At 36.4% G+C, this 72,089-nt stretch overlaps 1 protein-coding gene, 1 non-coding gene and 1 pseudogene across 3 annotated transcripts; all 3 read left to right on the top strand.

The window, feature by feature from the left end:
* The first annotated feature begins 44,573 nt into the window (after nucleotides 1–44,573).
* Nucleotides 44,574–44,680, top strand: LOC148581244 (small nucleolar RNA R71). Its single transcript, XR_015895546.1, has one exon. It is a non-coding gene; the product is annotated as a small nucleolar RNA R71 (small nucleolar RNA).
* Nucleotides 44,681–48,872: 4,192 nt separating this feature from the next.
* On the top strand, nucleotides 48,873–49,574 carry LOC148581243 (uncharacterized; annotated as a pseudogene).
* A 465-nt stretch (nucleotides 49,575–50,039) lies between these two features.
* On the top strand, nucleotides 50,040–55,693 carry LOC107623689 (Nucleic acid-binding, OB-fold-like protein). Of its 2 annotated transcripts, none has more exons than XM_088509317.1 (12): nucleotides 50,040–50,344; nucleotides 50,528–50,623; nucleotides 50,744–50,914; nucleotides 51,162–51,227; nucleotides 51,970–52,041; nucleotides 52,871–52,987; nucleotides 53,515–53,708; nucleotides 53,860–53,950; nucleotides 54,054–54,122; nucleotides 54,752–54,843; nucleotides 55,202–55,265; nucleotides 55,374–55,693. In XM_088509317.1, the coding sequence occupies exons 1-12, from the start codon at nucleotides 50,276–50,278 to the stop codon at nucleotides 55,476–55,478; spliced, it is 1,206 nt and encodes a 401-aa protein (XP_088365443.1). In that variant the 5' UTR covers nucleotides 50,040–50,275; the 3' UTR covers nucleotides 55,479–55,693. The 2 variants fall into 2 exon arrangements, with proteins under 2 accessions (XP_088365443.1, XP_088365442.1); XM_088509316.1 differs by having other exon boundaries at nucleotides 52,871–53,005.
* The last annotated feature ends 16,396 nt before the right edge of the window (nucleotides 55,694–72,089 follow it).

Genomic DNA, 72,089 nt, shown 5'->3' with positions numbered 1-72,089 from the left:
ACATTAACTCAAAATTGGCTGACAAATACTGTCAATTCATAGTTCGATGCAACAGTTTTCGAAACGTCTAAAAGGACTATAAATATAGCATAAAAAAGTGACTTTACTCACTCCGTTTTGTATATTCACTAAAATTTAACAATTATTATGGAAGACCCAAAACCTTTGAAAAGTCTTATTATGATCAAGTCTCAATCCTATGGTTATTTATAGCCTTAATTTCAGAAACTGTATTATTAAAGATAATTAAGGCAAGTTTTGATTTATCGAATTTGAGACGAGTTATGATTATTATCCAATTTTATAATTATTGGATTATTTTCTATATTTGAATTATAAAGTTGATAGTTATAAAATAATAAGTATTTTATATGATTTGGTTTGGATAAGTAATATTTTAAATATTAATACTGTTATTTTGGAAAATGAAGAAATTAAGTATATTATTTCTAATTATTTGACTTGAGCATTTTATTGAAAATAATTTGTGAAATTGATGAGCAAATAGTATTTCCTATATATAATTAGTGTTGGACTAGAATTTGTTTCAATTACTATATTATCCCTATATTTATTTGAAATTACCTAAACTACCCCTAGCTTAACACAAACCCTAGTTTTCTAAATGATGAAACCCTGATTCCCAAGCCAAGCAGCCGCCACCCTTTCTTCCTCCCTTCAGCAGACCTGCAACACAACAACTTCAGAAGAGAAAGGCAACAGAAGCAGAAAACGGAGAGAAGGGAGAATGCGCCGGCCAGGGGCAGGGAGCTCACTGCTGTCGCGCTGTGTAGAGCCGCCGCCCATTCTGCCTTCCATCAAGCCGTCCCATCACTATCGCCGCCGAACAAAGGAGAGTAACCATCGCGAGGAGCCGCTGCCATCCTTGCTCGCTGTCTCCCTTGGAATCGCCGCCATCCAGGGCAAGCAGAGGGAGAGAGAACGAGTGCGAGTCAGCGCCACCACCGAGAAGAGGAACTCGTGTTGTTGCCATCAAAGACGTCGCCGGAGGAGAGCCCGGTACCGTCGCCGCCGCTACTCGTCGCGCAGTCACCTCTAGCCTGCGCCGTCGCCAGTAGCCCGAGAGAGAGAGACGTGCCATGAGGGTTTCTGATCCGCGCGGAGCTGCGCCGCCGTGCATCTCCGCTGCCGTCACTGACTGACTAGGCCACTTCGCCATGGTCACCGCCGTGGGTTTTGGTGCTGGTATCGCCGAACCAAGCAAAAGAAGAGGGAGGCCGCGCGTCCCGTTGTGCGCGTCACTACCTAGGGACCGCCGCTGATCCGAGTTGCGCGAAGCTAACACCGTCGTTCCTGCCGCCTACTTCCGCCTCTTCTGACCTGCTACTCCCCGGTGCTTGGCTGGTGCTTCTGATATTGTCGCCGGAGTTCTGAGGCCACCGGAACCACCGTGGGAGCCTCTGGCTACTTCTGCCGTCGCCGGAAAAATTGCCGGTAAGGGTTTTATTTGAGGTTTCTGTTCTTTTTGAATTCCGAGGTTACTATGGTCACTGCCTGTTGGTTTCAGTCATCGTGATTGGAATTTGTCGCCGTTGCCGCTTGAGGTGGCTGCCGGGCTGCCGCCGAGTCGGTTCGGAATCGCAGCTGCTTTGTGTTGTTATTCCGGTAAGAAATTATGTTTCGAGATGCCTCGCATTAGTTTTCGGTTGTGTTTGGTTAATATATGAGTTTTGATAACGTGGGGTCGAGTCCTGATTATTGTATGTTGCGATTAGTGTTGCTATGGTTATTGCGAACGTGACTGGGAGCTGAGGTTTTGGTTGCCGTCAGTCGAGTTGAGGCGGAAAGGACTATGAGAGACGTTTGGATTATAGAATTGCGTTTTGAGATAGGGGCGCTTTCCAAAAACTATATTTTGTGTATTGGAATTATTACATATGGATACTGGTGCGAGATATTGTGTATTTGGTGATTGTATCTGCCGTATGTATTATTTGATTGACTCGAATGACTATGGATGTTGGTTTGGTTGAATTATTGTGCGGCTTTGTGAAATGTAATGTCTGAAGTTGATTCTTTAAAGATTTGAGATATGAGTTTAATCCGTTGAGGATTGGTTTGAATTGATTCAATTATTTTGATGATGTGAAAGATAGAATACTCTTGAAATTCAGCCTGGGTTGCTTAAATTGATTTGGTTTTGATAAATGATTTAATGCTGAACCGATTCTTTAAAGCTTTGGAAAGGAGTTGATTTAGTTGATATTGGTGTGATTTTGAAACGGTTTTCTTGAGATATGCCAATGAGGCGACTGTTGGATTTAGCTTGATTTTGAATTGATTTTGGATTCTGGACTATTGAAAAGGATTGTGGAACGGTTTAGTGGGAATCCGAACCGGGTGGCAAAGTCCAAGTTTTAGGGGAGGTGCTGCCGAAATTTCTATAAAATCCGAGTCTTTATTGAATGTTGCCTGGAAAAATGATGAGTTAAAGACTTCTACTATTTTACTTGAATTATCAAGAAAAGAATGATTCATGCTTTTGAAATGAATTATTAAAGAGGAAATTGTGATTCAGTCTTGCTTCTTAAGAAAGGCATTGTATCTCTTTCAGAAGAAAGTTATTTAGATGAGACTTGTGTTTTAAAGCTGTTTGGATGTGAAAAGGGTTTATGCCTTTGAATTTGACTTGGGGGTTTTAATTAAAGAAGTTTCAATGACTTTGAAAGAACCTGAGTGTCTATTGACAAGTTTCATTTTGAAATGTTTTGAGAAAGGTTTTGAGTACTCTTTGAATTCTGAATTCTTGCAAGACTAAAACAATTTTTAACAGTTAAAACGTTTTAGAATTTGTCATGGGGGTTAAAGCTGGTTTTGCCTAAGTAAAGGAAACGGCTTTGAAGGAAGTAAATGATTACGTGACTCGGTTTGGCTTAGATCTTATTTTATTACTCAAATCGGAAAGCCAAGGTTTTAATGATTTTAAATGAATTTGGCGAAATGAGTTATGCTATTCTCCCCTAAGGACTTGGGACTCTGCCGAGGAACTTTTGTTACAAAAATCCCATTGTTGGATGGGTGATTTTGAATGATTCAAAAGGAATCTTAACTTTCCATGGTTTTGGAAGTTCTGGAAAGAGGAAGCCGAGAGTGGCTTATTTCAAAAAGGGAATTTTCCTTGAGTAAAATTGGCTTATGAGCCTGAGATAATTTGAGAAATGAGATCTTTAAAGCCAAGGCTGAAAAGAGTTGAAACTCGATTTCAAAGTGAAATGAATTGAGAAAATGATTTATGGCTTAAATGCCGATTTCATGAATTTGATGATTTTGAATGTGGAAGTGCTGTTTTATTATGAGCCGGAATGGCTATGTATGATTATGAATATCGACTGGTTCTGGATTGAACCGTGAGCCGGAATGGCTGTGTGTGATTATCAATATTGGCTGGTTCTGGACTGAACCGTAAGCCAGATGGCTGAGATGGATGTTGATCCATGGATGAGAATGAATGCATGTATATGCTGAATTATTGATAATTGTGATTTTTGCACTTCCACTATTGGAGATGAGGGTTTCCCTGGGTAGTAGCAATGGCTAGCCACCATGTGCTCCAGGTTGAGACTCGAAGCTCTGTTAACCCAATGTCGTAAGTGTGGCCGGGCACTGTGAAAGGCCCGGATGAGCTCGCCCCCATAAATATTCACCAGTGATGGTGATGGATAAATATTCACCAGTGAGGGTGATGGATATGGATCATGATTATGATCAAGTTTATGATGAGTATAACTCGAGTTGGGGATGCACGACAGAGGGACAGTCCAATGGTTAGCTACCAGGACTTGTCGGGTTGGCTCTATAACCGACAGATGATATCATCAGCCACTAGGGACAGGCATGCATCATATGCATTTGTGTGACATTGGTTGGGTGTGCATATTATACTTGGTTTGCCTATGTGATTAATTGCTAACTGTTCTACTTGTAATAACTGTTTGTCTGTGCTTGAACTTCCTATCTGTGTTTGCATCTGGGACTCTGTTGGATTGTGGTGATTGGTTGTTGGTTGGATTGTTTGGGCCTAGGGCTGTGGTTAGAAAGAGATGAACTGACGGTTGATTTCGGTTTTGTGTTTCTGGTTTGGAATAAAATTATGAAAGGCTATTTTGGTTCCGCATAGATAAACCGTTTTGAAAGGCTTTTGAGTTTTGAGAATTGAACGGTTCTTCTTTCCGAAAAGATTTCCGACTTTACTTTCATTGTAAACCGTTGTTTTTGAAAAGAGGCATGAGACGGTTATGAATCACTGGTGCGGTTATCTTCATGTATCCTATTACAGTAATTCCCAAAAACCCTCTACTGAGAACCCTTTCGAGGATGATGTTCTCACCCCCCTACATTTTTCCCCTTTCAGGATATGGGCGCAGAAGTTACGAAGAGCTTATTTAATTGTTGTTGTGATGCCCTGTATCGTTTTAGTTATGGTTTATTGTACCCTCGCCTTTATCTTGATATATTCTGTAAGAGGGATAGGAAATTGTATTGGATTATGCTTGTAATAATATTTATATATATATATATATATGTATATACATATGGATGTACTCTTTATGAGTTTTGTAAGTTGTATGGTATTTATGGATGTATGATATCAGATGAAAGTACTTTTGGATCGGTATTGCGGTTTAAAGTTTTTAAACAGGCTCATATTTTAGTATTAAATAGTATAAAAGTCGTCGTAATGTCCAAGCTATCAGAGTCGCGCAGCCGGAAGTGTGAACTTTGGTAGTTAGGGTGTTACATATTACCTAAAATTTAAAAAGGGTAAGAAAACCTCCATCTAAATAAAACTCCACTGATTATATACAATTTAAAATATACATTAACTTAAAACAGGTTGACAAATAGTATCAACTTATAGTTCGATGCAACAGTTTCCGAAACATCTCAATGGGCAATAAATATATCATAAAAAAATGACTCTACTCACGCCATTTTGTATATTCACTAAAAATTAACAATCATGACCTAAAATTTAAAAAGAATAAGAAAAATTCCATCTACATAAAACTCCTCTGATCATATAAAATTTAAAATATACATTAACTCAAAACATGTCGACAAATAGTATCTACTCAATCAGAGCAACAGTTGATACGGGCTACATTGCTAGAACCTCCATCACCATCATTGCAATGCCACCCTCTTTCATAGCGGTGATGGTTATAAAGATGACTCATGTGCCACAGGTTGGACAGGACGTAGAAACACATACTAAACACTCTACGTTTAGCACAGGCACGTTCGCATTAGATGGACACAAATAGCCGATAACATGAGAGAACTTCTCTTTGTAGATGGTTAGTAAACCAGACTCCTCAAGCGAAAAAAAACATTAGCATTCCATTGTTTTTTGACTCCTCGAACTCGTTGCGAAGCAGAAGCATCATTAGCCTTGGATTGCAGCAGTTCACAAACATTGCAACCAAAATCATCTAGTCGTCGAATAAAAAGGTGCCAAATTCCGTCCCGATAAAGAAGCTCCGGATGACCCCCCTACTCAGCATCAGTGAAAGAATCCCGTTGCGCCCGGGTCGAGATACCAATTCCACCCAAACTCATGTGGTTCTGGTATTGAAGCACAAGTGTGGATAATATCCTCATCTCCTACCTTGCACTAAGCCTTACATGTCATCTTGAGACTGCATAGGTCCCTAAGGTAGTTTGTCACGACTTTCATGCTAATGGCTACCCATATATCATGGAGAAAGTAGACAAGGTCTTTCATACGCTCCATTACCACTTTCAGGAAGAGGAATGCTAGAAAGGGGATGGGGTATACTTAGTTGAATATACAAAACGGAGTGAGTAGAGTCATTTTTTATGCTATATTTAAAAGCCCTTTGAGATGTTTCGGAAACTGTTGCATCAAGTCTGAAGCGTCAAATCGTTTCTCTCTCATATAGCTTCGTGAACACGCAAGGCGCAATGTATTCTGCAAACACAACTTTATTACTTTATTAATGTGGAGATGACTAATAATAAAATATTACAATTGTTTTAATTCCGTGTAATGGCCTTGCTATGATATCATCATATAAATGACTATTAGATTTATTAATTTTATATAAATGCATGTTTAACCGTAACGGTTATGATTAAAAAATATGATATTACCCTTAATATTATGATTATTTATATTTGTTAATATAACTATTTTTTTCCTGGTAAATTATAAAACGTATTAATATCGCTATTGTTATTAAAACTGTTGGTAATGTTGTTAATGGTTTGAATAAATTTTACATTAAGAAGACATGTTCATATTATACTTCCAAGAAAATTAGTACGAAAAACACAAAAAGATTAATGTTTTAATATATCTACTTTTTTATTTAGAATTTATCTATCTTATGACTTAAAGATACATGTCAACTTTACAAAGTAAGATAATTTTTATTGAAAATAAAAAAAATATAGTTTCTAATGCATTTGTTTCAAATTTAATAAACAAATAATTCGTAAAAACTGAAAAAATTATTACTATTAAATGACCTGAAAAACGATTAGAGATTTTGATTCCTCTTTTTATTCTTTGAGCTAAGCGAATTTTCTAATTTAATCATTTTTAATTTTTCTTATCTTCCTCGGCAGACCTTTTTTTTATAATATATAAAATTATCATTCAACGATTTCAATCTGTATTATTCTCGTTATGTATACTCTAAAAAAATATTTACCCGTACTTGAGAAGGTTATAAACAAATATTTGATTTTTAAAGTAAGACAGTGGATAATTATTAAATATTTAAAGTTATGCATAAATTAAATTACTAATACGAAATTCACGTCCCAGTAATTTAAACAAAAAGGTAATAATTAAAAAATATCATATTATTATTATTATTATTATTATTATTATTATTATTATTATAAGTAATCTGTCTGTTTGTTCTGTCCTAAATGATCAACGGTATTAACATTACTATTGTTATTAACAATGTTGGTAATGTTAGTAATCGTTTATCTAAGTTTTGTGTTAACAAAACATGTTCAGATTATAATAATAAGAATGTTATTTACTTGTACTTGAATGAAAATTGTACAAACAAAAGAAAAAATGTTATAAAGAAGAAGTGTAAATTTAAATTATTATTTCATTAAAAATATTTTTTTAACTGATAAATCCTTTGAAGTTATCAAAGACAACAACCAACAAATAAAAAAATATCGAGATCGAGTACAATGAGACAAGTATCTGAGCAAATTTGATACGTTGTTGGTGAAAAAAGTTACTCTCCCATTGTTTATAAATACGTTTCGCAAGAATCTCTTGATAACATTCTAATATATTCCTTTATAGATTAACACTACAATCAAAATAAGCCTGCGAGTAAGTTAAACACCGAGCTATTATGTTTTTACACCTACCAAATTACTCGGACCAGATGGAATAAATAAAACATCCAAGAAGCACATCGATCATACATAAGATAATTAGGGTAACGAAATAATTACCTTGATGATTTAGAAATAAGAGGATTTAGGGACACATTATCTATAAGAACATATCTAACCCATATGTCCCAATTAAACATTACAAGTAATTAAAAAACAATATAATGCTAAAAAAATAAATAAAAAATAAACAACCCACACCATTAAATATAATTAACAGTTAAGAAAGAAATTGGATTTTGTCTTCAAATTTACATGCGAGACAAAAAATTCTAACGATTCGATTATTACACAGGTGAAGTTGATAACAAACAAATCAACCAAAAAAATAAATTCCTTCAAAATTATCAAAGACCACAATCGACAGATTAAAATATAGTGATCGAGAATAACTACAGACAATACATTATCTATAAGAACATATCTAACCCACGTGTCCCAATTAAACTTTACAAGTAATTAAAAAAAAATCTAATGCTACAAAAAATATATTAATAAAGAATAAACAACCCACACCATTAAATATAATTAAGGTTAAGAAACAAATTGGATTTTATCTTCAAATGTACATGGGAGACAGAAAATTTGAACCATTCGATTATTACAGAGGTGAAGTCGATAACAAACAAATCGACCAAGAAAATGAATTCTTTTGAAATTATCGAAGACCACAATCGACAAATTAAAACATAGTGATCGAAAACAACTATAAACAAGGATCAAAGCAACTCTGGTATGCCCTCAGATCCAACCTCCATCATATAGGTTAAAACATCATCTAAATCGATGCAAAATAACACAAAACAAAGATAAAGCAACGAATGGATTATAATTAATCATAAAAACTAATACAGCAGAAAAATCAATGAATAAAATTAAGAAACAAAAACAATGAATGTAAAGAAAACATTATTATCAGGTATTTCAAAATCTTAAAGCATGAAGTAATAAATTAGATAGCACTAACAGTGACTGCTATAATGGCAACAACTAATCCTATTTTATTCACAATGTAACACCCTAACTACCAAAGTTCACACTTCCGGCTGCGCGACTCTGATAGCTCGGACATTACGACGACTTTTATACTATTTAATACTAAAATATGAGCCTGTTTAAAACTTTAAACCGCAATATCGCTCCCAAAAATACTTTCATCCGATAACATACATCCATAGATACCATACAACTTACAAAACTCATAAAGAGTACATCCATATATATACATACATATATATAAATAATATTACAACCCTAATCCAATACAATTCCTATCCCTCTTACAAATTATATCAAGATAAGGCGAGGGTACAATAAACCATAGTTAAAACAATACAGAGCATCACAACAACAATTAAATAAGCTCTTCATAACTTCTGCGCCCATATCCTGAAAGGGGAAAAATGTAGGGGGGTGAGAACATCATCCTCGAAAGGGTTCTCAGTAGAGGGTTTTTGGGAATTACTGTAATAGGATACATGAAGATAACCGCACCAGTGATTAATAACCATCTCATGCCTCTTTTCAAAAACAACGGTTTACAATGAAAGTAAAGTCGGAAATCTTTTCTGAAAGAGGAACCGTTCAATTCTCAAAAACTCAAAAGCCTTTCAAAATGGTTTATCTATGCGGAACCAAAATAGCCTTTCATAATTTTATTCCAAACCAGAAACACAAAAACCGAAATCAACCATCAGTTCATCTCTTTCCAACCACGGCCCTAGGCCCAAACAATCCAACCAACAACCAATCACCACAATCCAACAGAGTCCCAGATGCAAACACAAACAGGAAGTTCAAGCACAAACAAACAGTTATTACAAGTAGAACAGTTAGCAATTAATCACATAGGCAAACCAAGTATAATATGCACACCCAACCAATGTCATACAAATGCATATGATGCATGCCTGTCCCTAGTGGCTGATGATATCATCTGTCGGTTATAGAGCCAACCCGACAAGTCCTGGTAGCTAACCTTTGGACTGTCCCTCTATCGTGCATCCCCAACTCGAGTTATACTCATCATAAACTTGATCATAATCATGATCCATATCCATCACCCTCACTGGTGAATATTTATGGGGGCGAGCTCATCCGGGCCTTTCACAGTGCCCGGCCACACTTACGACATAGGGTCAACAGAGTATCAAGTCTCGACCTGGAGCACGTGGTGGCTAGCCACTGCTACTACCCAGGGAAACTCGTATCTCAGATAGTGGAAGTGCAACATTCACATTTATCAATGATTCAGCATAAACATGCATTCAATCTCATCCATGGATCAACATCCATCTCAGCCATCCGGCTCACGGTTCAGTCCAGAACCAGCCAATATTCATATCATACACAGCCATTCCGGCTCACGGTTCAATCCAAAACCAACCAATATGTATAATCATACACAGCCATTCCGGCTCACAACAAAACAGCACTTCCACCATTCAACATCATTAAATTCATAAGGTCGACATTTAAGCCATAAATCATTTTCTCAATTCATTTCACTTTGAAATCGAGTTTCAACTCTTTTCAGCCTTGGCTTTAAAGATCTCATTTCTCAAATCATCTCAGGCTCATAAGCCACTTTTACTCAAGGTAAATTCCCCTTTGAAAACAATGCCACTCTCGGCATCCTCTTTCCAAACTTCCATAACCATGGCAAGTTAAAGATTTATTTTGAAACATTCAAAATCATCCATTCAACAATGGGATTTTATAACAAAGTTTCTCGGCAGAGTCCCAAGTCTTTAGGGGAGAATAACATATCTCATTTCGCCAAATTCATTTAAAATCATTAAAACATTGGCTTTCTGATTTGAGTAAGAAAATAGGATCTAAGCCAAACCGAGTCACGTAATCTTTACTTCTTTCAAAACCATTTCCTTTACTTAAACAAAACCGGCTTCAATTCCATAATTAAATCTGAAGCGTTTCAAACTGATAAGAGAATCATTTTTGTTGTGTTAAACTAGAGTTCAAAAGATACTTTGAATCTTATTTAAAACGTCAAAATAATGAGGCTCATCAATCGAAATCCAATTCCTTTTAAAATCACGAAAACTCTCCCAAGGGACAATCTTTGTGTTTAATAGAGAAAAACATAAACCCGTTTTACCTTTTAAAACAGCCCCAAAGCAAAATTCTCTTTCGAATGACTTGTACCCAAAGACATACTGTTCTTCTTGGAAAATAAGGAGAAATCATGATTCTCTTTTCAATAATTCTTTCAAAGCATAACTTCATTGCTTTCTTAATTGTTCTAAGTAAAGGTAATAAAAGAAGCCATAATTTCACAATCCTCAAAATAGATAGGAAAGGCATTAAACTCAAAATTCCCCAATTAACATTTCAAATAAGGACTCGGATTCTATAGAAATTTCGGCAGCACCTCCCCTAAAACTTGGACTTTTGCCACCCGGTTCGGGTCCCAACTAAACCGTTTCTCATTCCTTTTCAACAGCTCAAAACCAGAAATCAATTCAAAAGCAAGCTAAATCCAACAGTCGCCTCAGTGGCATATCTCAAGGAAGCCATTTCAAAAATCAACTCAATATCAACCGATTTAACTCATTTCTAAAGCTTTAAAGAATCGGTTCAGCAATAAATCATTTATCAAAGCCAAATCAATTAAAGCAACCCAGGCCGAATTTCAAGAGTATTCTATCTTTCACATCATCAAAATAATTGACTCAATTCAAACAAATCCTCAACGGATTAAACTCATTTCAAATCTTTAAAGAATCAATTTCAAACATTACATTTCACAAGCCACACAACAATTCGGCCAAACCAACATCCATAGTCATTCGAGTCAATCAAATAATACATAAGGCAGATACAATCACCAAATACACAATATCTCACATCAGTACCCATATGTAATAATTCCAATAATAAACTATAGTTTTTGGAAAGCGCCCCTACCTCAAAACGCAAATTCCATAACTCAAACGCGTCACCAAGCCCTTTCCGCATCGACCCGAAATCAACAATCAAAATCCCGGCTACCAAAACCTCAGCTCCAAACCGTTTTCTCAGCAACCACAACGAATCTAATCACAATATATAATAACCGATATTAACTCTCATAACAACAAATGCTACAACTCCTCAACGCATAATAGAGCAGTAACTGGAGGCCTTTCAGATCGAAACGCTTACCGAACCGAAGGAACGGCTGAACCGAAACAACGGCGGTCTCCGAACCGGTTCGGCGGCAGCCCCAGGAGCCATCCTAGGCGGCAACGGTGATCAGACTCCGGCGACTGAAATCAATATACAGTGATTGTAACGTTTCCGGAAACTCAAGAGAAACGAAACCCAATACTTAAAATCTTACCGGCAGGATTCTCCGGTGACGGCAGAAACAGCCAGAGGCTTCGGCGGCGGTCCCAGAAGTCACGGAACCACTCCCGGCGGCCAGAGTCATAGAGATGCAGCTCCCTTCTCCGGCAGCGACACCTGCGGCGGCATGAATCCCTTTTTGACGGTGGCAGCTCTGGCGAAGGCAGCGCCGACGACACAAACGGCGGCTGGACGCGGTGGTTGGACTCCCAACCCAGCCTCAGATCTCTCTCGCCTGTTCTGCTCCCGAACTCTCTTCTTCTGGCTCTGCCATACATGACAGCGGCTGACCCTGTGGCGAGGACGACGGCGGCTTCCAGACACGGCGTCTTCTCCCCTCCGGCCATGGCTCGCATCTCCTCCCTCTCCAGATCGCGATTCGAACGGCGACGACAAGGAGGATTCGACGGCAAAAGGCTGGCGAAGTCGGCGGCGCTGTGTCTCCCCCTCACCCGCGAGCTCGACGTTGGCTCCAAGGTGGACTAGCGGCGGCACGGGCAACAGCGCGGCGTATAGGTGACAGCGACGCGGTGAGTTCCCCTTCTCCTCTCAGTGACACGGCGCGACCCATGGCTCCGTGGACGGGACGACCCTGGCGGCGCGGATCGGTAGCAGCGGCAGCAACGTGGCCTCCTTCCCCCTTTCTTTTCCGGTCTCCTCTACTCCCCCTCAGATCTCTATTTCTCTTTGTTTCTTTCTTTCTTGGAGAATAACGGAAACTGCCTGTGTTGTTGTTGTTGTTGCTGCGCAGCAAAGGTAGTGAGGAAAGGTGTTGGGCTGCGCAGCGTGGAGGAAGGATGGAAGGGAATGGGTTTAGCAAAATTAGGGTTAGGGGCATTATAGTAATTTCACTCAAAAATAGGGATAATATAGTAATTGAAACCCCAATTAAATCCAACACTAATTGTATATAAAAAAATACTATTTGCTCCTCATTTTTACAAATTATTTTCAATAAAATGTCCCAACCAAATAATTAGAAATAATATACTTAATTTCTTCATTTTCCAAAATAGCAGTAATAATATTTAAAGTATTATTTATCTAATCCAAATCATATAAAATCCTTATTATTTCATAACTATCAACCTTATACTTTAAATATAGAAAATAATCCAATAATTATGAAATTGGATAATAATCATAACTCGTCTCAAATTCGATAAATCAAAACTTGCCTTAATTATCTTTAATAAAACAGTTTCTGAAATTAAGGCTATAAATAACCATAGGATTGAGACTTGATCATAATAAGACTTTTCAAAGGTTTTGGATCTTACATCCTACCCACCTTATAAAAATTTTCGCCCTCGAAAATTGATACAAAATGAAAGAAATTCCATAACAGTTCACCCTTGAACACATTTAAGGAATAAGCAAAAATATCTCAAAATATAATCATATATACAATTTTCAAATACTTTGATTGTCATAAGCATAAGGAGGCAAAGGTAGGAGCATGGTCGCAAAGTAAACATTACCAGATAGGCTCAATGCAAAAGATAACATGGGTCAATCATGTGATAGTAGGGCAAGGCATCAAAGGCTATAAAACAGGATGGAGTTAAAACGATGTGCTCAATATCCGCACACTAATCTCATATCGACCTCAAGGTTTCAACTTTCCAACTCCATCAAGCACTTTACAATCCCATACTCGATCACAAGCCTTACAACCACAAACCCGTTCACAAGGAACAAAACGCTCACAACTCATAACGTTGCACACCTACCGCTTCAACTTTCGTATACACATCACGTCCTAAAGAACTAACGTATCGCGTTACTACGTCTACAAGTCGCACGTGATATCAAAACAATTCTCGAGTCTACTCTGAAGGATACAAGATTTAAAGAGGAGAGTCAAATGTCAAGGATAATACTCAAAGAGTTGAGAGAATGTATCCAGTTCCAGAATAACAAGGACACTCAAACAATGAAGTTTGCTAGACTCAATTCAAATAACAACTTCAAGGATAACCCTTAGATCAAAGAAGTTCAATAGGATCAATAAGAAGAGAACCAACGCTTCAGTTTGAAACAAACTCAAGCTGAGTCGAAGAAGTGTGAGGTTTACAGAAAAGAATATCTCAGACCCAAGACAAAGCTCACAGAACTCAAGAGCATAATTAAAATACTTCCGAATACATTATCCTTAAAAGAATCGAAAGCGTGTAAAAAATATCACTTCGTAGTCTGAAAGAGAAGTTAAACAACATTCTTCAAGAGAGTAACAAAAGCATAATCGTGACTTTGCTTTAATGCAAGTTCATGTTGAAGTAGATTTTTGTAGAGTTCTAAAAACAAGGTGCACACGGGTTTGGCTAAAGGCTAAAATATTTCTTCAAATATTTTAGAAAAATAATTAGATGCACAATTTAACCATAAGCAGTTTATAAAACTCGGGAGAGAAATCAAAGGCTTGTTCAAAAATTCTCAAGGTTCATATTCAAACAAGCGTGTATAATATTTGTAGCAAGGATGAAAGAGAAAATTAAACTCCTTTTAGAAAAGAAACTCCAAGGTAAAAATTTGCACACAATCTGGTAAGGAAGTAAGTGGTGTGTTACAAACAAACCGGTTTCCACTAAACAAGGAAGCTTTCCAAAACTTCATTTAAAAGGGCGCATGCCAACTTTAAATTAATTTCGTCAAAATTAGACAATGGTTTTAATCTCAATCAAACAACAGAAAATAAATTCCGTTTAATATTTCGTCAAGGAGAATTCGAAACTTCTTTAAAAGGTTCAAAACAAGACTCCAAAAGTGTTTCTTGAAATCACCATCTCAGAAGAACATTCAAGAAGTTTAAGATGTACTAAAAGGAGTCAAGCCTTGCAAGAAAGGATCTTAAATAGTTCAAACAAGATCCATTAGGCATGAAACATCAAACAAGTTTTAAATTGATCCAAAAGAATACAAAAGTCATAGAAAAAGACAACTCAATCATTTATAATTTCTCAATGATAAGTCTTTGACCAAAAACTCTTGTAGAGATAATGGGAGAATAAACAATGCACTAACTTGAAACGAATCAAACTGACTCATATACGAATGAGATTTCACAAAAAGGAAAAACCAAGATCAATGGCAATATTCACAAGATGTAAAAGATCAGTTAAAAAAACAAGGTCAAACATGACATTCATGGAGATGGAAGATTTAATAGGGAATTTAGTCCGTTCATAGGAAGGAAGCTATGAGTCCAACACTTTCAAAAGAACAACAATGGCATAAACCATGTAGTATGCTAAATCAAACTCCAATCAAAATGAGTTAAGTGAAGTTTACCAAACGAAACTCAACCTAAGTAAAAGCGAAAAATTCTTTCTTTCCGGGATCTTGAAGAATAACCAAATACATAATCAAATGAAGGTGTCCATTGGAACTATAGTAAAGTTACTAGAAAGTCAACTTGTATTTTAAGTAGGTGCAGTTCTATAAACCAGTAAAAGTACGGCGAGGTATTAAAAATAAATAGTTGTTAAACTGTATAAGAAATCTTCAAAGTTCATATATAGATAAGTATGTATCTAATCAACAGCAATTTTTATAAAATCTCAAAATTGGCTGTGATAACCGTTAAATAAGAGAAAAAACTGAATCAAAAATTCCTCTAAGAGTGGACTCGGAACTCAGAGTAAAATGTACAGTGCATTAGGACAAGTTCAAAGCCATATCAAAGGATACATTAATCAAGAGGAACTCAAACAGAGAAAGATAGATGCAACAAGAATTTCAAACAAGCATATGCACTTAAGATCAAACAAGAATACCTATGAATAGAGGAATAGAGTGGAACATCAAACTACTTTTCAAGGGGATTAGCAAACAAGAACTCCAAGTTAGGATATGAAAGAACAAGTCGACTCGAACAGAATTCAAGACTCACAACTGAATAGCCTCGAGAAATAGTTTCTAACGTTCCTCGTAATTCGCTTTACTCAAAACTCGTATATCATCTATGATAACCCATCAGTGCTTTCATATACATATTTCACTAGTATTAAGCCGGCCAAACTTAATATCAGGAATTATGCAACGCAAGACTAACAGCGTTAATCAATAGATCGTCATGTGCATAAAGCTCTAATTCTCGTCTTTCGACAAGACCTATTACATGACACACTCAGAGTATGCAATTGAAGCATAGTCAGTCCATTCCTCAGGCTCTACAGGAAGAACTGCTCTGATACCATAATGTAACACCCTAACTACCAAAGTTCACACTTCCGGCTGCGCGACTCTGATAGCTCGGACATTACGACGACTTTTATACTATTTAATACTAAAATATGAGCCTGTTTAAAACTTTAAACCGCAATATCGCTCCCAAAAATACTTTCATCCGATAACATACATCCATAGATACCATACAACTTACAAAACTCATAAAGAGTACATCCATATATATACATACATATATATAAATAATATTACAACCCTAATCCAATACAATTCCTATCCCTCTTACAGATTATATCAAGATAAGGCGAGGGTACAATAAACCATAGTTAAAACAATACAGAGCATCACAACAACAATTAAATAAGCTCTTCATAACTTCTGCGCCCATATCCTGAAAGGGGAAAAATGTAGGGGGGTGAGAACATCATCCTCGAAAGGGTTCTCAGTAGAGGGTTTTTGGGAATTACTGTAATAGGATACATGAAGATAACCGCACCAGTGATTAATAACCATCTCATGCCTCTTTTCAAAAACAACGATTTACAATGAAAGTAAAGTCGGAAATCTTTTCTGAAAGAGGAACCGTTCAATTCTCAAAAACTCAAAAGCCTTTCAAAACGGTTTATCTATGCGGAACCAAAATAGCCTTTCATAATTTTATTCCAAACCAGAAACACAAAAACCGAAATCAACCATCAGTTCATCTCTTTCCAACCACGGCCCTAGGCCCAAACAATCCAACCAACAACCAATCACCACAATCCAACAGAGTCCCAGATGCAAACACAAACAGGAAGTTCAAGCACAAACAAACAGTTATTACAAGTAGAACAGTTAGCAATTAATCACATAGGCAAACCAAGTATAATATGCACACCCAACCAATGTCATACAAATGCATATGATGCATGCCTGTCCCTAGTGGCTGATGATATCATCTGTCGGTTATAGAGCCAACCCGACAAGTCCTGGTAGCTAACCTTTGGACTGTCCCTCTGTCGTGCATCCCCAACTCGAGTTATACTCATCATAAACTTGATCATAATCATGATCCATATCCATCACCCTCACTGGTGAATATTTATGGGGGCGAGCTCATCCGGGCCTTTCACAGTGCCCGGCCACACTTACGACATAGGGTCAACAGAGTATCAAGTCTCGACCTGGAGCACGTGGTGGCTAGCCACTGCTACTACCCAGGGAAACTCGTATCTCAGATAGTGGAAGTGCAACATTCACATTTATCAATGATTCAGCATAAACATGCATTCAATCTCATTCATGGATCAACATCCATCTCAGCCATCCGGCTCACGGTTCAGTCCAGAACCAGCCAATATTCATATCATACACAGCCATTCCGGCTCACGGTTCAATCCAAAACCAACTAATATGTATAATCATACACAGCCATTCCGGCTCACAACAAAACAGCACTTCCACCATTCAACATCATTAAATTCATAAAGTCGACATTTAAGCCATAAATCATTTTCTCAATTCATTTCACTTTGAAATCGAGTTTCAACTCTTTTCAGCCTTGGCTTTAAAGATCTCATTTCTCAAATCATCTCAGGCTCATAAGCCACTTTTACTCAAGGTAAATTCCCCTTTGAAAACAATGCCACTCTCGGCATCCTCTTTCCAAACTTCCATAACCATGGCAAGTTAAAGATTTATTTTGAAACATTCAAAATCATCCATTCAACAATGGGATTTTATAACAAAGTTTCTCGGCAGAGTCCCAAGTCTTTAGGGGAGAATAACATATCTCATTTTGCCAAATTCATTTAAAATCATTAAAACATTGGCTTTCTGATTTGAGTAAGAAAATAGGATCTAAGCCAAACCGAGTCACGTAATCTTTACTTCTTTCAAAACCATTTCCTTTACTTAAACAAAACCGGCTTCAATTCCATAATTAAATCTGAAGCGTTTCAAACTGATAAGAGAATCATTTTTGTTGTGTTAAACTAGAGTTCAAAAGATACTTTGAATCTTATTTAAAACGTCAAAATAATGAGGCTCATCAATCGAAATCCAATTCCTTTTAAAATCACGAAAAACTCTCCCAAGGGACAATCTTTGTGTTTATTAGAGAAAAACATAAACCCGTTTTACCTTTTAAAACAGCCCCAAAGCAAAATTCTCTTTCGAATGACTTGTACCCAAAGACATACTGTTCTTCTTGGAAAATAAGGAGAAATCATGATTCTCTTTTCAATAATTCTTTCAAAGCATAACTTCATTGCTTTCTTAATTGTTCTAAGTAAAGGTAATAAAAGAAGCCATAATTTCACAATCCTCAAAATGGATAGGAAAGGCATTAAACTCAAAATTCCCCAATTAACATTTCAAATAAGGACTCGGATTCTATAGAAATTTCGGCAGCACCTCCCCTAAAACTTGGACTTTTGCCACCCGGTTCGGGTCCCAACTAAACCGTTTCTCATTCCTTTTCAACAGCTCAAAACCAGAAATCAATTCAAAAGCAAGCTAAATCCAACAGTCGCCTCAGTGGCATATCTCAAGGAAGCCATTTCAAAAATCAACTCAATATCAACCGATTTAACTCATTTCTAAAGCTTTAAAGAATCGGTTCAGCAATAAATCATTTATCAAAGCCAAATCAATTAAAGCAACCCAGGCCGAATTTCAAGAGTATTCTATCTTTCACATCATCAAAATAATTGACTCAATTCAAACAAATCCTCAACGGATTAAACTCATTTCAAATCTTTAAAGAATCAATTTCAAACATTACATTTCACAAGCCACACAACAATTCGGCCAAACCAACATCCATAGTCATTCGAGTCAATCAAATAATACATAAGGCAGATACAATCACCAAATACACAATATCTCACATCAGTACCCATATGTAATAATTCCAATAATAAACTATAGTTTTTGGAAAGCGCCCCTACCTCAAAACGCAAATTCCATAACTCAAACGCGTCACCAAGCCCTTTCCGCATCGACTCGAAATCAACAATCAAAATCCCGGCTACCAAAACCTCAGCTCCAAACCGTTTTCTCAGCAACCACAACGAATCTAATCACAATATATAATAACCGATATTAACTCTCATAACAACAAATGCTACAACTCCTCAACGCATAATAGAGCAGTAACTGGAGGCCTTTCAGATCGAAACGCTTACCGAACCGAAGGAACGGCTGAACCGAAACAACGGCGGTCTCCGAACCGGTTCGGCGGCAGCCCCAGGAGCCATCCTAGGCGGCAACGGTGATCAGACTCCGGCGACTGAAATCAATATACAGTGATTGTAACGTTTCCGGAAACTCAAGAGAAACGAAACCCAATACTTAAAATCTTACCGGCAGGATTCTCCGGTGACGGCAGAAACAGCCAGAGGCTTCGGCGGCGGTCCCAGAAGTCACGGAACCACTCCCGGCGGCCAGAGTCATAGAGATGCAGCTCCCTTCTCCGGCAGCGACACCTGCGGCGGCATGAATCCCTTTTTGACGGTGGCAGCTCCGGCGAAGGCAGCGCCGACGACACAAACGGCGGCTGGACGCGGTGGTTGGACTCCCAACCCAGCCTCAGATCTCTCTCGCCTGTTCTGCTCCCGAACTCTCTTCTTCTGGCTCTGCCATACATGACAGCGGCTGACCCTGTGGCGAGGACGACGGCGGCTTCCAGACACGGCGTCTTCTCCCTTCCGGCCATGGCTCGCATCTCCTCCCTCTCCAGATCGCGATTCGAACGGCGACGACAAGGAGGATTCGACGGCAAAAGGCTGGCGAAGTCGGCGGCACTGTGTCTCCCCCTCACCCGCGAGCTCGACGTTGGCTCCAAGGTGGACTAGCGGCGGCACGGGCAACAGCGCGGCGTATAGGTGACAGCGACGCGGTGAGTTCCCCTTCTCCTCTCAGTGACACGGCGCGACCCATGGCTCCGTGGACGGGACGACCCTGGCGGCGCGGATCGGTAGCAGCGGCAGCAACGTGGCCTCCTTCCCTCTTTCTTTTCCGGTCTCCTCTACTCCCCCTCAGATCTCTATTTCTCTTTGTTTCTTTCTTTCTTGGAGAATAACGGAAACTGCCTGTGTTGTTGTTGTTGTTGCTGCGCAGCAAAGGTAGTGAGGAAAGGTGTTGGGCTACGCAGCGTGGAGGAAGGATGGAAGGGAATGGGTTTAGCAAAATTAGGGTTAGGGGCATTATAGTAATTTCACTCAAAAATAGGGATAATATAGTAATTGAAACCCCAATTAAATCCAACACTAATTGTATATAAAAAAAATACTATTTGCTCCTCATTTTTACAAATTATTTTCAATAAAATGTCCCAACCAAATAATTAGAAATAATATACTTAATTTCTTCATTTTCCAAAATAGCAGTAATAATATTTAAAGTATTATTTATCTAATCCAAATCATATAAAATCCTTATTATTTCATAACTATCAACCTTATACTTTAAATATAGAAAATAATCCAATAATTATGAAATTGGATAATAATCATAACTCGTCTCAAATTCGATAAATCAAAACTTGCCTTAATTATCTTTAATAAAACAGTTTCTGAAATTAAGGCTATAAATAACCATAGGATTGAGACTTGATCATAATAAGACTTTTCAAAGGTTCTGGATCTTACATACAACATGAGAATCCAAAGCATTTTACCATTGGAAAATGAGGTGAATCTATTGTTAAGTGAATGCAAAGTAAAGAAATGACCTCCGATATTAACTTTGGATGTTTTTACTATATTATTGTTATTACTAAGAAATTAAATGTTGAATCAATTCGTTATTATAATTTTATCATAACAGAGAAGTATCTCATTGTCATTTGACTACCAATTTTGTGTTTCAATATTCCTTTTAATTCATATTATTTGCTGGCTTTACTTTTTGGTTTTGAAATTAATTGAATAATATTTGTCCCTCAATTGTTCTTTAAAGTTATTTTTTTTTGTTATTTTTTTTTTCAACTTGCTTTATGTCTAGATTATGTTGTAGATTGTTTACTTAGTCAATGTCTTACTTTTTGCTTGAAATGGTATTGCTATTCAAATTTAGCTTCCGTTATTGCTTTTGGTTTGTTTTCAAGATGATATAATTAATAATTTGTTTCATTTTGCTGATATTCATTGTTTTGTTTTTTAATTTATTTTACTTTGTTTTAAAAATATAATTGAAGCTGAAATTTTAAAAAATAGAAGAGGAGCAAGGAGGAGTAGGTGCCGCCAGCGAAGAGTTCCTCCAGCGACATCGTAGAGAAGAAAGGGTTAACCGAGAGTGAGAGAGAAAGACAGAACAAAGAAGTAAAGAAGAAAAAATCACAACGGTGGAGAAAGGAAGCAAGACGGAAGAAGTAGAAGATGGTGGCGACAAACTGGCGTCCCCCGCAGAACGGCGTTGCGGTCGCTCCTTCGCCGGCGATGGGTGCTACGAATGCGATGAGCCAGTTCGGACCTTTGCAAGATTTGGTGAGAGAATTATTTATTTCAATTAAATTTGTTCTTTGTTCTTAAATTTGCTACAATGGTATAATTTTTACGATTTTGCAATTTTATTTTTATTTACAAGTATATTAGTCTGTAGGTTTTCAATTGCAAACCAGAAAGTATGAAAGTAATCTCATTTGTAAGATCAATATGTATCAATTTTGATGCGGTCCATTTCTGACGATATTGAAAAACAGCATCGTACAATTCAAAAAAGTGGCGTTATTTTTTTCAAGTGGTTGAATTTGTTATTTCATTTTAGTTTTACAAAAGTATTCAGCTTCTAAGATGAGTATAGTTATTTGAAATGTCACATATCTTGGCATATTTTTTTCCCTTCCTCTATTAATGCTAGAGATGTTAAATCCATATTTTCATGATATTCATATTTCTAATCAGGCATTTTTTATTCATATGAACTTTTGAACTTGATGTACATTCTGCACACTTAATTTTCTAACATTTTTATTCAAATATGCAACAGTATTGATTTCACTTAGTTGAATATAGCAATAACTCTTTATTCACTTGCTGGATGATAAATTTATTACAAGAAAAAAATTGGTTAAATGCTTGCAAATTAATAAAGTACAATTATAAAGTAAACCGCAACATCATTTGTGCTTTTCTGGTGTAAGCCTATGAAGATTACTTTTGCATTGATTTTGGGTTTAAATAATAGGCCCTTATTATTTTGTTATCTATTTTGGGTTCTTATAAGATATGATCTTGAATTATTTTAATATATTTTTCATACATGTTCTCTCTTCTTTAATAAAGTAAGGAGAAAGGGGATACATTTAAGATATTGGGTAACAAAAATTCTCACTCCTTAGATTTGATTTATTTAAGCTGATTTGTTTCATTTGAGTTCATAATGAAAGCGTACCATTTCATTGTACAATTTATTTATTTATTCATTTAATTTTTATAGAGTATAAATTCAGCTTAACGTTTATGATATTACATTATCATATTATATTACATTAACTTTTTTCTCATTTTCATCATGTTTTTAAAATGATTGCTTGGTATTTTAGGTATGAATTTAAAATATTATTATGTTTTTCAATTACCTTTTTTTTTGTTAACAGAATAATATCTATTCAACAAAATTTATGTATGCTTCCTGCACAAGAAGGACTAAGTAACCCATCATTATTGCTATTATTGGCCTTGAACCTTTACATTTGATTATTTGTTTAGATACATCATTTCTCCAGCTCCTTTACTATTAATTGCATGCCTTCTAAACTTAGTCTCATGTCTTTTTTCTCTTCTAAGAACAAGTTGGCTGTGTTAGACACATTGTACAAGATTATTTGTGAAGGGTCCATTATGCCCCCTATTATTAATTGCAAAAAGACATGGTGGAAATTTTGCTCTTTGGGGAATAAGAGCTTGCATTACAATGCTTAGGGGTATTCTTGAATTTTTTGGAAGATCTTTCCAAATTTCAAAGTTTAGTTCATTACAATGGTAAGCTAAATTCTATGTCCAATTCAGTTTTTGCTATCTAATTGTTGATTTGACATCTATCAATTTGGATTTTTTTTTTCCAAAAAAATAAACCACTAGGCTAGGACTAGCATCCATTAATTGAGTTTTATCTATCAAAATACTGAATGAGCAATTTCAACAATCCATATTCCATCTATCAATTTTAACCTTTCTTCTTGTGAAATATATAATTGTTCTAGAAGAATTGATATATTAAAAGAACAAGACCTTCTCTGATGAAGTAATCTTAGAATTAAAGTTTTTAAGTTATAACGAAATTGGAAAATTTTTTAAAAAACTAAAGAAATTAGAGTATAAAGAATTTTGTTTTACTAATTAATTGAATCTACTAATATTTTTTCTATTCAGCATCTCTATGTTTCATTTTAAAAAAAAGGATTTATTACTCTCAAGTCACATAATGTTTCACTACCAATAACTAAATATACATGTCTGTTGAGAAAATTCTGCACCTGTCTTTGTTATTAAGTATAATTTTTAAGGTTTCAATTGAAGAATATGTTAGACCCACATGTGTTTCTGATTCAAAATGATTGAATTTTGTTTATGTCTTAGTTCTTAGAACTCATGTTTAAGATCGAAATAATATCAAGAAAACATCAAAATAACAATAGAGGAATGTTCTCTTTGATTTAAGTTTGCAGAAGTGTGCTAATTAGTTTCTTTTGACAATAAAGCAAGAAATACAATGCACATGAAACTTACATCTTTCTGTCCTACTATATAAATGTTTTGGTTAGGTCTACTTAGTAATATGTTAATTTTTTTTAAAAGTGTGCTAATTTCAACCTGTTATTTTTTCTAATCACATAACTATTTCAAAATTATGGAAGAATAATTCGGGTGCATCAAAGCACTTTTGGAAATGTTGTGGTTATTACGGTTGTTATTGTTTTAAAGAAAATTGTGGACAAAAATGAAAAAATTAAAGCTCTAGGCTGTCAAGTATAATGGTTCGGTGCATGTTTTCAACCTTGCATCCATTGGTCTTCATTTATTGCTTGTGTTTATTTATTTATTTTTTTTGGACTCCAGGATTTATGTAATATGTACTTAGAGGGAATTAACTATCCAAATGATATTGTTGGTGGCATTATAAAATCCCTGGCAAACATAGTGTATGTAATTATGGTATTTTTTTTTTGAAATTATTAGTTACAAAATAGTAGTATTTATATGCATATGTAAGTAAAATTGAAATATTTGTGCATCATGTGACCCACATCAAGGTTGAACAGTATTTGTAAATTCTTTCATAAAGGTTGTAACAGCCCAGACCACCCGCTAGCACGATATTGTTCGCTTTGGCACACAAGGCCTCATGGTTTTGCCTTTGACGATAGGGATAATAGCCGAAACCCCCCACACTCACTCGTCAAAACGCATCATGCTAGGGAGAGGTATCCACACCCTTATAAGGCATGCTTTGTTCCCCTCCCCAACCGATGTGGGACCTTACAATCCACCCCCTAAGGGAGCCTAGCGCCCTCGCTGGCACATCGATCCGGGTTTCGGCTCTGATACCATCTGTAATAGCCCAGACTACCCGCTAGCACGATATTGTCCGCTTTGGCACACAAGGCCTCACGGTTTTGCCTTTGACGATAAAGATGATAGCCGAAACCCCCACACTCACTCGTCAAAACGCGTCATGCTAGGGAGAAGTATCCACACCCTTATAAGGCATGTTTCGTTTCCCTCCCCAACCGATGTGGGACCTTACAAAGGTTATTTTCTTTTTTTATCTACACCCTTCAATAAACATGCTCTTATTAATACCTATTTACTATTGCATAATTTTGACATACGCTTGAAATAATATGAATTAAAGTTGACCTTAATGCTTTCATTCATTTGTTTGCTAGCTATGTCCACTAGCTATATTTCTATGCTAGGGACCAAAAATTGAGAATTTTAAATATGTGTAAATTTGTAGAATTGCATCATATTGTGCAAGTTGTTAAAAAAAATAGTTTTATGATAGTAGTTTTATTTTTCGAGAAGATGTTTCTTATTTTAACTTTTAAGTACAAATCGAATAGAAATTTAATTATTCAAAAATAATTCTTTCCTTCCAAATTGGTATTTGTATTTATTTAATATTCTATTCTCTAATTGCTTTGCAGAGAGGTCAATGACTTTAACTTTATGTAACAGTTCATATGTAAAAGTATTTTAAGATAGGCAACACATGTTGAAATAAATGTGATTTTATAAAATCAATTATGATTAAAAAAATTGTCATATAATTTGTGTTGGAATATTTTTTATAGGACATTAAAAAATAAATACTTTTAAATAATGTTAATTAAAATTATATTGAAGTGTAACTTATTAATAGGATATAATTTACATATTTTTTGTATTACCTTTTGATACCTATGATTTATTTTGCTCTCTATAAACATAGAATAAAATAGTCTTATACACTATACAATAAATTTTTATATACAAAGACTTTTTCAAATTAAAAATAATAACTATTAGTATCAAAGAATAGATATCAATAAATTTTATAATAATGAAATAATATTTGGCCCGGGCGTAGCCCGGATTTTACACTAGTTATATTTAGACATATAAAAATCACCAAATATGAGCAGAGACAACAAATAACCCTTAAGCAAAACCCATCACAGCATTTTCCTACATATTTCAAGCACCAACAGACATAGACCAAGAAGAATAGAAATATATAGCATAAACACAAACACCAATAAACCACAACGAATAAATAGAAAGATAACATATTCAAAAAACAAAAAAAGAAAAGGATGATTAAATTCAAAGTACAATATAAATTTGTCGACTGAAAAAAAATGACAAGGGAAAAAAGGGAAAAAAAGGAAAGAAAATGAAGGCCACCTAAAGATCACGCGACTGAAGAGCATAAAAGAGATGCTTGGCCAAAGAAGTTAGACGAAGACTCAAAGAAGATAAAATCTTCGGACGTAGAAGAACTAGATCAATTACAACAATTCGGCAGCCACAACCACACACCACTAGTAAAACCATGACAGATTAGACAACCGATAACCAGATGATTGAATAGCATAAAATAAATGCCTAGCCCAAGTAGCAAGACGAAATATCAAGAGAAGATGCAGTTGATGCGCGGGAATTTGCCTCTCAACAAATTTCCTTCCGGCAAGTGCACCAGATTGTCGTCGAGTAAAAACTCACAAAAGAGTGAGGTCGAATCCCACAGGGATTGGTAGATCGATCAATTATAATTGGTGAATTGTTCTAGTTGAGCGAAATCAAAAATTGAATTGAGATTTGCAGAAAGTAAAATTGGCGGGAAACTTAGATTGCAGGAAATTAAAGGAACAGAGAATTAAATTACAAGGAATTAAAGTGCAGAAGCTTAAATTATAAGAAATTAAATGGGAAGGGGGATTAGCATAAAATTAAAGAGCAGAAAGTAAATAGAATGGGTAGATTAGAAATGGGAAATCATTGGGTTCAGGAGATGTATAATTCTCCAGATCAAATTCTTTTTCTTCTCTTCTGCAATCAATGCATTCATTGATCTCCTTGACAATCTTAGGTGATCCCAATTCCTTGGTAATCTAATCTCTCTAAGCATGAACAATTGCCCAATTCCTTGATTTAAGTGCTCATGGAAAGAGATGAAGTTTGGGCACTGATTATACCACACAAATTCATAGATCAAGTGTTGGTAGGATTACATGTCACTATATCCATCCAAACCCCAATCTAATCCAATCTGAGAAAGCAATTCTAGCATGATCTCCTCATTCCTCTTCCAAGGTTCCGAGGAGATCCAATTTTGAATAGCTTCTTTCCCAAGACAACTATCCAATTTGATGAAGACCGAAAGCTTTCTAGTAAAATCAAGAGAAAAGAAAGAAGAAGATGAATGAAAACTATTATTGATCCATTGAATTACACAGAGCTCCTTAACCCAATGAAAGGGGTTTAGTTGTTCATAGCTCTAAAAATAGAAATTGGAATTGAAAGATACATTCTGAAAATTAACAAATAGAGAATGCAAAATTACAATAGAATGTAAAAGTGCCTAGCAAAGTAAAAAGTCAAAAAAAAGGTCCTCCTAACTTAAATTCTAAGCTATTTATACACTTTTTCCATTGATTTTCAAGCTCTGAATTGGGCTTTTGGTCTTGATGGAATTGGGTTGAAAATGGCTCCAATTGGTTTCCCTTTGTGTTGAGAAGAGATCTGTGTGAATTTTGAATTCTGATGCTTCACGTTTGAGGGCCAACGTTGACTCAAACGCCTTTCAGAAGAAAACCAGAGAAAACCATATATTTTGCTGTCACTGGCGTTTGACTCAACGTTAGAGGGCCAACGTTCCGCTATTCACGCGTACGCGTGCCTTGCGCGTCTGCGCAAAATGGTCAAAAATGCTCATCCACACGTACACGTGCTTCACGCGTGCGCGTGGATGCAGAGATTTCATTTTACAGCTTCAGAGGACGTTGGCCTCAGCGTCGGACCTCCAACTTTCCCTCCAACGTTGGCATTTTCATGCGTGCGCGTACTCCACGCTTACGCGTGCATTGCCTTTTTTTCCATCCACGTGTACGCGTCGATTCAAAATTCTCAACTCCAAATTCTGGGCTTGGCATCGCAGACGTTGGAGGCAGTGTTTGAGGCAACGTTGGACCTCCAACGTTCGATTTTAACGCGTACGCGTGACCCACGTGTACGCGTGGATGGTCAATTTTTTGCCATTCCATGCGTGCGCGTGACGCACGCTTGCGTGTGATATTGAATTTTTGCTTCACACGTACGCGTCATAGACGCGTACGCGTCACCCAAAAATCATTTAGCTCCAGAATTGAAGTTTTTATCACCACGTTGGGGGTAACGTTGGATGTCCAACGCTACCTCAAATGTGAGCATCAGCAGTGTTTACAGAGAAGTGCTCTGTTTCTCTTCCAACGTTTGAGGCAACGTTGGTAGTCCAACTTGGCCACCAACGTTGCTTCTTCTCCATCTTTTCCATGCTCATTCTTCAACCTTCCTCCATGCTTTCTTTCACCTATCATCAACCAATTCATGCATCAAAGCCTTGCTAAAGTCATGAGAATTCTAATCATTCTTAGCACACAAGTAATTATAGCATAATTCTCATGAAATTACATTAAATTAATCATAATTGGATGAATCTAGGTATGCATGAATTTCTACCCAGATGGCTTACTTATAACTCAAGAAAGGGCATAAAATCTATTAAAAACAAAGAAAAAAGGCTAGTGAAACTAGCCTAAGATGCCCTGGCATCACAACACCAAACTTAAATCTTACTTGTCCCTAAGCAAGTACTGAAATATTAAGAAGAAAGAATGAAACAGAAGGGGATGTTCATATCAGCAAGTCATTATTATTAGTCAATGGGGTTTTATGCAGAAAATACAACAGCTCACTTCTTATTGATCCTTAGGCATAGAATGCCTCCTTCAAGCATCAATTATCATACTGATATGACCTCTTATTATTCATTCATCCTTGGTAGTTGCTTTTCTTCATTTTCTTTTCCTGTAAACTTATTTTTTTACTTATAACTTAGTGTCATGTGTAGCAGTAGCTTCTTTAGCTCATTTGTACTCAACACATGTCCACTACAGACACTTGACTCACAATTCTTCTTAAGACATTGATGCCCAACACCTCTTTGGGTGATTAAATGCCTTGTAACTAGGTTGCTCTTGATAATGGACTTTCGGTTGATAATCCCGGGTTAGTTAACCCAAGTTACCAAGTGTTAAAGCACTCCATAGAACCTAATCATCTAAGCAGATCCTAGTACAAAGACACCACAGGCATATGTCTTAAGGTCCAAGCTATTGGAGTCTAGCCTTATTCTTTGCTTTCTTCTGTTTTTGTTGCTGTAACACCCCGATTACCCTAAGCCTTACCTGTAGCCGTAAAGCAAAGGTTAATCAGAAGTTACGACAGTCCTAAGGCTTATACACACACACACACACACACGCACACACACACACACACACACACACACACACACACACACACACACACACACACACACACACACATATATATATAGAAGAAAATAATATAATCTAGAAGCCTGATGAAGGAGTAAGCTCAAAAATAGAATTTCAAAAGTGCGAAACGTTCACACGAAGCTAACGCACAAGATACAAGATATAGGTACAAGAGAATAGAACAAATGTATAAATATAGTAATATAAGCATAGGGAACTAGCCGCAGCTTGCGGAGTTTAAGCCGACTAGTTACAAATATAAAGATACAGAGGTTTAGAATTTAAAATAGCTTATACACCTATCTCTCAAATAAGCCTCTAAGGCCATAAAGATAAATATACAAAAGGTGAGAGAATACTATGACAAAAGTAAAACAGAAATAAACATGGAACGAACCATACTCTGCTCTGTTACCATATCAGCAATCTCACCGAAATAGATTACAACTTGCATCTGAAAAACAACAACAAAGTATGCAATGAGAACCGGAGGTTCTCAGTATGGTAACAGTGCCCAATGATGTAAGATATAAGGCTCTGGGACGCCGAAGGCAATCCTAGAACTTCACATCACATACGGATATTCAAGCTTAGGACAATAATAAATAAATATATACAAAACTTAACCATAAACCATAAGCAGGGTTATCTAACTTAGGGGATTTCTAACTAATACTAATCACACCGTTGTATCCCACAGCCCTCGCCAACCTAACCTCCGTGCGATCCCATCGCCACCGCCTACCTAACCTCCTCAGCACCAGACAATCACAATTTATACAAACAAGTAAAACACCAATAATATTCATATACAACAAGTAGTTCAAGAAGCAGATAGGCATGTTATACAATTAGGAAAACTCAAGTAAACAAAGCAAGCAAGCATATAGAAGATGCACATGATGAATGTCTGCCCTATTGGCTGTGATATCACATTGTCGATTATTGTGCCAAACTCGATAGCAAATCCGGTCGACAACTCCCGGATTAGTCTCTCTATTGTGCATAAGGAGGAAAATTCCGAGGGAGAGTGCCCTACCACCTTCTCCTTTCAGAGGGAAATATTCCGAGGGAGAGTGCCCTACCACCTTCCTCTGGTTGTCGTATGATTCCGTGGGTTAGTGCCCTACTACCTTGCAATCAGAGAGAAGTCGTATTTTCAGGAGGAATAGTTTTGAGGGATGAGTGCCCTACCACCTTCTCCTTTCAGAGGGAAATATTCCGAAGGAGAGTGCCCTACCACCTTCCTCTAGTTGCGAAAAGTATGAGTGAGAAGCCTAGCTTCAACTCTTACATCTGAACGTAGGTGGGATTCTGCCACAGCCCCTACGATGGAGAACAATGCATAGTATAATTACATATTCAATCTCAGAGGCCACTTCTCCTAACACACTCCCACTCATACTCATTCCATCAACTTAGCCATTCACCAATTTCACTACTCTTCCTTCTCTCTAAACCAAACTCAACATCAATACATCAGAAACCTAAACCTCTGTTCTCTAACTTTTCAAAATAATATCAACTAAAACCCTTAGCTATTCTCCCATATTCCCATACTCAAAATTAAGCCCAAATAGTTGAAAACAAAGTTTAAAATTATGAAACAGGGCGTGTGCGTCTACACAGAGGTGTGCGTGCGCACGCCCAGGAAGATTTTGAAAGTGTGCGTACGCATAGGGGGGTATCTACGCACAGGTACTAAAATATACAAGCCTGTTCACTCGCACAAGCTGTGCGAGCGCCCCCAACAGACGACCCTTCCCGACTTGTGTGTGCGCACAGGGCTGTGCGTCCGCACAGGTCGTAATTCTTCATTGATGTGCGCGTGCACAACCTATGCTAGCGCTGCCACCAGAGCCCTTTTTCTTGCCTGTGCGTACACACAGGTCTGTGCGTCCGCACAGAATAATATTTTTGCAGGGTTGTGTGTGCGCACAAGGCTGTGCGTGCGTACATATCAGAAAATCCTGAAATTCTACAACTTTGCCGAATTTCAGATTTTTAACACCAACTTTGAATGATCATAACTTCCTTTACAAAATTCCAAATTTTTCAAACTTTATATCAAATCGAAGGGTTTTCAATAATCTTCAAATGTAATCCAAATTCAACAAATTTTGAAAACCAAGGAAAAAGTTATAATCATACTAAGTTCACCAAAAATCCATTTTTACCAAAGGCCTCAAAACTCCAATCTTTCCAAAACTCACAATTCAAAACCAAGCCAACCACAACCCAAACATTACCAAAACAACATAAAAGCCCATACCATTTATTTTCCAACTTAACCATCCAAAATTCCAATTACACTACTCAATACCATCAAATTTCTTAATCATCAACATCCAACATCATCATAAATAATCTTTAACCAATAAACAAGCATCAACCACCACTTCAAATCCTCATCACTTAATCTCAATATTATCAATCATATCCACATTCATATTACCACGCTCAACCTACACACTCTCCAACATCAACCAATATCAAAATATATAATTAACACCAACAACATCAATATTTATCATCAATTATCAACATACATCCTCACACATCAAATTATCAATATCCTTTATTCCAAACCACCACAACATTCAATCCTATCTTAGGGTCAACTAGTCTAAGTGTCCAGAAACATTACATATTACATAAAGAAAACCGAAACCACACCTTGGCCAATTCCCAAAATGTTCCAAACATCAAAACGAAGCCACCAAGCTTGCTCCAATGCCTCAACCAACACCAACAAACACCAAGGCTCACACTAACAACACATATATATATATATACCAACATCAAAATCTAATATACACAAAACAACTAAACACAAGGGTTTAGAGTTATCTTACCCAACGTGATTAGAGATAAAATCTAACATTTATCTGCTACTAGAGATCACCTAAATAAACAAAATCACAAAATCTACTCATAAACTATACTATAAAATGCACAGAATCTAGGGCTAGAAACTGGGACGTAAAGAGAGAGAGAGAGAGAGAGAGAGATCTTACCAGATTTTCTTAGATAGAAACATAGAGCTCGACAAGAGCTTCGCGTGGCCGCAAACGGCTCGTCAATCGGAGCTCCGGATCAAAAGTTATGGCTCTCAGAAGGTGGAGGTGAATAGTAACCAACCCTCACCTCTCCTCTCTTCTCAATCTACGCCCCTCTCTCTTTGTGAGGAGGAAAATGAGCTGAAAGATCATTAAAGGGGCTTATATATGTTGGACCTTAGGCCCGGTCCAAGCCGTTAGCGTTTTTGGTCCGTTTTGCTCACTTTGGGCCAAAACCTTTAAGATTAGTGACCGGTCTTTAATAATAAATTATTTTTCTCCTTTCAAAACAATAAATCAATCTTCAAAATATTATTTTCCAAAATATAAGGTACTAGATAAACTAGAGCCGGTACTGCCAACTTAAGCGCCTGTACGCATTTTCACAGAAACTTTTCGAAAGAAAATACATTTTCCAACTCAGAAAAATTCACTGAAATCAAATTTCACATTTATATTTTCAAATTAAAACTTCTAAATTTTGAATCTATTCTGGGTACTAAAATTACTTTATACGGTTTTACGTAAAAACACGGGTTCTTACATCCTCCCCTCCTTAGAAAGATTTTCGCCATCAAAAATCCGAATCACGCGATGGGATATATATATATATATATATATATATATATATATATATATATATATATATATATATATATATATATATATATATATATATATATATTCCCCACGAGGCATCCTACTTTCAACGTTGTTAATCCAACAAGTTGCCAAGGCACCTTACCGTGTCGACGTTTCCTTTCGCCTTCCGCTGCGTCGCTCTGATTATCGTCATTAAGCATCCGAAATTTTCCTTAAAACAAATACCGATTTTTGTAACATGTTTCCAAAACCTTCAAAACAAGTTTATTCTAAACCAGCTCATTGTTAAAACTTTCTCAAAAGAGTCAAAAATTCAGTTATTCGGAAGTCAAATACTTGAAATCACGTTTTCTTTAAATAAAAACTTTTCAATTTTAGATCCCTTTTGACAAGATAAATTTGAAACCAAGTTCACAAATTGATAAAATCCTAGAACTCACTTTTCTTTTTAAACAATGTCCTTCAAACCAAGGATTTTCTAACGTAGTTTCAAAATGAATCATTTAAACTAAAAGTTTCAAACCAAATTTGAAAATCATTATAAACCATAAAACTTTTTCAATATGGTTCAATGCCATACCAGTTAGAAATCAAAAACCATAATTTAAAAACCGCAAAAGCAGCTGTGTGTACCTCCCCTTCCATAACCACAAACCACATTCTAATGAACTAAAGCTTCGCGTTACTGTGCCTAAAGATCGCACGTGACATTACAACTATTCTCGAGTTTATTCAGAAGGATAAAAGACTTTGAAACAAGAAGGACAAGCAACAAGGATAAGCTCCGCAAGAGTCTTGAAAGAACTGCTGAGTCTACAAGTAAACAAGGATGTACAATCGATGAAAAGTATTGGAAGAAATTCAGTTTAACAACTTCAAGGATGACTCCCGAATCAGAGATAACTGATAGGAACGCAAAAAGGATAAGCAAGGCAGTAGTTTGGAACTAATCAAGCTGAGTTAACAAGTATAAAATCATAGAAGAAGGTTATCTAAAGCTAGTGATGACACTCACAAGGTTTAAAATTTATGATTAAGTACACCTAATATATTTGAATATAAAGAATGAAAAACTGAAAGAAGATCACCTCATGTGCTAAAAGAAAGGTATGTAACTCGCATTTCACAAAAGGATGACAGAAATATACACCAAAACTGCAATGTGGTTAAAAGAAAACTAAATTGCATTTTATCTAAATAGTTTACAAGTAAAAGACAGAATAGGTGAGGTTTAGAAAATGAAAATCAAGTTGTTTTTAGAGTAAATATATTTCCATAAATCAGTGAAGAGACAGGCGAGGTATTGGAAACAATTAGTTTTAAACTGTAAAAGAAACTATCAAAGTTTATATAGAGAAGTGTATATCAAATCAAAAGCGATTTTGTTAAAATTTGAAGAATGGCTGTAATTATCGTCAAATAAGAGGAAACTAAATTACAATTTGTTTACAAAGGACTCGGAATAAGAGCTTAAAAAGATATAACGCATCAAAACATGTTCAAATATATATTAAAGAATACATGACTCAAGAGGAAGTGCCTAAACAAGGAAGATAAATACACCAAAGATTTTAAGCAGATATATGCAGTTAGGATCAAACAAGAATGCATATGAATAGAGGAATAAGGTTGGAGATAGGGGTGGCAAGCGGGGAAGCCCGCCCCGCCCCGCCCCGCCCCGCCAGTTGGCGGGCTAGCCCGCCCCGCCCCGCTTAGTGAGGCGGTCCCAGAATCCCAGCCCGCCCCGCCTAATGGCGGGCTGGCGGGCCGGCGGGCTAAGCCTGCCAAATATATTTTTTTTTAACTTTTAACTATTAAAATAATATATATATAAAGATATAAAATAATCTCTTTTGTTTTTTACTTTTAACTATTATAATTTTTAAAAGTATAAACAAATTATAATTTTTGTATTCACAAACATTAAAGTCTTTTTAATTATAAATATCTAATAAACATGATTATAAACAAGTTTTTATCCAAAACATAATTATAAATATTGTTTCCAAAGCAAAATAAACATAATCCAAAACATAATTAACAATATTGTCTCTAAAACAAAACAAACATAATCTAAAACACTCAATTTTCATCTTCATTCTCTTGTAAGTTGGGTTGGGGGAAGTTGAGTTTTGGTAAAAAAATTGTAAAAATACCCCCTTACTAAAAAAAACTAAGCCCGGCGGGGAAGCCCGCCCCGCCCCGCCAAAGCCCGCCAAAACCAGCGGTTTAAGCGGTGCGGGTTAAGCAGGCTTTTGCTATTTGGCGGTCCCAATTTTCCAGCCCGGCCCGCCTTTTTTGGCGGGTTACGCGGGCCGGCCCGGCGGATTTAGGCCCGTTTGCCACCCCTAGTTGGAGAAATCAAACTACTATCCAAAAGAAAAGACCACAAGAACTTTAGGATAGGGTAGGAAAGAACAAGTCACATGATTCTAACAGAATCCAAAGCACGTAGCTGAGTAACCTCGAGAAATAGTTTCTAACGTTCCCAAAACCCATGAATCGCGTTACATATTACTCGTACATCGTCTATGATAACCCATTACCAATAAAACAAACTAATAGTTTTTCAAACTCTTTTCAACAGTTTCAAACAAATTCTCAATATCGTTTTAAGCTTTAAAACCTTTTTAACAAGAATCCAAGCCATACCATGTAGAAATTGAAAATCTTAAGTAAAAACCGCAAAAGCGTCAACTGTTACTTCCGTTGCCACAAGTGTTAAGCCGCACCCATCAACCGATATGCCGGAAACTCCACGAACAGGCTTTTTCGGAACATGCTGAGCTCGTCAGGCATAGGTTAGGTTATCCATCCTCACTACCTCTCCGTTAACATAATCGACCTCATCCGCGAGTTGCCATTAGGTTCCTTTCTTCACCAAACATTCGATATCAAGGTGATCAGTCTCAATACCAAAGGTCTAGTGTTTCAATTTTCCCAAAAAGGCACTCACAAACAAGCATGCTATGAAATATCAAGTAGATAACCTAAATAGCATGAAAGAAAAAATGACCCAGAGTGTGCAATGAAGCACAATCGGTCCATCCCTAAGGCTCACGAGGATGAACCGCTCTGATACCAGTAAATGTAACACCCTGATTACCCTAAGCCTTACCTCTAGCCGTAAAGCAAAGGTTAATCAGAGGTTACGACAGTCCTAAGGCTTATACACACACACACACACACACACACACACACACACACACACACACACACATATATATATATATATATAAGAAAATAATATAATCTAGAAGCCTGATGAAGGAGTAAGCTCAAAAATAGAATTTCAGAAGCGCGAAACATTCACACGAAGCTAACGCACAAGATACAAGATATAGGTACAAGAGAATAGAACAAATGTATAAATATAGTAATATAAGCATAGGGAACTAGCCGCAACTTGCGGAGTTTAAGCCAACTAGTTACAAATATAAAGATACAGAGGTTTAGAATTTAAAATAGCTTATACACCTATCTCTCAAATAAGCCTCTAAGGCCATAAAGATAAATATACAAAAGGTGAGAGAATACTATGACGAAAGTAAAACAGAAATAAACACGGAATGAACCATACTCCGCTCTATCACCATATCCGCAATCTCACCGAAATAGATTACGACCTACATCTGAAAAACAACAACAAAGTATGGAATGAGAACCGGAGGTTCTCAGTATGGTAACAGTGCCCAATGATGTAAGATGTAAGGCTTCGGGACGCCGAAGGCAATCCTAGAACTTCACATCACATACGTATATTCAAGCTTAGGACAATAATAAATAAATATATACAAAACTTAACCATAAACCATAAGCAGAGTTATCTAACTTAGGGGATTTCTAACTAATACTAATCACACCGCTGTATCCCACAGCACTCGCCAACCTAACCTCCGTGCGATCCCATCGTCACTGCCTACCTAACCTCCTCAGCACCAGACAATCACAATTTATACAAACAAGTAAAACACCAATAATATTCATATACAACAAGTAGTTCAAGAAGCAGATAGGCATAGGGCAAACTCAAGTAAACAAAGCAAACAAGCATATAGAAGATGCACATAATGATTGTCTGCCCTATTGGCTGTGATATCACATTGTCGGTTATAATGCCAAACCCGACAGCAAATCCGATCGATAACTCCCGGATTAGTCTCTCTATTGTGCATAAGGAGGAAAATTCTGAGGGAGAGTGCCCTACCACCTTCTCCTTTCAGAGGGAAATATTTCGAGGGAGAGTGTCTTACCACCTTCTTCTGGTTGTCGTATGATTCCGTGGGTTAGTGCCCTACCACCTTGCAATCAGAGAGAAGTCGCATTTTCAGGAGGAATAGTTCCGAGGGATGAGTGTCCTACCACCTTCCTCTGGTTGCGAAAAGTATGATTGAGAAGCCTAGCTTCAACTCTCACATCTGAACGTAGGCGGGATTCTGCCACAGCCCCTACGACGGAGAACAATGCATAGTATAATTACACATTCAATCTCAGAGGCCACTCCTCCTAACACACTCCCACTCATACTCATTCCAACAACTTAGCCATTCACTAATTTCACTACTCTTCCTTCTCTCTCAACAAAACTCAACATCAATACATCAGAAACCTAAACCTTCGTTCTCTAACTTTTCAAAATAATATCAACTAAAACCCTTAGCTATTCTCCCATATTCCCATACTCAAAATTAAGCCCAAAAGCCTTAAAATGGTGTTAAAGAAGCTTACAAGGGTTGGGAAGGTGAAATAGTTGAAAACAAAGTTTAAAATTATGAAACAGGGCATGTACGTCCGCACAGAGGTGTGCGTGCGCACGCCCAGGAAGATTTTGAAAGTGTGCGTACGCATAGGGGTGTGCGTACACACAGGTACTAAAATATAAAAGCCTGTTCACTCGCACAAGCTGTGCGATCACCCCCAACAGACGACCCTTCCCGACTTGTGCGTGCGCACAGGGCTGTGCGTCCGCACAGGTCGTAATTCTTCATTGATGTGCGCACGCACAACCTATGCTAGCGCTGGCACCAGAGCCCTTTCCCTTGCCTGTGCGTACGCACAGGTCTGTGCGTCCACACAGAATAATATTTTTGCAGGGTTGTGCGTGCGCACATATCATAAAATCCTGAAATTCTGTAACTTTGTAGAATTTCAGATTTTCAACACCAACTTTGAATGATCATAACTTCCTCTACAAAATTCCAAATTTTGCAAACTTTATATCAAATCGAAGGGTTTTCAATAATCTTCAAATATAATCCAAAGGCCTCAAAACTCCAATCTTTCCAAAACTCACAATTCAAAACCAAACCAACCACAACCCAAACATTACCAAAATAACATAAAAGCCCATACCATTTATTTTCCAACTCAACCATCCAAAATTCCAATTACACTACTCAATACCATCAAATTTCTTAATCATCAACATCCAACATCATCATAAATAATCTTTAACCAACAAACAAACATCAACCACCACTTCAAATCCTCATCACTTAATCTCAATATTATCAATCATATCCACATTCATATTACCACGCTTAACCTACACACTCTCCAACATCAACCAATATCAAAATATATAATTCACACCAACAACATCAATATTCATCATCAATTATCAACATACATCCTCACACATCAAATTATCAATATCCTTTATTCCAAACCACCACAACATTCAATCCTATCTTAGGGTCAACTAGCCTAAGTGTCCAGAAACATTATATATTACATAAAGAAAACCGAAACCATACCTTGGCTGATTCCCAAAACTTTTCAAACATCAAAACGAAGCCACCAAACTTGCTCCAATGCCTCAACCAACACCAACAAACACCAAGGCTCACACTAACAACACATATATATACCAACATCAAAACCTAATATACACAAAATAACTAAACACAAGGCTTTAGAGAAACCTTACCTTACCCAATATGATTAGGGGTAAAATCCAACATTTACCCGCTACTAGAGATCACCTAAACAAGCAAAATCACAAAATCTACTCATAAACTATACATGAAAACACGCAGAATCTAGGGCTAGAAATTGGGACGTGAAGAGAGAAATCTTACCAGATTTTCTTAGATAGAAACGTAGAGCTCGACAAGAGCTTCGCATGGCCACAAGCGGCTCATCAATCAGAGCTCCGGATCAAAAGTTATGGCTCCCGGAAGGTGGAGGTGAATAGTAACCAACCCTCACCTCTCCTCTCTTCTCAATCTGCGCCCCTCTCTCTTTGTGAGGAGAAAAATGAGCTGAAAGCTCATTAAAGGAGCTTATATATGTTGGACCTTGGGCCCGGTTTGGGACCGGTCCAATCCGTTAGCGTTTTTGGTCCGTTTGGCCCACTTTGGGCCAAAACCTTTAATATTAGTGCCCGGTCTTCGATTCTAAATTATTTTTCTCCTTTCAAAACAATAAATCAATCTTCAAAATATTATTTTCCAAAATATGCGGTACTGGATAAACTAGAGCTGGTACTGCCAGCTTAAGCGCCACTACGCATTTTCACAGAAACTTTTCGAAAGAAAATACATTTTCCAACTCAGAAAAATTCACTGAAATCAAATTTCACATTTATATTTTTAAATTAAAATTTCTAAATTTTGAATCTATTCCAAACACTAAAATTACTTTATTAAAACAGTTTTACGTAAAAACGCGGGTTCTTACAGTTGCCACTTTTGGCTTTCTTTCTTTCTATATGTTTTTCTTTTCCCCAAGGACTTTTATTTGCTAAGATTCATAGACAGCATGCTAGTTTACACCTAAAGGGGAAACAATCTATCCTTTTATTCATTATAAGCGAGCTACACAAGATCAAACATATATACCACCACATACTGTTATTTTACTTCTTGGTGAAAAGAAACTATTCCACTTCTTGTTCAAACATTTTTTTATTTAAATTAAAAAGACTCAGGGGACAAGACAAGCATTTAACAAGTGAAAGTGAAAGTACACGCACTTAAGCTAGCATACTTATTGCAAAGATTAAGCACACAGAATGCAAAACAGCTTAAACTAAAATTAACTAAAACAGACATGTTCTTTCTTTATTGAATGGAATAACCAAGGAGTGAGTCCACCTTTCATTTTTTTATCCTGTTTGTCTTTTTTCTTCTTCTTGCTTGCTTGCTTACTAGTTTCTCCCTTGCCTTTTCCTTTTAGCTTTTGCCAGAATCCAGCTTTCTTCATTGTCTCTTCTACTCTGTTTTCAAGGCGTATTGCTTTGTCTATTTCTCTATCACTCCTTTTCTTGAAGTATTCATCATAAACTGGAAATACTGGGTCCATGCTATGCAGATGTTCCCCAATGTAGTTGAGCTTGATTTGGATATTTATGTTGTAATCAGCTTGAACTCCATATCTTGCATCTTGAAGGATTGTGAATTCCTTGAAAGCTCTCATGTTATCAACTTGAAGTTGGGCCAGCTGGTTGAAAGATTCTTGAAACTGTGAAGCTTGTTCCCTTTGCATAACTAAGGATCTTGACTCATAGTCTCTCTGTTGACTCATCATTCTCAACTGAAGCTCCTCTTGTCTTTATTGAGCGCTCATGTACTGTGAATGGAATTCTTCCTGCTTCTCTTGAATTCTCATGTACTGTTCTGATAACCTTTCAATTGCTTCTTGCATCCCCCCATGTCCATGTTGTTTTGTGGTTGGAATTGTTGCTCTTCTTGTTCTTCTTGTTGTCCTTCTTCTTCCCATGGTTCTTCTCTCCTTCTCCTTCTCTGTGGCCTTCGACTTTGTTGTGCCTCTGTGACATTCATCATTCTTTCGAGGGTTATAGGCATGCCTGGATACAGCCACGTTGGGTGTGCATCCTCCAGTGGCACTCTGGCCTTCATGCATAACCTCATAATGGTGCTTGGATAATGGAGCCAGGATTCAGCAGAATTTTTCTCTGTAACCTTTTGAATGTCATTTGCAATGATCTCGTGGACCTTTATCTCTCTCCCCACCATTATGCAGTGTAGCATGACAGCCCTTTGCTTGTTAACTTCTGAGGTGTTCACGGTACCCATAATTGATCTCTTTATCAGTTCATACCAACCTTTTGCTTTAGGGATGAGATCTCCCTTTTTCAAGTACTTGTGCCTTCCTTGATTGTCCCTCTCCCAGTCAACATTCACCACACAGATATCACTAGAGATTTCATCATAATCTGGGTTTCTATTTACTCTTTCGTGGTACCCCAGCTCATCAAAATGTGCTGGCCTAAGTCCTAAGACCTTCATGATGGTCTTCGGACTAAAGTCAACTTCCACTCCCCATACATAACTCTTGTAAATTGGGGCTTCAGTCATATCAAGTCTTGGGGTGTTAGCATAAAACTCCCTTATGATGTTTGCATTAATCTTGGTAATTAGTGAGGTAAGCTCTTCCCATTTTCTCTTTCTGATCTTGGCTTTCATTTCTAGGCACCTGTCATCAGGCAGCTAGAAAGGGACTTCTGGATATATCTTTTTGTCATTCATCCACTCAAGTTGCATTTGATGGTACCATGATCTGAACTTCCATCGATCATATTCATTTTCAGCTTCCTCAGTGATAGGTTCCTTTCCTCTCCTTCTTTTAGAACTTGAAGAAGAAGCCATGCTTCCCTTGATGGTTGACCGAGTTGAGGTGGAAAGTTTATGAAGAAGATTGGTTGGTGTGATGCACTCTCGGAGAAAAAGTGTTTGAAGTTAAGAGAGTGTTATGGAAGCAAGTGAACAAAGGTACTTTATTGCACAAGGAACACGATTTCTAGGCTTTTGGTTTTAGAGAACACAAGAGTTGAATATCTGGAGTACAAGAAGTGTGAGATTTTAGTTCACATGCACGATTCAAGTGAGGCTATTTATAGTAAGCTTTAATGAAGAATGGATGGCTAGGATTCATTGGGACAAGTGATAAATGAAGGTTGCATGTAAAAATGAATGAGGACAAAAGTTGCCTCTTCATAAGGCATGTGGGGTCGGTCTTCTAAGGGCTTCTTCCAAGGTTGTGCAGATTCTCATTTCCAAGAAGAATACTTCCAAACCATGTGGCTTACTTTTTGTCCTCATGATATCTTCACCATCAATTGCCTTGTCCTTTTCATCCTGCTATTCTCCTTCATACCTATCCATCATGTCAAACAAAGAAAATAATATGAATAGGTGGCGGTAAATTCATGGCAAGCAAAGCTCAAATTTAAAACTAAAATTATGGCTAGTGTTCTTCATGATTGTTCATCCATCCGTGACTCCTATTGTGCTTTACATAGTTTTGGAAGACATCAAACTTAGTATTTGGCTATATGGTTCAAAGTGTTTCTTCCTCCAAGTTTTATCATTGAGATCTCAACGAGATTATTGTCACTTCCAGTTAAACTATCATGAGAAACACTTTATTTTTCAATTTCTAATCATGAACTAAAAATTATAAACATTGTTGCACTTTCATGACTTTCAAAACTCAAAAGAACTTTGATTCTCATGACTTGTTCATGCAATATATAGAACACCAAACTTAATGTTTGGCTATATATTTCAGGAAACACATGTTAAACTGGCACTATGATCATTATTTTTGAAAGGTATCCTAGTGTGCCTGTAGGCACACCAAGCTTAGAATTGGATCATATGCTTCTCAATTTCATGGATAATTTGTCAAAATTGTCTTGAATTCATGCTAGAGCAACAATTATTATTAATACTGAAGTATTAAAAACAAGGAAAACTAAATCATGGGCTGCCTCCCATGGAGCGCTTCTTTAGCGTCACTAGCTTGACGGTTGGTCTTTGTCATGGTGGATTGTAGTGCTTTAGGTTTTCTCCCCTTACAGTGAAGCGGTCTCCACTTGATTCCTTGGTTATCTCTACATGCTCTAAGGAGAGGACCTTTCTGATGGTGAACACTTGCGGTAATTGAGATGGAATGATTGGAAGTTAGGGTGGTGTTGGTGGATGGTGGATTGATATCACCTTGTCTCCCGGGGAGAAACCTTCTGTAGGAACCTTCTTGTTTCTCCATCCCCTTGGCGGTCTCTTCACAACTCTTTTCTCTTCTTCTAGTATTGCTCCATTGACTCTTGTTGTGTTAGGGAGATTCTTGTTGGCTGCTCTTCTTGATTCGTACGGCTTCAGCTCTTTCTTGAATTCTCTTGGTTGCTGTATCTCTTGAAATTCTTGCTTGTTCACCAAGGACTGTTTCAGTGGTTCAGCTGCTGATTCACTGTTGCTTCCCTTTGTGCACATGTTGATGTGATCGTTCTTTGACTCCTTAGGTTCTGGTTTAGACTCAGCTGTAGGTTTGAACACATGAAAGGTGAAGTGTTCATCATGTATTTTCAGGATTAATTCTCCTTGTTCCACATCTATCAGGGCTCTAGCGGTGGCTAGAAATGGTCTCCCCAGAATAATGGGATGAAGGTAACTTTCCTCCATGTCCATAACAACAAAGTCAGTGGGGAGGAAGTAGTTTCCTACCTTCACCAATACATTTTCAACTACTCCTTCAGCCTTCTTCTGAGTTTTATCTGCCAATTGGATGATTACATCCGTGGATCTCAGCTCATTGATTTGCAACTTCTTCATAAGAGATAGAGGCATGACATTTATGCTAGCTCCTAAGTCACAAAATCCTCTGTCAATTTTTGTTTCTCCTATGGCACATGGAATATGAAAGCTCCCTGGATCTTTTTTCTTCAGGAGCACGTCCTTTTAAATAAGAGCACTGCATTCCTTATTCATCACCACTGTTTGGCCACCCTTCAGGTTGCCCTTCCTGGCTAGTAGCTCTTTCATGCACTTGATGTATGTGGGCATCTGTTGGAGGATTTTGATGAAGGGAATGTTGACACTGAGGGATGCAAACCTGTCTAGGAATCTTGAATATGACCTATCTTTCTCACTTCCCTTGAGTCTTTGGGGAAATAGTGCTTGTGGCACAAAAGGCTTGAGGTATTCTTTCTCTTTTTGTTCCTTCCTCTGTTTAGGGCTGGCCATTTCTTCTATCTCCTTGACATTCTTCCTTAACTCTCCTTCATCATGCTCTGAGTGTTTGGAGCATTCTTCCTTCAGACCTTCTTCACTGCTTAGATTGATTGACTTGCATTCTTCCCACCTTACCTTCTTCATTTCCCCTCTTGGATTTTTATCTGTATCACTTGGAAAACTATCAGTGGACTTTGGAGCCTGTTGTGAAAGATGTCCTACCTGAGATTCGAGATTCTTAAGAACCTCCCCTCGGCTTTTCATACTACCTCCACTTCTTCCCAGAATTTTTTCATGTCTTCACACTCTTTGTGAAGGTTTGCGATCATAGCTTCTAGTTTTGCCATCCTGTCATCATCATGGGGTGATGGTTGGTTGGAATTGGGGTGTTGACAGTGGTTTTTGTGGCTTTGGTATGGTGGCTATGAGTAAGTATTTTGTGTGGTCTGGTATGGTTTTTGGTTAGAGTTTTGGTGAGTAGAGTTGTTATACTAGTTTGGATTGTGAGGTCTGTGTTCTTAGCCTTGGCTTTGTTGGTTTTTCCAAGTTTAGGTGGTTCCTCCAACCAGAGTTATAGGTTTTAGAGTAAGGATCATTAGCTTGTCTAGATGAATTTTCAAGGCAATTAGCTTCCTCCTAGTTAACTCCTTCTTCTGTCTCTAATTCTTCTTGGGGTGATGGTTGAGTGTGGATAGCTGCAGCCTGAGTCTTCTCTATTTGCTTGGTCAATTCAGCCAGTTGCTTGGTGATCATCTTGTTCTGGGCCAGGATTACATCCATATGGTTCAATTCTAAGACTCCTCTGTTGTTGCTCCTATCTGAGGCATAAAAAAATTCATTGTCAGCCACTGTCTCTATAACATCAATGGCCTCTTCAATGGTCTTCTTCTTATTTAGGAAACCTCCAGATGAGTGGTCTACAGCCTTCCTTGATTCATAATTCAGCCCTTCATAAAAGATATGGATTTGCACCCACTCATTAAACATGTCAGGGGGAATTTCTTTGTCAAATCCTTGAATCTCTCCCAGGCTTCATATAGAGTTTCACCATCTTGTTGTCTGAATGTCTGTACTTCAGTTCTTAGCCTGTTTACTCTTTGTGGAGGGTAGAACCTTGTTAAGAATCTATTCATTACATCTTTCCAGGTGGTCAAGCTTTCTTTCGGAAATGACTCTAGCCATTTTGATGCTTTGTCCCTCAAAGAAAATGGAAACAGTAGCAATCTATAGGTGTCAGGATGAACACCATTAGATTTAACCGTGTCACATATCCTTTGGAATTTAGTGAGATGCTCATTAGGATCCTCTTGTGCACTTCCTCCAAAAGAACAGTTGTTCTGGACAAGAGTTATAAGCTAAGGCTTCAATTCAAAATTATTAACATGGATTGTTGGCCTTTGAATGCTGCTATCCCAATTTTCTGGATTCGGATTGATGTATGATCCCAGAACTCTCCTTTCTTATCCAGCAGGGTTAGCTCCACCTCTTCTAGCATGATTGTTCACATCTCCTTCATGATGGTTTTCCATATCATCCTCCATGGTTATATCAAAGTATTCCTCCTCTTCTTCTGCACCAACAACTCTTTTTCCTCTTGCTTCCCTCCTTAATCTCAGGAGAGTTCTTTCCGGTTCACTATCAAAAGAAGTTGAAATTTTCTTTCTCCTACCTGTCATACAATGAACAAGTACTAGAAACAGCAATTGCAATATCCACTAAAACAGAGTATAGTTAGCTTGGTTAGAGTAATTTATCAAATGGTTAATGGGTTAGATTGCTGGAAAGTAAAGAAGTAAACTAAAATTAACGAAAAATAACTAAAATATGCAGAAATTAAATGTAACAGAAGAAATTGGAATTCAAGTAACAAAAGAAAAGAAAAATGCTCAATCTAGTTATCCTCCAATTTAGTAATTGTCAATACAAAACCAACCCCCGGCAACGGCGCCATAAACTTGATGCGCGGGAATTTGCCTCTCAACAAATTTCCTTCCGGCAAGTGCACCGGATTGTCTTCAAGTAAAAACTCACAAAAGAGTGAGGTCGAATCCCACAGGGATTGGTAGATCGATCAATTATAATTGGTGAATTATTCTAGTTGAGCAAAATCAGAAATTAAATTGAGATTTGCAGAAAGTAAAATTGGCGGAAAACTTAAATTACAGAAAATTAAAGGAATAGAGAATTAAATTGCAGGGAATTAAAGTGCAGAAGCTTAAATTGTAAGAAATTAAATGGGAAGGGGGGATTAGCATAAAATTAAAGAGCAGAAAGTAAATAGAATGGGTAGATCAGAGATGAGGAATCATTGGGTTCAGGAGATGTATAATTCTCCGGATCAAATTCATTTTCATCTCTTCCACAATCAATGCATTCACTGATCTCCTTGGCAATCTTAGGTGATTAGATCCCAATTCCTTGGCAATCTAATCTCGCTAAGCATGAACAATTACCCAATTCCTTGATTTAAGTGCTCATGGGAAAAGATGAAATTTGGTCACTGATTATACCACACAAATTCATAGACCAAAGTGTTGGTAGGATTACATGTCACTATATCCATCCAAACCCCAATCTAATCCAATGTGAGAAAGTAATTCTAGCATGATCTCCTCATTCCTCTTCCAAGGTTCTAAGGAGATTCAATTTTGAATAGCTTCTTTCCCAAGACAACTATCCAATTGGGTGAAGACCGAAAGCTTTCTAGTAAAATCAAGAGAAAGAAAGAAGAAGATGACTGAAAACTACTATTGATCCATTGAATTACACAGAGCTCCCTAACCCAATGAAAGGGGTTTAGTTGTTCATAGCTCTAAAAATAAAAATTGGAATTGAAAGATACATTCTGGAAATTAACAAACAGAGAATGCAAAATTACAATAGAATGTAAAAGTGCCAAGCAAAGTAAAAAGTCAAAAAAAGGTCCTCCTGACTTAAATTCTAAGCTATTTATACACTTTCTTCCATTAATCTTCAAGCTCTGAATTGGGCTTATGGCCTTGATGGAATTGGGTTGAAAATGGCTCCAAATGGTTTCCCTTTGTGTTGGAGATCTGTGTGAATTTTGAATCCTGATGCTTCACGTTTGAGTCAGCGTTTAAGGGCCAACGTTGACTCAAACGCCTTTCAGAAGAAAACCAGAGAAAACCATATATTTTGTTGTCACTGGTGTTTGACTCAACGTTGGAGGGCCAACGTTCCGCTATTCACGCGTGCGCGCGTGGATGCATAGATTTCATTTTACAGCTTCAGGGGACGTTGGCCTCAGCATTGGACCTCCAACGTTCCCTCCAACGTTGGCATTTTCACGCGTGCGCGTACTCCACGCTTACGCGTGCATTGCCTTTTTTTCCATCCACGCGTATGCGTCACTGACGCGTACGCGTCGATTCAAAATTCTCAACTCCAAATTCTGGGCTTGGCATCCCGGACGTTGGAGGCAGCATTTGAGGCAACGTTGGACCTCCAACGTTCGATTTTGACGCGTACACGTGGATGGTCAATTTTTTGCCATTCCACGCGTGCGCGTGACGCACGCTTGCGCGCGATATTAAATTTTTGCTTTTTCACGCCTATGCGTCATAGACGCGTACGCGTCACCCAAAAACCATTTAGCTCCAGAATTGAAGTTTTTATCACCACGTTGGGAGTAACGTTGGATGTCCAATGCTACCTCACACGTGAGCATCAGCAGTGTTTACAGAGAAGTGCTCTGTTTCTCTTCCAAGTTTGAGGCAACGTTGGTGGACCAACTTGGCCACCAACGTTGCTTCTTCTCCATCTTTTCCATGCTCATTCTTCAACCTTCCTCCATGCTTTCTTTTACCTATCATCAACCAATACATGCATCAAATCCTTGCTAAAGTCATGAAAATTCTAATTATTCTTAGTACACAAGTAATTATAGTATATTTCTCATGAAATTGCATTAAATTAATCATAATTGGATGAATCTAGGTATGCATGAATTTCTACTCAGATGGCTTACTTATAACTCAAGAAAGTGTATAAAATCTATTAAAAACAAAGAAAAAGGCTAGTAAAACTAGTCTAAGATGCCATGGTATCAGCAGTGTTCTGATATAGCTGAGAATGAACGAAGACAAGAAATCCAGCCGTGACAACCACGCACCATCAGTAAAATCGACGATCAATTTTTGAGTTTCACAAGAGAGCAATAGAGAGGAAAAAAAAAGATACTGAGCAATACTCAAAGTAGTTTATATACTATTAAACAGAAGATATAACCATAAATTTTAATTTTAATTAGGTGTTTGAAAATTTAATGCATATGAGGAATGATAGCAGAGACCTTATAACTTACAGGTATCACAAAACCTCCTACGTATACAAAAAAAAATTAAATACATTCAACAATACATGCATTGACAATATGGTCAGATTTTCTTTAAAATATTAAAGAGAAGAAGTACAGTGAATCTAGATAGAAAAGAAGTATGAATAAGAGGGATTCAATTCAAAATTTCAACAGTCAAGTAATACATGCATTGAAAATATGTACAATGAAATAAAAAAAAATGGAAAAATCAGCCAAGAAAAAACAATAAAAAAACTCAAAAATGAAGGAGAACAAGCCACATCAGCAGTCAAAGACTGAATTTTAAGATATAACTATAGATGTTGCAGGATGTGATTATGTGAAAGTGATGGAAGCATAGGTATTGTTTACTACTTGAGACACTTGTCATTTGTTTATTTTGCCAACAAAATTTTAAGTGTAGATATTTTTTTGTTTGAGTAAATAACTATTTCTAATCATCAAAATTTAAAATATTGACAAAACTGACCATAAAAAATTAAAGTTGACGTTGTAACATAAAAGATTAATTTTCTTTGACAATACTATCCAATTATTAAATTTATAATTAATTCTATTAAATTTATTTTTAAATTTCTAAATTACCCTTTATATCTTCTTTTTCATTTTAACCATTTATTCTCTTTAGAAACCAAAACTAAAATCAATCCCAAACCATGAAAATCTTTCTAGAATCAAAAACAAAATCAACCCAAAATTATAAAAACCCTTCTAAAACCAGAATCATCCCTAAACTATAGAAAATCAGACGAAATCAAATCAACTTTTTTCTGGGAATAAGAGATGTGCATATTAGCACCCTGTGCCATAGCAATGATGGTGTTCTTATCGTCCTCATGGAGAAGAGAAAGTAAGGAGTCTCTCACGACAACGCCATTGTCCTTCTTGGAGGGTTAACTTTTACGCTTATCCTCGTTCAGCCAATTCCCTTTTTCTTTAAAATGTTGAAATCCTATTATCCATGCCTCATCCCCCATCAACCTTCAACTTCTCCCCTTTTTCGCATAACCATTATTGTGTGTGCCTCTAACAACCGTTGTCGAACCTTCTTAAGATCTCAGCCGCCAATCTTATGATTCTCCAACTGGCATCCATCGTTGCCATCAACCTCAAGATCTTCCCGACCTTGCAGCCAAAATTGCCCGCGGCCACATCACCCTACTGAATGTTCTAGCACTTTCCATCCTTACCCGAGTCGTTACGCCACCAAAGAAGACCGGCAATAAGAAGAGAAAGAATAAATCCGCACTCTTCGCGTTGTTATGTTACGCTACAGGGTTCTGGTCCTTTAGGGTTTTGGATCCGACGTGTTTTGTGAGGGCATTTTTATTTTCTATTGTTGGGTTTCGCTTATTCGCATGAGTTTGGGCAAGAAGCTGATTAAGAAATGGGTTTTAAGGTTTGCAATTGGGTTTTTTTTTTAAAGGGTTTAAGGGAATGGAGATTTCTCTATTTTGAGATTACTCTGAAAGAGGTTTGGAGAAGTGGAAGTGTGTGCACTGAGAGAGAGAACATGGTGGAGAATTTAAAAAAGAGGGGAGAAGAGATGAAAAAGAGAAATTAGGTTAATGGCTGGTAGTGGAAGAAAAAGAAAAAGGAGAGAGAATAAAAGTTACTAACAAAGAATTGGATAACGGTGGTAAAAGAAGTGGAAGAGATGGAATAAAGAAGATGATGTAGAGAGTAATTTAAGAAATTTAGAAAAAAATTAATAGAATCGTCTATAAATTTAATAATTGGATGATATTGTCAAAGAAAATTAATCTTTTACGATTATAATGTTGGTTTTAAATTTTTATGGTTAATTTTGTCAATGTATAAATTTTTTATCATCAGAAATAATTATTTACTCTTTTTTATTTTCTAATTAGAAATAAACCCTTTCGTTAATTGGAGCCCTAATTTAAATTAAGAAATGTGCTATCAAATACAAGCTAGGCCAAACAGCTAGACGAGCTACCTACACCTATCGTGATCTACACCTCTAAGTATAAGGCTTTTTTTTTTAGTTTATCACCATATCTCCTAACAGGTTAATTACTAATTTGTTTTGGTTTTTACTTTTTGGTCATGATTTTTTATTTTTTTAATGAGAAGTATATTTTAACTTTTCAGCCCATGAATAATTATTGGGCCCCCTGGTTATACACCGACCAGGCTCACCAAAATCCAAAAGAAGTCAATAGGCTGTCGATTCCTCACCGAACTCCAAAAAAAAAAAAAAAAATACCCGAAACCCTGCAAAGTGCAAAGTGATGAAGAAAATTGCGGAGAGGCGAATTTGAAGTTGAAACGATAACAACAGCAGTGAGCAGCATCAGTACCAAATAATCGTTCATCGGATATGGCTTCCGTTGAAAGCAGAAACAAATTGATAGCTTCGGCTCTTTGCAAGCACCTTTCATTGGATCCTGTAAGCCCTTTTTCCTTTACAATTTCTCGATGCAGCACTTCATAGCTCATTTGGGTTTTGCTTCTCTGGTGTTTGCTACTCTGCATTTTCATAGGTGGAACTGTTATCTGAGTTTTGTGCATTTCAATGTGGCAAATGCAGATTATGTGAGTTTTAGTTTTCATGCTCTATGTTTGCTTGCAGAGTATTATTCCTGCTGATAGTTTAAGAAGCGATGTTAAGAACCTTTATTCGAACATCAAAGCTGCATCTGCAAATGCTGTTAATCAAAGTGATGAGGTAACTATCATTTCCTCAATTTGTTGTGTCACCATTTTATGCATTTATTTGCCCACTAATATCATTTCAACTTTCTCAATAAATTATCTTGATTTGTATGGTATTCATATTCATATTTAGGTGCTGAAGTGGGTAGAATTTGCAGAAGCTTTCCCCCTCACCCTCGAATCAAACTTCGAGAATCTCAAGACATTGAATGATGAACTGTCTGTAAAGTCTGTGCTACTGGGAAATGGATTGAAAACCTCCGAAGCTGATGTTATAGTGTTTTCGGCGATTCATTCCTCCGTGGTATCTACGTTTCCATATTTATAGTATCTGCTATGCTTTCTACCATAGTATTGCTTAATTTGTTTTGACGATGTATCTAGTGGAGATTGATTTATTTTATCTTACTATTTCTTTGTAATTTGTACTAATGCAAAGGTGATGATTTTGATATCAATTAATAGAACAGAATAAACATGAATATTGAATTGAATAATGTCAAAAACACCATACTTAGTTCTAACAAGATTTCTTTGTTGGTTATTGCCAGATCAACCTTTCAAATCCAAACAAGGAAAAGCTGCCACATGTGTTGAGATGGATGGATTACATCCAGGTAATGCTTGCACCTTAAGTATACCACAACTAAGTCATACATTGTATTCTTAGGTGGTGGTTGTCACAACTTTAGCAAATTTTAGGCATCTTTGAGTGACTACTTGTGAAATGTGGTAGACATATTGCAGTTGGACTTAGATGAAGTGTGCTTTATACTTTTATAATGATTTCTACAGCATATAAAAAGGTGAAATGATAATTGTCCCTTGAAATAGTACTGGAAATAGGTAACGGGGACCTTGTGACTAGGAATTTGGTGATTCCTTCTTGTGATGTGATAGGAAATGTTCAAAGATTATGTTTTCTACACTCTAAGTCTTAATTTATATGTAATTTCAAGTTTGCTAGCATATCTCTACCTAAGGTAATGATAAATTTTATTGTTGGAAACTTTAATGGTTTTGCTAGCTATGAAGTAAGATAATCTGAAAATTGGTTACCCTTTGTGTTTACTGAGGAAACTCCTTCTCTAGTGCATCATTCTTCTGTTATTTAAGTTTTCTGAAGATATAGATTACCGTGTTGATGAAATAGTACAAAAACTCTATAGATTACCGTGTTGATGAAATATTCCAAAAACTCCTTCAGTATGATTTTAGAATGTCCGCTTCATTGGTGAACTGTTTCAAGCCATGTGAGTTTGCACAAAGCGTGTGCTTTTATTTCATGTATGCTCTAACTTTTGAAGCAACATCAACTGTTTAGTGTTTATAGTTCTGACTGTGTTGTTCTTTCATCAGCACAAGGAGGACTTTGTAGGTTTATTTGAGAAAATACCATTGCAGAAGCCTGAATTTGAGCCTCCAGTAAATGTGAGTCTCCGGTCCTCTATTACTTAAGTTATTTGTTTATAGACTTATTAACTGTGAGGCCTAAGGTGAAAAACTAAAGTAGGTAAAATATTGTGCTTGAAGGCACTTAATTGTCCTTTTCATTTATTTGTATCCTTTAGATCCCAAAAAGCTGTTAAAGAACTTACTAAATTGATAAAAGAAAAATGGGTCATGTTACACTTTACTTTAGGCTCTTGAAGGTGCTCCTTATAAATTTTTTTTTAAAAATAAATAATTCAGCTGGGTCCAAATTTATAATGAATTTTATGTGCTAGCATGGCACTCAATATGGCCCAACAATTTTCTGATGTGGCACTCTCTCCATTAAGCACGGAAAAATCATGTATATTTTGGGACTCAACCAGTACTTTATAATAACATCTGTAAATATTTAATTGGATTTGTTAAAATAAGGAAATCTTGGATCACTTGCATCATGTTTTAGCTTCGCTGGTGATGTTTTGATATTTAAATTGATTAGGTGCTAAGTTCCTGAAATGTACTTTCTTATTGTTTGCAACTGCTCCTGGCTCCTTATATAAATGCTGAAACAGTAGGAGCAGAAAATCTATAAGGCTGTCAATGAGTCTGTTATGTATCTCATGAAAGTGAAAACCAAACCTTGAAAGCTAGCTGTTAAGAGGGAAGAACCACTCTCCTTAAATGTAACATCAAGCATCCCATACTACCCGATGTGGGCTTTGGACACCCCATAATACCTAAATCCCTAACAGAGTCTGTTGAAACCATGTTCATAAGTTCTACTATTTTCTTAGCTTTTTCATTATCTAGATTTTTTTGTTTGCAGGTAACAAAACCAGCTGTTACTTCAGAAGCTGATTCAAAATCAACCAAAACTGAGCAAAGTGTAAAGAATGTCAACAAGAAAGAACCAGACACAAGCAATGGCAAAAGCAAAGCTGATGTTTGTGAATCAACCTCTGTGTGTGTGTGTGTGTGTGTGTGTGACCAATGCTTATTTAACTTCAGTTATGCTCTTATTTTCTTCCACAGGATAGCCTTGATAATGAGATATAATAATATGGAGTTATCACTTGTGATATAGGACAATGATGAAAAAAATTTTCTGGAGAAAAACAGAGTGGCAGCTATTTGCTGTTGTACATTTTGGCTATAAATATATATATTTTAATGATAAAATTTTCCAGATAATGATCCATTTTGACCCACATATATTTTATTTGTGAATTAATATTTTAGTTGAAATTTGATTTTAAATACTAATATAATTCTAGGTTAGATCCTTGATATATAGAAGATTGAAAAAGCTGGTACATGGTTAACTTTGTGAGTTTGATATATTTTACCGGAGAAGATTAAGTTTCAAAGTGCCAATTCCTGTTATCAGTTCCCTATAATTTTCTTGTGGCATACTTGCATCTTAATGCAATTGCTTCACTCTGGCTTTACATTTGTTTTATTTCTTTTCAGGGCACTAAGGGAAAGCCAGCAGGAGACAAAGAACCTACAAAAGTCAAGGCAAAACCTGCTGAAGAACCTTCAAAAGTCAAGGCAAAACCTGCTGAAAAAGAAGTGCCTGAGAAAGACAATGAACTTAGCGTCAGTTTACTTAATATTCAAGTAGGACTAATTCGCAAAGCGTGGAAGCATCCATCTGCAGACAGGTTCTTTGGAAACAAACTTGCTTTTAAAAAAAATAAACCTTTAAAATTTAGCAGAATGTTGAAGTTATGAATATATTTGATGCTTCTTTAGTTCAATTTGTTTGAAACCTGTTTACATGAAAAATAATATCAATGAAATTAAATCATGCAGTTTGCTAGTTGAGGAGATAGATGTTGGGGAAACAAAATTGCGGCAGGTTGTTAGTGGTTTGGCAAAGTATTGTTGTCCCGATGAGTTGACGGTAATGGATCCATGCTTTCCTTGTATGATGAGATCTGTTATATTCATTTTGAGTTGTGATTTTACATGTTCTTACGTTTCTTTTGTTTTTGTGTACTGTACAGAATCAGCTTGTTGTACTTATTACAAATGTCAAACCTGGAAAACTACGGGATGTGATGTCTGAAGGACTGGTATTTATTTAATTTTATCATGCTTATAATTTTTACATTTGTTGTAGTCGAAGTCACCAAAAGGCCGGCACTAAGCTGAGGGCTGAGCTGCTAGAACTGTGGTCAGTTGGGATCCTGCCCATTACATGCTACTCATTGATTGCCTTATGCCTTTCTGGTTCAGAGAAGGCATCCGTTTAGCACTTTACTGTAAATTTAGAAACTGAAAAATGGACAGTGGCCTAGCTTACTAGTATAATGATGGATACTAAACGGCAAAATATAATCATACTACATACATATTATATTTATATTTAAATATATGTAACTTAAATACTGTAATATTTTTATATTTGTTTTTATTATGAATGTTATGCTTCATCACTTAATTCATATGTAAATTACTAACTCAAATACTGCATATTCTTTTTCATGTTAATGCCTTTCTTGAAAGAAAAAAACGGGGGAGAGGGGAGGTTTTTTTTGTGTTTTGGGGGTGCATAAATTTCATGGTGTTCTAACTCAGCATTAAAACTCCCTGGCACCATAAGCCACATTTTGGGTTTGACTACCTTATATATTCTCAGTCTGTATCCTTTGATGGTCAATTAGTCTTAAGGATTGTGTATATATTTGTCTTCTCTTACCAGGTATTATGTGCTTCTAATGAAGATCACAGCAAGGTGGAGCCCTTGCTCCCTCCACAAGGAGCTAAAATAGGGGAACGTGTTTCCTTTTATGGGTAAGTTGTTCATAACATCTCTGACCAGACAGTGTCACTTGGTCTGGAGATCTCACTTGAATTATGATAATAATAATAATGCCGACTCGAGTTTCATTTTGATCATCGCCTTGTCATCAGCCCAAACGGAATATGGAAATGGATAAGGATAATGGAATTGCCGCCACGTCCACAGATAAAACCTTTGACATATGCATGTTTCTCTTGTTCCTTATAACTAGTGTGTACATTATAGTCCGTTTTAGAAACTGGTTATTAGCAATTGTTTGTAGAACGTTACATACTATCTTGTTTTGCTTGGGATACAATTTTCATGAGATATTTGATCTTGCTTAAACTTTTGATTCTTCAAATCTAGGATTGATGGTAAGCCAGAAGATGTACTTAACCCAAAAAAGAAACAGCTTGAGAAGATCACACCGGTATTGCACTTTACTCTATAGTTTGAATGTTTGAAAATTATAATCTTATACTTGGGAAGTTAATTAATTATGTTATTGTGATGGTCACGGATATTTTGTGCATGACAGAATCTCTTCACTGATGAGAAGGGTGTGGCCACATTCAAGGGAATACCATTTATGACATCTGGTGGACCATGTACGTCATCCATTGCCAAGGCAACTATTAAATAATAATAATGATGAAGTCTGAAGATATGCCTCATTCATTGTTATTGATTACTCATAGATTGTCTGGTACCGCAAAATATTTTAGAAGTTTTGAACTAGTACTAGGACGTGAACAAAACGCAACTTCTCTACAAGTTTTTGTTGCAGATGTATAACAGGGTATTAAATGCGACAAGTATGATTTTGAATCCAAGGAATGGAAAATTAATATTGTAACATTTTGGCTGATGTTTTTGAGATGGGTAAACATGGCGTGTTATCTACCGATATATATGGGTAGATTGAGTTTTTTTTTTTTTTTTATGGGTATACAAATCTAACCTCAGATTTGTAATTTTAAAATAATAAAAAAAATTAATAAAAATCTGAGCTTCAGATTTTTTATTTAAAAAAAAAATATGAACATATATCTGATTTTTAGATTTTTTTGTATAAACACAAATCTATACGGCAAAATACACACTTTTTTTTTTCCGTATTAAAAATAAAAAGCGTAACATTTTGTATACAAAGCATATCAATGTGTAAGGAGCAAAACCATCCGGAGATTGTAAGAATGTATTTTACATAATATTTTACATAACAGATGTGTTATACATTCAAATAATATTGTTATTTAAGTTTAACCAAATAAATTCAATACCAACAAAAATCACTCATTAAAAAAAGCGTGATTACATGCGTACACATTATTCTTTCAACTAAGATATCTTCTTCGCGTTCCTCTTCCTCCTCCTTCGGGTGTTTTCTCTTCATTATTATTCTTTTGTTGTTGCTGTTATTGCAGTAGAAGATGAGGAGAAAGAGCTTTGAATTGTGTAGGACAACAAGTCCAAACGCATCTTAATTCACTTAGAAATGAACCGAAATTACACAATGATTGCGACACATTCACACATATACTCAGTTCGAAAACAAACACAAATAAGATTGAATTATGAACAAAAATATATCCAAAATCAATTTTGGATCGACAACATCATTAATGTTTTTTTTATATATTTTCTTCTTTTATCTTAGTTTTATTCTTCTCAAGAGAGTAAATCAAGAAGAATTCTGAAAAAATAAAATAAGAAGTAGATAAAGAAAAAGATGAAAAAAAGTAGTAGTAGAAGATGAGGAGGAAGAGAAGAAAGAATTTTGAATTGTGCAGGACGAGTCCAAATGCACTTTAATTTGCTCAAAAATGAACCGAAATTATGTAACAATTGTGACACAATTAACTCAGAAATGAACCGAAATTACATAATGATTGCGATTCATAAACTCAGTTCGAAAACAAGCACACAAACAAGACTGAATCATGAACAAAAAAATCCAAAATTAATTTTGGATCAGACAACATTACTAATATGTTTCTTTTTCTTTTTTTGTTTAATATTTTCTTCTCTTTTTCTTCGTTTTATTCCTCTTAAGAGAGTGAAACGAGAAGAACTATAAGAAAATGAAAAAAGAAGGAGAAGATGAAGAAGAAAAAGATGAAAAAGAAGAAGAAGAAGAAGCAATAGAAGATGAGGAGGAAAAGGAGAAAGAGTGTTGAATTGTGCAGGACAACAAGTACAAATGCACCTTAATTCACTCAGAAATGACCCGAAATTACATAACAATTGCGACATAATTAACTCAGAAATGAACAAAAATTACATAATGATTGCGATACAAAAACTCAATTAAAAAATAAGCACACAAACAAGACTGAATCGTCGACAAAAACACATCCAAAATCAATTTTGGATCAGACAACATCATCAACATGGCAAAAATTCAACAATAATAATAACAATAACAACGATGACGATAACAGCGATATATATAAGAAGAAGACGAGAATGATGATGATGATGATGATGATGATGATGATGGAGGACGATGAGAATAATGAAAAGGAATGAGGAGGAGAAATTTCAATGAGAAAGAAGAAGAAAGGAGAGGAGGAGGAGAAAGTGGTGTTGGTGACGATGGTAACGAAAGTGAAAATTAATAAATAAAAAGGACGAGAAGAGAAAGACGTAACATCAGGGGAGGAGGAGGAGGAAAAGAAGAATGCATGCGTGAATTTGAAAGAAGAAGAATAAGAAGAAGAATTAAGAAGCCACGCGAGGGGAGAAAAAAAGCTGAAAAAAGAAGCGTGTGACTGTAAATTACTTGGATGTTAAAATTGCTTGGATGTGGAGAATAATTCTTTACATAATGATAGGTTGATAACGGGGTAAAATTTTGTTTCCAAAAAAAAATTAAAAATGATGTTTGTATAATTTAAAATATTTTTTGTTGGGCTCAATAATTTGGTTATGGAATACATGGTGGTGTTTTGGCTGGAAACGGAGATACTCTGTGTATTACCCCTAGGTGGACGTGTCAGATGAAAGTCAGATGAAAGCTCAACACGCAGGGGGCGTGTTACTGAAGCACGTGGGGGCGTGAAAGCCACGTGGCACCGTCTGGTTGATCCAACAAGGCAGCACGTGGGGGGAGTGCTTAGTCAGCACGCCCCAAAGATTGATTGGCTCGTTGAGACAGCATGTTGGGGGCGTGCTGACATGGCGAAGCGTGATTGGTTCACTGAGGCAACACGTGGGGGGCGTGCTGACACATGTCAGAGCGTGATTGGCTGAGGCAGGCAGCACGTGGGGGCATGTTAAATGCTCCCCTCTATATAAGGTAAAGCTCGATACTATTTTGCATTCTGAATAAGATTTGAGTGTGTTGTTAGTGTAGTGGAGGGCACCGCAAACTTGGTGGTGTCTCGCAACGGTGAGATAATACATAATACTCATGAGGGAGTGAGGTTTGTGTGCCAGAATCCATTTTCGTTTGTGGTTCCATGCACCATGACGTTAATGGAGCTGCAGAACGGCCTCTATCAAAGCATGGAGAACAGTACGTTAATGAGAGTGAGCAGAATTCTGTACCAGAATCCAGTTGTAGTTTTTGGTGGTCTAATATAGTTTAATACCATGCCGATCACTGATGAAGCAAGTATGCAGAATATGTTTCAAATTCACCGGCAGACTCAGATGCGGCACCCACAGATTGAGCTGTACGTTGAGTTTGAAACCCTAGAGGCAGTAGTGATTCAAAATGATTTAGATATAGATGATGATAGAGCTGTAGTGTACGAAGGAATGAATAGTGACAGCGAAGAGGACTTTGAAGCCACTTATGAAGCCGGCAACGAAGACTAGGATGGTGATATGGGAGTTGAGGCAGCAGTGGAGAATGTAGTGGTTCATCCCTCGAGCAGTCAACCGATGTACGTTCCACCTTTTATGTGTGAGTTGGATCTCGACGCCATGCATGCCCCCGAGTTTCCGGAATATATGCAAACATAGGTACGTATTGACTAAATAATAAGTTTTTGTTAATTTATACTTTGGATTGATTAATAAACGATGATTTCGGCTTTCTGTAGGCGTTGCTGATCCTGAGGACAGAGAGTTCCGGATTGGAATGGAATATAGTTGTAGAAAGTCAGTCGTCGCAGCAATTAGAAGTTACACTATATCTAGAGGAGTTGACTATGATGTGTACGAGTCTGAGCCACAGACGTTCTATGCAAAATGCAAGATGTACGGGCGGGGGTGCGACTGGCTTATCCGCGCCAGCTTGATACGGAAAAAAAGTTGTTGGGAGATACGCAGATACGACGGTAGGCACACGTGCACAGTCGGAACGATTTCACAAGATCATTCCAAGTTGGACTCGGATATAGTTGCTGAGGCTATAAGGCCATTGGTCGAGACGGACCCGTCCATCAAGGTGAAATCTATAATAGCGGAAGTCCAGTCAAGGTTCAACTATACAATCAGTTATCGAAAGGCTTGGTTGGCAAAGCAGAAGTCCATAGCCAAGGTTTTCGGTGGTTGGGAGGATTCTTACCAAGCCTTGCCATGGTGGCTCTCGGTCTTGGTGCAGAAGATGTCTGGTTCAGTTGTCCAAATAGAAATACGACCACTATACAACGGGAATGAGGAGGCGCAATGTGTAAAAATACTTCATCACGTATTTAGAGTTTCAATCCATGCATTAGGGCATTCAGGCATTGCAAGCCCCTAGTTCAGGTTGACGACACACACCTATACGGAAAATACAAAGGTACACTTCTAGTCGCTGTTGCACAATATGGGAACCAGAACATTATGCCTATTGCTTTTTTCTTGGTGGAAGGGGAGACAGCTGATGCGTGGCACTTCTTTCTCAGGAATCTGCGAATGCATGTTGTTAGAAAAGACGGTGTGGGTATGATCTCAGACTAGCATGAGTCAATACGAGCAGCGTTAAATCGTTCAGGAGGTGACTGGCAACCTCCAAGAGCATGGTGGATGTTTTGTATAAGGCACATCGGCAGTAACTTCCTAAGGGCATTCAAAGTCCCTCATTTGCAAAAGCTTGTTGTCAACATAGGGTATTCAAGAACGGTGGAGGAGTACAATATCAACTATAAGAGATTAGTCCAATGCTGTAGAGTTTGATCTCCGTGTCTATCGCTGGAAAAGTCAAACCAATCATGACCGGAAGGAATCGTAAGTATGGGCTGATGATGCTGGCCGGACTGACCCTGGTGACTGTGCTGAGAGTGGTGGATGCCCTGAGAGTGGTGGCTGTGCTGTGAGTGCTGAGAATGGTGGCTGTGCTGAGAGTGCTGAAAAGGTGACGGCCCTGAGAGTGCTGGCTGTGCTGATAGTGCTGAGAGTGGTGACTGCCCTGAGTGTGATGGCTACCATGACTGTATTCCGGTGGCTATGGTATATATATAATAAGGAAACGGCTCAAACACTGCATGCTGAGGTGGACCCTACGGTGTGGGTGGGTGAGGTGCAGGTGGCTGTGGTGCAGGTGACTGTGGATGATGAGGAACGTACCCCAAAAATCTCAGCAGATGTCCGTACGAGCCCACGTACCAATTCCGATACTCCACCGTCGGTAAAAAGTCACAGGTCGAAAGGGGGTGTAGATCCCACAATCGACTGTTTTGCCTGTTGGCCCACTCCGCTATCCATGCCCCATGTAAAACTATCCAGTCATGAAGCTGCACTCCGCGTAGAACGATGCAATGCTGGTCCAGTGGAATATCAAACATGACTAATTGAAAACATTTAAATAAGTCACCGTAAATCAAACATGCATCGTGAATATAACACATGACTAAAATAAGACTTATTACCTCATGGCAACTGGTATCTCAGCCGGTGGAAGGGTTTGTCTCGGTACAGGAGCAATACACGGCATTTGCTCCCATGCCCAAACAAACAACAGATTCAGAGGGTCATCCATGTCCTTTGTATCATATCGTGATACACGGCATAGTGCTCTGTAAAGATGTGCGAGACATGCTGACCCCCAACAATAAGTATGGATCTGCTCGAAATCGCGCAGCAATGGTAGATATTTTGCATGGGCGTATGCGGTCAACTTATCCGTGAATAGGGTCAACCCTAACAAACAGAAGATTTGACATCTGACGTATCTCCTAATGGACTCCTCAGTGTCCAACGGCTCTGCGTCTCTGATATGTTGAACCCAACCCAGCTTTATATAGGATTTCGAAGACTAACTGACTACTGGTTCACGACCGAATATCGCTATGCTCTGACTCTGAAGGAAGTCGCCACTACTATCTGTCCATCCACTCACAAGCTCTCCATCAATGGGTAGACCAAATATATGAGCGACATCTTTCAATGTCACTGTAACCTCACCGACCGACAATACAAAGATGTGGGTTTCTAGCCTCCACCTTTCAACCAGAGCAGCTAATAACGGGTGAAATTCTCTTATCACTCCAATCCTAGAGACATGGTAGAATCCCGTGGCGCGTAAGTAATTTTCAACCATCGGGTTCCACGTCTGTGGCGGATCCAGTTTACACACCAACAAATTCCTGTTAGGTTGCATCAACAAAGATATATGTTACATTAATCAAATAATAATCCTTATAAATATTTATTTATTTGTCGAATAAAATATTTAATTCTTACAAAAAAAATATTTAAGCGATAACAATATTTAATAATATTTAATAACATTTATCACTTTAAATAAAGTATTTAATAATCTTTATTTATCAAATTATTTATTTTTTCAATGTTTAATAACAATATATTTTATATATATTTACATATTTAATTTATTATATTTATTTATTCATATATGCAACCACATATTTATTTTTAAAAAATCAAAATATTTTTTTTATTCATTAGTACATTAAAAATTATAAAAAATTACATATTAACGTTTATATATAATTTACAAATTATAGTTATATTCTTAAAATATTCATAAAATACACAGAATAATATTTCCATTACATATATATTTATACGTAAAAAAATTTAAATACATAAAAAAAACTTTAAATACATAAAAAAAATTTGTCAACTTATATAAATTGAATGATCCAAATAGTTGATAATATATTCTTCAGACATCGTATAATTACGTACCATTTTTTTTAATTCCTTTAAACTAAATTTTTTTTTCCTTCTATACACTACTCCTACTACTCTCTTCACTAAACACTACACTACTATCTTCACTAAACCCTACACGCTCATACACTCCTTTGTATCTCTCTCAGTTCTTTCCTTCGGCAGTTGTATATGCACAATAGAAGGGAAGAAGAGTGCATTTATATACAGGTTGAAGGGGAACTCGCTGGTTCCCGGGGTGGGGGGCTGTCTCCTGCATGCAGGAAGGCCTGCAACACGCCCCCTGCATGGTGCTGCTGCAACTTTGAAACTCTGCGAAACTCTGCATCGCGTCACGGATGTCAAGATACCATGCCCCCGGCGTGTTGGCAGTGCGTTCCCAGTCGCCACATCAGCACGCACTTGGCGTGTTGAACGGGTGCTTACACGTCGCTCACTGGCTCAAGCACCACGCCTCCAGTGTGTTGACTGTGACCTCCACACTTCCACAATACCCCTCCTTTCCCATTATCCAGCCAATACACCATCCCTCCTTCCATAAGAAAAATAATTTCTGTTTTTTGTTGCATACAAGTTTTTATTTTTTGTCAATATTTTTTACTAAAAGTGGAAGATGTACAAAAAAAATGTGTATATAATATTTTCTTTAAAAAATAATTGTCTATTTCCCAAATTGTAATTTCATTTTTATTTTCAACTGTATAAAATAATTAAATTATATTATATTATTTTTTAGAAATCAAAATAATACACCCATATTTTGGTAGTAGAAGTCCTTAGTGTGATGATATTTCTACTAGAAGCCATATTATTGTTAAATTATTAATGCTATTTTTTTTTTCTTTCAAAAATTCCATGTAGCATACAATGTGAATGAATAATTGAAGACATCCTTGTCAACATGAAAATTTATTTTGTATTAAAATTTCAAGAAGAATAGAAAAATAACTTATATTTGATGATTGTATTTATGTCATAATAAGAATAGAATCTGAAGCCTTTGGTACAGTATCTGGTGATGACATTGTTGGTAAGTTGAGAAACAAAAGTGAATCTTTGATTGCGAATGAATGACATTTCTTTCCGCGTCATAGGGCAGTGTTTGGCGAATCTCTGTCATTTATATATTTTGCAGTGCAACTGCACCTTACCTTACCTTAGTGTTTTTCTAGGCTTCAGCTATATTATTTCAGCTTGGACCGTGTCTTTTCTTTGTGTCATGAAAATGTCACTCCAAACTATATACATAGCTGTTTTCATTTGATATCTAATTTTTTTGTCTTTCCAGATATAGAAACAAATGAGATCATCTTGTGAGATTTTGCATACCTCAACATTGAAGATTCCAAAGAAAAACAAATGTTAATTTAGATAAGAGGAAAATCCTTGAGTGACCTCAACCACTGTCACACTCACACAGAATGCAGTGTACAGAAAGAATGCTATATTCACACTCCACCCCGTTTTACCATTCTGATAAGATTGGAGTGTGGAACCATGAGCCAAAGGCAAAGGTGTTCTCTCCCAAGTCAAATTAAGTTTTCCAATGACTCTTTTTGACCCTTTACATCATCTAGGGCAGTCAAATGTTCAATGGTTCATGCTACTTAAAATCATAGATTTTATTTAAAGAAGTTTTAAAATTTACAACTGTATATAGTATTCTCTTCTTTAAGATACCTAACAATTAGCATGTTTGAATTATCTTTTGCCATAGCCAAATTTTCTTCTCTCAGAGGAAATTCTCTTTAAGAATGAAAATTTCGCTGGATTAGTCCTAAGCTTAATTTGACTTGGGAAAGAAACATAATGGCATAATAGTAGATATAATTTGTATCAAATCAGTCATAACATAATAAATTTTGACCTACAAATAACTATAAGAGAAATTTTAGAAATTTAATAAATTTTAGCTAATAACTAATTAACACATCAAATTTTCTATATTTATCAATCTGTGCATACATAAATATAGTATAATTTATATTTATATTATATAAAATCTGCATGTAAATTAATAGAAAATTTATGCATAAAAATATCTTATTTTATACTGTTTCAGTTAATATAGTTAACCAATAAATTTATTGATGTCAAAAGAAAGTCCAAATGCACAAATAGAGTACTAGTATAGTGTTGAAAGTTCTGGTGTTATTGATCCCAAGGTTTTCTCTTATAAATATTGACTATATATTAGTTTGAGAAGAAAAAAAAAACATTGATGGCTTAACAGGATTCACTTATAAACTCACATTAGTAAAGTTCTTTCTCAAAACAAAACTTTAACTTGAGTAAATAACCATTTTTAATCACAAAAGATATAAACATTGACAAATCTACGCATGAAAAAATAAAATTAATATTGTAACCACGAAAGATAGATTCCAATAGACAAAACTAACTAAAACTTAAAAAATTATTCAAATTCCAAAATTACCCCTTTTTTACCAAATTCAATCCCACAACCTCTCTTCTTCTTCCTCTTCCTCTTCCTCTTCATCTTCCACCACCTCCACCACCGCACTCAACTTCAACTTGATAAACTCACCTTCATCGTCCTACATCAACTCACCCACAAGAAATTCTCCATTCTAAAATTTGCAATGATTCATATCTATTGTACCTATCCCCAATTCCTTTCAATTGATACGAAAAATTGAAGATCCTATTAGGTTTTTCCTCGCCGGACCGAACTTGGTAGGCAGTAGCTAACAGACTGAACTGCATTCGCCGTTGTGGACAAGATTAGCCACGGGAACGCGGCATTCGCCGATGAGCTTGTTGCCGAAGAGAGTACCGTCGTGGCGGAAATCGAAGCGGAAGAAGAGGCCCTTGGAACCTTCTAGAAGCGAGGGTGTGATTCACGCGAGGTCAAAGATCCCGTCGTGGTGCCACTCCGGGCTAGCTCCGTCGCCATCGGCTTCTCTGTCGGTTCTGGTCCGTTGCTATTGACTCTGGCATGGTGAAGAGAGATCCATTGGTGGTGTTGTTGTTGATCTGCTTCCAGCCATCGTTGAAATCATAAAGAGGTGCTTTTGACTTGTTGAGAAGCGGGTGATGGTAAAGGTGATGGTGATGAGTTGATTTCACTACTTTGATGTCGAAGCTCTTCCTTCATCAGGTCTCTTTGAACTATAATTGTTGCTCCAAATGGAATCGTTCAAAGACAGGTTCAGCAGATTTGAAACCTACACATGAAGTTGGTCTCTGAATTACCAAAATGACGATTCTTGATTTTTCTCCATCTTCACAAATCCAACACAGATTCCTTCAAATCTAAATGCACTTTTGAATATATGTTAGCAATGAATGAATACATAGATAAATAAATTGTTACTGCTATGCAGAGACAGAGAGATAGAAAGAGAAGAAAAAGTAGCATTATATGTGTAGAGAGATCTGCAGGACAGAAATGGATTAGATTGAATTAGATAAAAAAAAATGGGTAATTTTGTAATTCTGAATAGTTTTTTAGATTTTGGTTAGTTTTGTTTACTGAAGTCTATTTTTCATGGTTACAGCGTTAGTTTTGTTTTTTCATGGATAGATTTGTCAGTGTTTATATCTTTCGTGGTTAAAAATGGTTATTTACTCCTTTAACTTTGATATGATAGATTGTATACAGTTGGCAGAAGCAGCATGGAGATACGATCTTTTTCTATTTTGGTCAGATTCCATTGATATAGGGAAATATAAAATGCGAGTAAATCATATCGAAATGTCCCAGAAAAAAGATTGATTTAGCTTAGCTACTTACCAGTGCAATCCAATCAGATCAAAGTAGCCCTAGTCAAAATAGTGCTTAAAATGAAACAACAAAGTATATATATTACATGGAAATGTATAGAAAATTATTATTTTATACGTATATTACATCCTTTGAGACTTTAAATTTATAATAGTATCAACCCCTTATTGCATCGTCATCTTATTTCATTTCAGGTACTTTCTTCCAAGTTTTGTTTGTTTCTCCAACTCATGATCATGGATATTCTGACTACTATATATTTGAGTTGACTTTTGGCAGAGTTAGAATTTTCATTGAGAAATTATTTGCGCACTTTTTTTTTTATTATATGACGAATAATATAGTTAATCTTGTCGAGTTTAGTAACAGCCAAATAAATTAATAACAATAATGCATCCATATAAAAAACCTATCTAAGTCATGTAAGTATTTTTTTGATAACGCGTCTTCCCCCTTTTCCTCAAGTTACGAGAAATACACGCACTCCCCTCTCCCTTCTATCAATATAACAGATTTACGTAAACTACTTCTTCAACATAAACAATCTTCTCTTCTTCAACGTTAACGATTTGCATTGTAATTTTCGGATATGTAATCTCTGCTACTCGTCGTTCTTCTTCTTTTTTCTTCTTTCCTGCTCGTTGTTCTTTTCTGCTGCTCGTCCTTCTTCTTCGATTTTGTAGATTTATCTTTTTCGTTTTTAGATTTCAATATTCTATCAAAACAATGAATGATTCAACTTTAAATCAGTTGAATGAGAGCGTTTTGGATTATTCTTTTGAAACAAATCAAGCAGACAAGGTTTAGATTTTTTTTAATCGAATTGAATGGAATGCAATTGTTAAATTGAATTGAATTGAATGTACGCATGTGTTCTGAATTGAATTGAATTGATAATCTCTCAATTGTAGACACAGGTGTTTTGAATTTATATAATGGATAATATTTCATTCATTTAGTACTAATACAATTGTTTCACCATAATAACGTACGTGTTCGGTTCATTCTGCAGAAAGCTATTTGAATTTGATTTTATATAATGGATAATGTTCCGTTCATTTAGTACTATACAATTGTTTCACCATAATAACATGTTCGGTTCATTTTGCAGACTAGGTGTGTTGTGGATGAACAATTTGTCCCAAAGGTCGAAATGATTTTCAAGACACTCGAAGAAGCCGAAAAGTTCTACAAAAATTATTTCAAAGAGTTCAGGAGTTTCTAAACTAAATACTGATAGCAACATTTTTTTAAAATTATCTCTCTGCTATATTGATATATGCACTTTTCGGTTCACCCTGTGTATTAATTTCGGTTCATTTGTTTTTTTAGGGCTCTTAATGTTTGATAAATATCCTGATTCCATTCACTGTCAACCTAGAACAAAACAGCAGCCAGACAGTTTCAACATATATATATATATATATATTAACATCTCAGACCAACAGGACAAAGACTAATCCATCTTGAATCAGATATATACATTAACATTAATTTTCTAATAACATTTACATTAATATTCACATATATACATTGTTTGATTTTTAAACAAGTTAAACAAAATAGTGTTAATTACAACCAATCAAACAAAGTATATCCTATTTACTATCTATATCCTCATATGTGAATTTGCAATAAGGGCTAGAGAGGGCAGTAGATGGCTTTGGGAGTCTTATTTCTTCAGATGCCTGAATCACTTGGTCTATGATTTTGTTCAGTTTGTGCAACAGAATATATGGACCATATTCGAGTCTGAAGCAAAAAAAAATTGGTCAATACTTCACTCAATACACCGACAAGCACAATTATGCATATTTTAATCAAGTGAATCAAAATGGTCAACCCAACTGAATTGAACACCATTCATGTGCTGAATAAAACGTGATAAACATTTAATCATCAAGAAAAATTTTTCTGCATGCAAAAGAACTCAACTGAACACATAACAATCAGGTGAATCAAATGACAAACACCAGTGAACCAAACACCAATCATGTGCTGAATAAAATGTGATAAACATTCAATCATCAAGTAAATCATTTCTGCATGCAAAAGGACTCAATAAACACACTAATAATCAAATGAATTAAAATAACCAACTCTACTGAACTGAATTTCATTGATGTTCTAAATAAAACTTGATAAACATTCAGTCAACAAGAAAAATATTTCTGCATGCAAAAGAACTCAACTGAACGCACTAACAATCAGGTGAATCAAATGACAAACACCTGTAAACCGAACACCAATCATGTGCTGAATATAACGTGATAAACATTCAATCATCAAGTAAATCATTTATGCATACAAAAAAATTCAACTGAACACATAAAAATCAGGTGAATCAAATGACAAACACCAGTGAACCGAACACTAATCATGTACTGAATAAAATGTGATAAACATTCAATCATCAAGTAAATCATTTCTGTATGCAAAAGAACTCAACTAAATACACTAACAATCAAATGAATGAAAATGAGCAACTCCACTTAACAGAAAGAAAATAAGAACACATTTCCATTCATATGCCCTAGTTACGCCAAAAAAATGGAATCAGATTAAGTTAATCTACTAAACAAAGTAACTCAATTCAGTAAACCTAAAATGCAACTAAGAGAAATGGGAGATTGCAAGATTTTAAATGAACAGTAGTTTTTATCATACCTTTCGCAGTCTCTGTTCTTGTTTTCGTTCGTTTTTTCTTCTTCTTTTCAAAATTTTCTCGCGATTCTTTTCTAGTAGCGGTTTTCGCAAAGAACACGAGTGAAGTTTGAGAGATTTTGATAGAGATTAGAAGTTCTCCAGTAGCAGTTTCAATGTTGAAGAAGGAACGTTGTTTCATATTCAAGGTGCGAATGAATATGTTAACGTTTCGGTGCTCTGGCCACATGTATACACGCTCATTTAATGGTATTGAGTTTTTTTGGTATTGGACTAACTTGGATGGACTTCGATGAAAAATTATATAGATGTGTAGCATGACTAAATTAATAATCACTACAAAAAAATGTTGAGTACCATCAAATTTACCAATGAATTTACTAAAAAAATGTGTTGGTAATATATTTACGGTCAAAATTACCGTCAGAATAAATCCGACAATATAAACCTCACCGGTAATTATTTATTGACAGATTTTTTCGTCTGCCACTAATTACCATTGGAATATTTTCGCTAGTAATTTTTTTCGATAAATCCGACAGTAATATATTATTAATTAATAATTAAATTAATAACTACTGACGAATTTAACCGACGATAAACTTAAATTTTAAATCTTTTAAAAAAATTATTTAAACATTAATATATAATTCATGCATATTAAACAACTAATTTTGAAACTTGAGAAAAAATATTTAATGATATAACAACAAATTTGAGCAAATAAAAAGAATTTACAAACAAAACTAAAAAAAAAATCCTAAAGAACCAGAACAAAGAATTTACAAGTTTCAACAAGTAAACACAATTTACAAACAAAATTCAATAAATAAAAATTCTAAGGCTTGAAAAATTTAAAAATCATAATAAACAAAGAATCGGAACAAAGAATGTACAAATCATACCTAGACTCCATTGGAAGATGCAGCCATAGAGGTGCAGAGACTGAGAGAGACAGAGCATCACAGCCGGCACAGCGACATGAACGACGAAGAGACTAAAGATGACGGAGCCCAACGCATCTTTACTACAAACAGCCTGAACTTTATTACTAATAGGATATTTATCTTGAGGATCAAAACTAATCTCCTACTCCTAAGAGTGAAATAACAAAAGCGGTTAATTATGATCATGAGAAAAATATTGCATTTAAATCATTTCAATCATTTGAAATGAGCACTTGCTCATATAAGCTCAATTCACTAAGGGACTGTTAAGTACAGTTGCGAAAGCAAAGTAGCTTAAGCTTTAAAGACAATATCACAATATGCTACACCATTCAGATCCACGGTTTCACTGACAGTCAGAATAGCAAACAAGACATACCACTTCATTATTCTTATGTTTTGACAAAGTAGAAGGTGCACTAGTATTTAGACTGACATTTGAACCACATATTTCATTATCTTGTTTAATTTCTCGAGTTCAGAGCAACCAATTCGTATTCATAATCAGCAAAATCAATTCATAAACCAATTCAACAAGTAACAAAATCAGCATATTCATGCTCAGCAAATTCAATTCCTAACCTAATTCAATAATAAAATTAACAACAATAACATTTCAACATTTTAAGTTCAACATCTTCCATGTTCTAATCAGATTCATAAATCATATTATAATCCATGAATCATCTATTAAAAATTAATATAGAATATTCGAATAACTAAAAAAAACTTACATGTTGACTGTTGTTGTAGCTGCAGAATAGAGTAGTGCAGTGCAGATAGCAACACCCACAGAAGAGAGGGAAGGGAGGGATGGAGATGTAACACCCTACCACACAAAACTTTACGCTTAAGTCATAAATTAATGGTGGCGTGGCATTACGACACTTAAAAGGGAGATACATACATAATCATAGAAGGATAATATTATAACTAGGAGCTCGTGAAGAAAATTTTTAAACAATTGACAGCCGTTAATCACACACGAACGCATTAACACATATCAATTATCACCAAACTTACCAAGCGGTGTAACTCCACCCGATCACGGTCTCCGGCCCAAAATTTATCCAACAATCAATGATAAACCAAATTCACAATTTAACAACCATCCAATATCATATATTCACACTAAGTCATTATCATCAACCACACCAATTCATCAATATCTTAAAGACAACTAGTCTAGAATTTCACATAGCATTACATAATGTTTATCCGAAACCAAAATCTGTACCTTCATTGACGGTGGTTCCAACCTCTTGAACTTTTTTCTCTGGCCAATTCAAGCCTCAATCGACAATAACTAAGCCAAGCCAAGTACGCAATCAACAGTAGCCAATCTAACAACATTAAAATTTCACATGGTTCATGCTAGATTTTTTTCACACAAAGTGAAAAAAATAAAGGAAATGAATTTTCTTATCTTGTTCTATATGATCATGGGTTAAAACCTCGCTAGAAATTGAGATTAAACTTCTCCTAAAGTATCAAAATCACTAATTTCAACAATCACTCTACCCAAAATGCACAATTAGTAAAAAAATAGAGAAATGAGATAAGGTTCTCGTGATTACTCACTGCAAAAGTTATAGAAATGTAGATGGAATTGAGAGCGACGCGTAGCCATAAACAAATCATCGATCGGAGCTCCGGTTTGTAAGAAAAGCGGATTTAAAAGTAAAGAGTGAATAGTATTTGTGGGGTTAGGACTCTCTCTCTCTCTCCAATGTGGGCAAAAATTGAGGATTGAGTTACTTTTAAAGCTAATTAAGTGAGAGGCATTGTCATCCTTTTCGCTCATTGGCCCTACCTAGGGCCAAATTTTTAAGGATAAGTGTTTCAGTCTGTATTCTAAAATTTTTCTGATTATTTACATTTCTATTCTTTTTCATACGTAGTACTAGACAGTCCCAAGCGTGTACAATTAATTACAACGCCGGTATGTATTTTTCCATAAATAATTATATTTTCACGCTCTACACAATTTTCTGAGTTCAATTTTTATCTGTAAATTTTTTAATTATAATTTTTTTATTTTTAACCCTGACCTATCAGTTTAAACCTTCGTAACACAATTTTACTTAATTAATTGACCAGTTAATATTTTTTTGGATCTTACATCCTACCCAATTTAAAAGAAATTTTGTCCTCAAAATTTAATTATCTGTATAAATATGAGGATATTTGTTTCTCATGTCTGACTCAAGTTTCCATGTGTGCTCTTCTACTCCGGCATGATTCCAATCAACCTTTACCAATGGGACCTCTTTTCTAATGAAACTGACACTCCCTACAAGGAGACACTCGATCAGATAACTTCTTAGTCATTAGCCCCTCAGACTAAACCTTAAGTTCTGCCAGCTCTAACGGCAACATTCTATACTGTGTGATTGAAATCGGTCCTGCTTGCGGCACTCACTCTATTGCAAACTCTATCTCTCAAGGAGAGAAAAATTTAGGTATAACCTCAGAAATTACCTTAGGAAAATTTTTTTACAATCAGGATTTGGTCTAAGTTCTGTCTGTCTCCGGACGGACTAGCGTCTAAAAGAACATACCCTTGACACTCTCTTTCGCTACAACTCACCATCACAGAGCTCAAATAATAACCTCGGGATACTATCGGCCCTTTTAACCCTTCTCACTACGGTACTCATAATGTCATCTCGGAGGCCACCCTTATACTTGATACACTTCCACTCCTCGTAACCCTCTGGTGCGCTTTGACAATCCTTTGAAAAGCGATACAACTCCTCAAGCCTACTCATATACTTGACCACTCTCATCAACCCTTGCTTCAGTTGCATGAGTTCCAATTCCG

The sequence above is a fragment of the Arachis ipaensis genome, chromosome B10 (genome assembly GCF_059453495.1).
Source record: "Arachis ipaensis isolate K30076 ecotype BB chromosome B10, ASM5945349v1, whole genome shotgun sequence".
Lineage (NCBI taxonomy): Eukaryota > Viridiplantae > Streptophyta > Magnoliopsida > Fabales > Fabaceae > Arachis > Arachis ipaensis.
The sequence above is the reverse complement of the archived record's forward strand: the minus strand, read 5'-3'. Positions and strand labels throughout refer to the sequence as shown.

Excerpts from the sequence above, each read along its gene's own strand:
- LOC107623689 (XM_088509316.1), top strand. The coding sequence starts at position 50,276 with ATGGCTTCCGTTGAAAGCAGAAACAAATTGATAGCTTCGGCTCTTTGC. Across the intron at positions 50,345-50,527 it reads AGCACCTTTCATTGGATCCT|AGTATTATTCCTGCTGATAG; the intron begins GTAAGCCCTTTT and ends GTTTGCTTGCAG. Across the intron at positions 50,624-50,743 it reads CTGTTAATCAAAGTGATGAG|GTGCTGAAGTGGGTAGAATT; the intron begins GTAACTATCATT and ends ATTCATATTTAG.